The 60,948-nt window shown below is 41.5% G+C and overlaps 1 protein-coding gene and 2 pseudogenes across 1 annotated transcript; 2 read left to right on the top strand and 1 right to left on the bottom strand.

Moving 5' to 3' along the window:
* The first annotated feature begins 7,237 nt into the window (after nt 1–7,237).
* On the top strand, nt 7,238–7,719 carry LOC112809063 (ubiquitin-conjugating enzyme E2 L3 pseudogene; annotated as a pseudogene).
* A 5,079-nt stretch (nt 7,720–12,798) lies between these two features.
* Nucleotides 12,799–29,344, bottom strand: DNAJA2 (DnaJ heat shock protein family (Hsp40) member A2). The gene is made up of 9 exons (XM_025852390.2): nt 29,147–29,344; nt 27,632–27,691; nt 26,896–27,119; nt 24,277–24,357; nt 23,896–24,029; nt 21,438–21,634; nt 15,107–15,251; nt 14,808–14,935; nt 12,799–13,602 (listed from the first exon to the last, which is right to left on the bottom strand). Exons 1-9 carry the CDS (start codon nt 29,222–29,224, stop codon nt 13,411–13,413), a joined length of 1,239 nt encoding a protein of 412 aa, XP_025708175.1. The 5' UTR covers nt 29,225–29,344; the 3' UTR covers nt 12,799–13,410.
* Nucleotides 29,345–46,421: 17,077 nt separating this feature from the next.
* On the top strand, nt 46,422–46,751 carry LOC112809103 (NADH dehydrogenase [ubiquinone] 1 alpha subcomplex subunit 1 pseudogene; annotated as a pseudogene).
* The last annotated feature ends 14,197 nt before the right edge of the window (nt 46,752–60,948 follow it).

Genomic DNA, 60,948 nt, shown 5'->3' with positions numbered 1-60,948 from the left:
TTGTGGTTATTTTGACATTTTGACTGGCTTTGAGGACTCAATCAGACTCCATCAGAAGGAAACTGAGGGAGGCCTGGCTGGCGTAGCTGCTGGAGCGTGCGACTCTTGATCTTGGGTTTGCGGGTTTGAGCCCCACATGGGGTGTAGAGATTGCTTAAAAATAAAATCTAAAAAAGAAAAAGTTAAAAAGGGAACAGATGTTTAACAACTGACTTTGCTCAGAGATTGTTGAGATGCTAATTCAGAGTGCCTCAGGCCCAGGTGCTGCCTACAAGTCCCACCCCTGATAGACACACATTTCTCTGTCGGAAAAGGTGCTCTAGGGATGACCTCTCAACATCTCAGCTGGTCAGAGATGACACTGGAAAAGGACCAAAGCACCAAGACCAGGAGCAGAGGCAACGCCGACCCCCTACCCACCCCCTACAAATGTGGACAAGCGATGTTTCTCAAACCCATAAAATAAAATGCTATCACCTTCCATCCCTTTCTATAATGGAAATGCTGCACTGGCCTTGTGTGGGTCATGGAATTTAGGGGAGCATGGCCCCGTCTCAGGCTCACGGTTGGGCATGGGACCCAGGCCCAGCAACCCTGCTCCCAGGGATGGGTTTATGGATGACATGTGACCCAGACAAGACGACGAGAGCCCCACTAGGGACTTTTGCTGGTAGTGTGGAGAGAGAGTTGCTACTTCTATGGGGTTGCTGACTTGGTTGTGTAGCATCAGGTTGAAGAGCAAGTCCTTGGAGTTTGGACATGAATTAGAATCCTGTCTTCATTGTTTATTGTCTATGTAACCTTTGCGAAATTCCATAATATCTCTGAGATTTGGTTTCTTTATCTATCAACTGGGGCAATAATAATTTCTACCCTACAGGGTTGGTGTGGGTTTCATATGATGTAACACATGAAAACACTGGCACATACCAATCATTCCATGATGTTGGTTGGCTCTTGTGACACCATCCACACCCTGGGATGTGGAGGCAGCAAGCTTCCATCTTGTTAGACCTGTTAGTCCACAGCACTATTGCTTTCTCACCAAATATATATGTATATATGTGTATCCTTTTATACTGGCTATATATACACACATGGGTGTATATATATTTACAGATACACCCATATATACATAGACATACATTATATGTCAAGGAAGCATCACCAGATGGTGACCATACACCTGGGATTCGGGGGGAACCCCCAATTTCAAATATTTGATCCCGTTGCCGGAAAACAAGTGGCAGCTTCTGGTCAAAGGAACATAGTTCCCATCCATCTACGATACGAAAGGACCATTGCTGCTCTGGTCATGGGCCTGGTCTTAGGGGCCCTGCCAGGAGATAGATTTGTGCTGGGCCACCCTTATGTCAGGTAGGACTCAACTGGTTGCCAAGTGACACAAAACCCAACCCAAACTGGCTCTAATCACAAGAACTGAGACTGAGGAGACCACTCCAAGTGGTCTCTTGGAGTAGAAATAGGCTAACTTTTCCTGCATAGGGTCAGATAGTAAATATTTTAGGCTTTAGAGACTATATGGTCTCCGTTGTGACTGCTCAACCCTGTTATTGTAGCACAAAAGCACCATATAAAATATGTAAAAGAATGAGTATGGCTGCATTACAATAAAACTTTATTTATAAAACAAGTGGTAGGTTAGATATGACTCATGGGCTGTAGTTTGCTGACCACTGGTTTTAGGGGAAAACCAGAGTATAAGTACCCAGAGGAGATTGAAAGAAAGTAGCCAAACTATAGAAAATGCCCATTATAAGCCTTTAATGCTCCCAACATAGTCTGCCTTTTCTGTCCTCTTCACGCAAACACAGGAAAAGGATATTGATTAGCTGGGCTAGGGATTCAGTCTATGTGGATAGAACAAAGAGAGGTTCTTTCTCTCTGTGGGTCTACTATATCGGGAGTTCAAACTCAGGACCTTAAAAAAAGGTAGACTGCAAGCTGGGGAGCCTATGTGCTGAGGTTTTACTTCTTTATAAGTTGATTTCCTTTGTGCCAGCTCTAATTTCTTAGGCAGTCCTCTGGAACCATGATTGTTCATGGCTTAAAACTCTTGGACTTCCAATGATATAAGATTATTATGGGCTACTCCCCCCTCCAGAGGGGCCTCACTGTTTCTTATGACTGGTGTGTCTTTGTTAATTGCAATCACAAAATGTTTTAGATGTAAGTATGTACTGATCAGTGTTAGCAGAACATTAATCAACCATTATACACTCATGTTTTGGAATGTCTTGGTCAGACAAACATGTACACCATTGGCAAAGGCGTTCTAAGGATTTTATGTGGACCAAATATTAAATAGTTTGAGGAATCTTGTGTTGAACAAGTGTAGTCATTAGTCCATTGCGAGTAAATATGAGGAAGGACAAGGAAACTCTGTGGACAAACTCTTTGAGACCAAAGATATTCTAATAATAAGGAGTCAGAAGGTTTCTAAAGGAGACGGCAGAGCTGGCCAGTGGAGCACCGCTTCTCCATCCTTGAACTCTTGGAACTTTCTCATCTCTGAAACCTAAGTTGTGACAAGAGCCTAACCTATAGTTGAATCTCTTCTCTTTGATAGCAAGAAAGGAAGCATCCAAAGCATAAATTCCTGTAATGAGGCCACTACAGTGGACATCTCTAGATTGTTGGGATACTCAGGAAGATCCAACACTGTCTTTCTGGGTACCCAGCTATCAACTGTCTAGGATCAAGGAAGAGAGGATCTAGAATCTAAGGAGCTTTAGCTACAAGACATCCCTGGACCAGGACACCTGGGTGGCTCAGTCGGTTAATGGTCTGCCTTCGGCTCAGATCACAATCTCAGGGTCCTTGGATCAAGCCCCGCGTCAGACTCCCTGCTCAGTGGGGAGTCTGCTTCTTCATCTCCCTCTGTTGCTCCCCCTGCTTATGCTCTTTCGTGCTCTCTCTCAAATAAATACTTTTTAAAAAAGTTTATAAAAGAAAGACTTCCTGGGGCGCCTGAGTGGCTCAGTCGTTAAGCGTCTGCCTTCAGCTCAGGTCATGATCCTGGGGTCCTGGGATCAAGCCCTACATCGGGCTCCCTGCTCGGTGGGAGGCTGTTTCTCCCTCTCCCACTCTCCCTGCTTGTGTTCCCTCTCTCACTGTGTCTCTCTCTGTGAAATAAATAAATAAAATCTTAAAAAAAAAAAAAAAGAAAGAAAGACATCCCTGGACCAATGTGATGAGAAAGAGAATGGGATGAAGTGTCGCATGTCTGTCATGCCACTGATACCCATATTGACAGGCTTGTTTGAAGAGCTTGGTCATTGAGAGCACGGGGGGCAAGGTATCAACTATGCCTTCAAAGAAATAGCTCAACCCTCAATCCACCTTTAGATGCCTAAGCAAGGCCAAAACCTTGGAGACTTGAGTCTAGCTTAAATCAACTGTCCGTGAGGTAAACCCATTCCCATTGATACCAAAATTAGTACATAAGCCTTGGTGGTGGGGGGGGTTCACTGAAAGAGTACCTATGGTGTCTCAGGAAATGGCATTCCTAGGCATTCTCCTGACTGACTCTTGTGTCTTCTAAAGTTAAGTATAGGGGCTCCTGGGTGGCTCAGTCATTAAGCATCTGCCTTCGGCTCAGGTCGTGATCCCAGGATCCTGGGATCAAGCCCTGCATCAGGCTCCCTGCTCAGTGGGAAACCTGCTTCTCCCTCTCCCACTCCCCCTGCTTGTGTTCCCTCTCTCGCTGTCTCTCTCTGTCAAATAAATAAAGCTAAGTATACTTTAAATATAGATCCCCATTTTATGGATTTTGGTTCTACAGTGAGTTACAGCATAGCTTTCAGGACTGAAAATTGTGCCTTAATAAAGTAAAAAGTAAGTAATCATAACTTATTTGGCAAGTAAAATATTTCAGCATGAGATTTTTGGTACTGAAGGAGTTTGAGAAACTCATTTTGGCCCAACCTCCAATTCTAACAGGGATATATTATCTTCCTAGAGTCCTTTTTCAGAGATTTAGGTCATTATTTCATATCTTCCAGATTTTAGATTATGTTCAAAGATCAAGAGGCACTCCTTCCATTCAATAAATATTTATTTAGGTTCAACTATGTGCCAGTGTTCTATGCATTAGAAACTTTGTAATCTGTGCTTTGTGTACAAATGCACAAAGACATATTTATGAAGTTATTATCCATATGATTGTTTGTAATAAGAAATAATTGGAAGCAGGGCGCCTGGGTGGCTCAGTTGGTTAAGCGACTGCCTTCGGCTCAGGTCATGATCCTGGAGTCCCAGGATCGAGTCCCACATCGGGCTTCCTGCTCAGCAGGGAGTCTGCTTCTCCCTCTGACCCTCTTCCCTCTCGTGCTTTCTTTTTTTTAAAGATTTTATTTATTTATTCATGAGAGACAGAGGGAGAGAGAGGGAGAGAGAGAGAGAGAAGCAGAGGGAGAAGCAGGCTCCCAAGGAGCAGGGAGCCCGATGTGGGACTCAATTCCAGGACTCTGGGATCATGACCTGAGCCGAAGGCAGACGCTTAACCATCTGAGCCACCCAAGCACCCCGTCTCGTGCTTTCTCTCATTCTCTCTCTCTCTGAAATAAATGGATAAAATCTTTAAAAAAAAGATAACTGGAAGCAATCTAAGTATCTATTGTGAAAATTAATGACAGGAAACCTCATTTAGAATGGAGTCTGGGAAGGACGCCTAGCTTGCTCAGTCGAAAGAGTGAGCAACTCTTGATCTTGGGGTTGGGTATAGAGATTACTTAAAAATAAGAAAAAAAACTAAAAAAAAAAAAAAATGGAGTCAGGAAACCCTGAGGGGGGAGCTCTCACACACAAACTTCTGTCACAGCTTACTTCACATTCCTCAGCACGAAGTTTACTTTACTACCCCAGCAAGAGGGTGGAAGATTTTCTCATTGCCCAGCAACAGCCCAGCTAGTGAGAAACTGTCACAACTCAGCCAATGAGAAATTATCATCACCCAGAACTCTTACTTTCCTCCAATAAATTTTCTTTCAAAGCAACCCCTCTTAGCTTCCTCATTTTTCTCTATGAAGTCTTTATTCTCCAGACTTGCCTATGGTTTGCCATAGCTTGCATGTCCCGAATTGCAATTCTTCTGCTATTTCCCAAATAAACTTAATTTGTTGGTAAAATAACTGGCTATTTTAAAGGTCAACATTACTAGTAGAAGATTGGGTGATGGTTCATCCAAACATCTGAACTGTGAGGTCTTTGAAAAGAAGACTTAGATCATTATGTATCAGTATGCAAATATGGCAAAGGAATAAAAAGACCAAAGAAAAGTTAAATAAATTTTATCCCATTTTCACATACACACACGTGAGAAAATGGTAAAAATGCATCTGGGAAGGGGTGCCTGGGTGGCTCAGTTGTTACATGTCTGCCTTCAGCTCAGGTCATGATCCCTGGGTCCTGGGCTCGAGTACCGCATCGGGCTCCCTGTTGAGCGGGAAGCTTGCTTCTCCCTCTCCCACTCCCCCTGCTTGTGTTCCTTCTCTCGCTGTCTCTCTCTCTGTCACATAAATAAATAAAATCTTTTTAAAAAAAAAGTCCATCTGGGAAGAGGACTAAAGATGGGAAGTTTTGTTCTGTATGCATTAAAAAAAAATCTTAGGGCGCCTGGGTGGCTCAGTTGGTTAAGCGACTGCCTTTGGCTCAGGTCATGATCCTAGAGTCCCGGGATCGAGTCCCACATCGGGCTCCCTGCTCCGTGGGAAGTCTGCTTCTCCCTCTCCCACTCCCCCTGCTTGTGTGCTCTCTCTCTGTCAAATAAATAAGTAAATAAAATCTTAAAAAAAAAAACAAAGAAAGAAAAAGAACTCAAAAAAAAAGAAAGAAAAAGAACTCAGGGGCGCCTGGGTGGCTCGGTCGGTTAAGCGACTGCCTTCGGCTCAGGTCATGATCCTGGAGTCCTGGGATCGAGTCCCACATCGGGCTCCCTGATCAGCAGGGAGTCTGCTTCTCCCTCTGACCCTCTTCCCCCTTGTGCTCTCTATCTCTCATTCTCTCTCTCTCTCAAATAAATAAAATCTTTAAAAAAAATAAAAAAAATCTTAAAGAATAAAGACCAATCTATTTGTATTGATAGTCTCATTAGGGGATTTGAGAAGTGGATTATTCATTTTTTTCAAATCTCATTTTTTAATGATCATGTGCTGCCTTTCTAACAGAAAATGATTTGTAGATCACAAGAGGGGATTAACTGTTCACACACAGATGGGTAAAATACATCACTGGTGAAGGTCTTCAACCTACCACTGCTAAAGAGCTTCCTCAGGTTCTTTTCTTTTTAACTTTTTTTTTCTTTGTGATGAGAAGTCTTAGGATCTACTCTCTCTCTCTCTTTCTTTTTAGATTTTATCCATTTATTTGAGAGAGAGAGAGAATGAGAGAGAGCACATGAGAGGGGGGAGGGTCAGAGGGCCACCCAGGCACCCCTCAGGTCCTTTTCTTTAGCCTGACTTATGGTGGTCCTGGCAATTGGTTCACTTTGACCAGAGATTTAACTGAACTTTCAGAAATTAAAAACAAACGGGAATTATACTAACAACATTCTCTAGAAGTCTGCACCAGACTATGTGGGTTTCAGAATTTTATCAAATCCCTTGCAACAGGGAATGAATTAATCACAAGACTTTTGGAGTAATTATTAGATCACATGCATCTCTTTATAATCAAACTCCAGCTATTTATATTAATATAAAGTGTGTTTACTTGAAACTGAAAGAACATAAGACTTGCAAAGTAGCAAGCCAAAAAAGGAAGTCTAGGTTTCTGGATCTAACTGACTCTGTGTGGCATAAGTAAATGGGTTGTCAAAGAGAGGCAAGAAAATGGGTCAGTATAATTAGTGCTTCCAGCAAAATACTTAAGACCTAATTGAAACAACTGTTAACAGTAACTTTGTGTGGGCTTCCTATCAGGTAGGATCTACAATGTCCTTCTTACTCCCCAGAACCAGATGATTATTATATGCAAAAAAAGCAGCTACTGTACCAAAATAAACACTGAAGGTTCCATCCCCAGTATTACACATTTTAGTTAAAATTCTTTATATGACACCAAAAGCACAAGTAACAAAAGAAAAAAAATAGATAAATTGGACTTGAAAATTAAGAATCTTTGTGCTTCAAAGATTCTATCAAGGAAGGGAAGACAACCCATGAAATGGCAAAAAAAAAAAAATCTTGCTAATCAAAGATCTTGATAGAAACCCAAGATGGCGGCCAGCAGGAGGCTGATGAAGGAGCTTGAAGAAATCCGCAAATGTGAATGAAAAACTTCCATAACATCCGGGTTGATGAAGCTAATTTATTGACTTGGCAAGGGCTTATTGTTCCTGACAACCCTCCATATGATAAGGGGGCCTTCAGAATCGAAATCAACTTCCCAGCAGAGTACCCATTCAAACCACCGAAGATCACATTTAAAACAAAGATCTATCACCCGAACATCGATGAAAAGCGTCAGGTCTGTCTGCCAGTAATTAGTGCTGAAAACTGGAAGCCAGCAACCAAAACTGACCAAGTAATCCAGTCCCTCATAGCACTGGTGAATGACCCCCAGCCCGAGCACCCACATTGGGCTGACCTAGCTGAAGAATACTCTAAGGACCGTAAAAAATTCTGTAAGAATGCTGAAGAGTTTACAAAGAAATACAGGGAGAAGCGACCTGTGGACTAAACTCTGCCGTGACCGATTCCAGCGAGTATGAGCAGAGACCCTGCAAAGCAGGACTCTGGAAAATTGACACGTGCAGCTGCCTGGCATTTGCTTGTGGCAGTTACTAACTTTCTACAGTTTTCTTAATCAAAAGCGGTCTAGGTAACCTGTAAAGAAAGGATTAAAAATTTAAGATGTTAAAAAAAAAAAAAGATCTTGATAAAAGATAAACTGGGGGGGCACCTGGGTGGCTCAGTCAGTTAAGCGCCTGCCTTCAGCTTGGGTCATGATTTCAGGGTCCTGGGATTGCGCCCCATGTTTTTTTTTGTGCCCCATGTTGTTCTTCACCCTCTGCCTCTCCCCTCCACTTGTTCTCTCTCTCAAATAAATAAAATCTTAAAAAAAAAAAGATAAACTGTGGTACATCCATACAATAGAATCTTACTCAGTGACGACAAGAAATGAGTTATCAAAGGGCACCTGAGTGACTCAGTTGGTTAAGCAACTGCCTTCGGCTCAGGTCATGATCTCAGGGTCCTGGGATGGAGCCCCACATCGGGCTCCCTGCTTGGCAGGAAGCCTGCTTCTCCCCTTCCCACTCCCCCTGCTCGTGTTCCCTCTCTCGCTGTGTCTCTCTCCATCAAATAAATAAATAAAATCTAAAAAAAAAAAAAAAGAAATGAGTTATCAAGCCACAAAAAGATATAGATGAATCTTAAATGCATATTGCTAAGTGAAAACCAGTCTGAAAAGGCTATATACTAACTATACCACTCTAATTATATGAAATTCTGGGAAAGTGGGAAACAGTGAGAAGAGGTTGCCATGGGTTCAGGAGGGGGAGAGGGAGGTTGAATAGGACTTTTTTAGCGTGGTGAAACTGTTCCATATGACACTGTAATAGTAGATACATGACAATGCATTTGTCAAAACACAGTGAACTTCACAGCACAGTGACCTTCAATGTATGCAGATTTAAAAACATTATTTAGAAGTGGTGGGGGTGGTTCCTAGGATGAAATGCAGAACAAACAACACAATCTAACATTATAATATTACAACATATTAATAATCTCCCTAAAGGGGATGAGGTTACTAACCTGTCACTTTGGAAATGAAATCTGCATTATTTTTTAATGAAAATTAAAAGAAACTATTCTTGGGCGCCTGGGTGGCTCAGTTGGTTAAGCAATTGCCTTCGGCTGAAGTCATGATCCTGGAGTCCCGGGATCGAGTTCCACATCGGGCTCCCTGCTCAGCAGGGAGTCTGCTTCTCCCTCTGACCCTCTCCCCTCTCATGTGCTTTCTCTCTCATTCTCTCTCTCAAATAAATGAAATCTTTAAAAAAAATTAAAAACAATAAACTATTCTTAGCACTGTACACTAGTTGATAAACTTGTTTCCCATGTCAGCATGGGTTTACAATTTTACTATCACCATACATGTATCATCGTGGAATTCAACAACTAAGCAAATGGTAGGCAGATGGTGGGAGCAAGCTTTCTCAGTGTTTCACTGAAATAACACTAGACTGACTCGTGCAAGTAGGCCTGTTAGAAACAAGTTTTATATCTGTGCCTTGACAGAGTTTTGACATGCAGCAGTGTGTTGCGCTGTTTCAGGAGATGACACTGTGATATTGTGATAGAATAAGAAATATACATTTGGTTTTTTTCCTGGTTCCCAGCACAGAGCTCTTAAAACCCTTGGAATTTCTTGGGCGCCTGGGTGGCTCAGTCATTAAGCGTCTGCCTCCGGCTCAGGTCATGATCCCAGAGTCCTGGCATCGAGTCCCACATTGGGCTCCATGCTCGGCAGGAAGTCTGCTTCTCCCTCTCCCACTCCCCCTGCTTGTGTTCCCTCTCTCACTTTCTGTCAAATAAATAAATAAAATCTTAAAAAAAAAAAACCTTGGAATTTCCTGGTAGGGGTGGGAGGAGTGTCTTTTTTATTCATAACAAGACCCTTTCAACCATACCTGATTTTATGCTAATGAGATGAGTCTCGAAGGATGGAAGCTGGTTACCAGAGGAACCAACTGTATGATTAGAGGCTGGAACTTTCAGCCTCACGGTCCTGACCTCTGGGAGGTAAGAGAGGCTGAGATGAAGTTCAATCACAAACGGTCAAGGACACAAACAGTTCTAAAACCATCTGTCCACCGCTGATTAAGACTGGGGTGGCAGGTATGGGGGATAATACTCATTTAGCCTTCTGAGCTTTCTGGGCATAGTTGACGACCTTGTCAGCTCCAGCTACCTTCTTGTCCGCTGCTTTGATGACACCATTTAAATTTAACAGTAAAAGACAGGTTAATGCCAATAATGCATTGTAGAACCAGGACAATGTTTTGTGAACCATTTGTTTTGCGTGCGTGTGTGTGTGTGTGTGTGTGTGTGTGTCAGTTTTAGGTTATGTTTTTAAAATCAGTACTTTTTAATGGAAGCAACTTGACCAAAATCTGTCACTGAATTTTGAGACCCATTAAAATGAAAGTTTAATGAAACAAAACCAAAAACCCACAAATGGCTGATGAATTTAATCAGTTGTGCCTATGTAATGATGGAACCTCCCTAGAAACCCTAAAGGACAGGGTCCAGAAGAGCTTCAGATTGGTGAACACATCAAGGTGCTGGGAGAGGGATGTGCTCAGAGGGATGGAAACTCCGCATCCCTTGCTCTATGCATCGCCTCCCTTTGGGTGTTCCTGAGTTGCATCCTTTATGATAAACTGGCAATCTAGTAAGTAGTGTTTTCCTGAGTTCTGTGAGCCATTCTTGCAAGTTATCGAACCTGAGGAGGGGGTTGTGGGTACCACTGATGAGCAGTTGGTTAGAAGCGTAGGTGACAACCTGGGACTTGTGATCGACACCTGAAGTCAGGGCAGTCTTGTGGGACTGAGCCCTTAACCTGTGGGGTCTGCACTAACTCCAGGTAGTGTCAGAAGTGTTATGATCAGAGGAGACACGTTTTTCAACATTATGCTGATTCATTTCTGTAACTAGTACTGTGGGAAACTTTATACATAAAACCAAGGGACATTCTGCAAAATAGCTGACCAGTATTCCTCAAAATTGTGTAGGTCATCAAAACCAAACAAGTCTGAGGACTGTCACAGCAAAGAGGAGCCTTTGCAGGTATGACTAAGTATAATAGGATATCCTGGAACAGAAAAAGATAAAAAATAAGAAAATCTGAATAAAGTATGGGGTGGCAAAGGATTTGAATACATTTCTCCAAAGATATACAAATAGCCAGTAAGCACATGAAAAGGTGGCTATCATGAGACATTGGGGAAATGCAAATAAAAACCACTTCATTACCCACTAGGATGACAGGTACTAACAAACGTTGGCAGTTAAAGTGGAAATATTGAAATCTCATACACTGCTGGAAGGACTGTAAAATGGTGCAGTCTTTTTGGAAAAGTTTGGCAGTTTTTCAAAAGATTAAACACCATGTGACCCACTCCTGGTATAGATCTAAAAAAATTGTAAATATGTCCATACAAAAATTTATACATGAATGTTCATAGCAGCATTATTCAAATGGAAAAACCCCCAAATGACCATCAACTGATGGATGGGTAAACAAACACAGGGTATTGCTAGCTACACAACAGATTACTTGACAATAAAAATGAAGTACTGATCCATACTATGACAGGGATAAACCTTGAAAACATATTAAATGAACAGCTTACTAAAGGCCACATGATGTTATGACTCCATTTTATACAAAATGAAACTAGTCACTGTACTAGGGGCTAGGGAGTGAATGCTAATGGATTTGGGTTTTTTTTCCCTGGGGTGATGAAAATGTTCTGGAATTAGTGGTGATGGTTACAAAACTCTGTAAATACACTGGAAATGACTGAGTTGTACACCTTTTTTTAAAAGGCAGATTTAATGACATAGGAGTTACTTCAATAGTTGGTAAAAAGATCCTTTGTGCTGCTGATACTATACAAGCTTATTCTGTATACAGGTAGCTCTACGAAGCAGAGCACAACCGAGGGCAGTAACAGATCTTAACAAGGTTGGATTCTCCTTCCATATGGTTTTCGCTATGGCCAAAAAACCTGGGTAGAATTAAGACAAAGACTACACTGAACAACTCTAATGTTTTATAAACCTTTATTGGAAAGGCTACAAACTTTATATTGCCACTGCATTTCTTACCCTTAAAGTGGTTATGGGGACGTAACCTTGGATACAAAACTACTATGCTGTTGAATCTTGCCCAGGCTGGTTGTAAAATATTTTTTGTACAATGGAGGTAGAGAGGACAGGGCAGTAATTTAAACCTCACAGGCCTTGATTAATGCCAGGACACGTCCCACTCCCCCCTCCCACCCCCCACTCAGGTTCTGGTAGACCTAGAAATAAACTACAAGTACTGTGTTTAGGCTCAGGGATGGCATAATACATTTTTAAATTTTAGCTTTCCGTTTTCCGTTTGTTCTTTTACAGATGTAAAATGTACAACTAATGTCTCTTTTCCCTAAAATTAAAGTGTGTTCTAAAAATATCTACTCTGGGAATGAAAAGAAGGTACTAGAAGATGGAAAGAACGACACAACATCCTCTTCACAGTTTTACCTGATTTTCTCATACCAGCCTGAGTCTTACTTTTCTATAAAACATTGTCATCACTGCTTCCCCCAATCTCAAATATTCAACTTAATGGAGACAGAGAATCTTTAACTTAACATTTAATGAAAACAGAGCATTTTAACAGGTTCTATGCAGACATGGTTCTAATATTGATTTGCTGTTACCTTATTTTTTAAAAGGGGGTGGTTGGTGGGGAGATACAGAGGCTAGATTAACCTGGCCCCAACGCTCAGGATCATTAACTTATGAGTTACATAACTCTGATGTCCTTGACTGTACAAAGCATCAATTGAAGCCAATAAAGCCTGTTTCTACCAACATATCAAACTTTCTTTTTGCCTTTTAAAACTATAAAATGGGCACGTACCTGAGGCATAGGCTTCAGGCCAATGGGTTTTTTAAGGGCTGCTTAAGAACCAGAATGAAGGATACATTCTCCAGTTTAAGGATACATTTTACAGTTCAAAGTATGTTCTTCCTTCTAAAAATGTGACACAAAGAATAATTTATACCAACTGCTTTTTATTATCGAGTTTCAGAAACCTTTCACAAGATGGTAAAAAAAAAGGGGGGGAGGACTTTACAACCACAGCTAATGTTTTTTTTTTTCCATTGTTCCCAGTCAGCTCCAAACCCATTGTGTGCAAAGCCCATTTTTCCATGCATCTAAATGATAGATACAGGCTATGAAATTCTTTATTCTATTTGTAGCAGCTTACGCAGGTGCAGCCAAACACAAAGCTTCAGGACAAATTGTACACAAACTTTACAATGTGGGATTTGGATTTAAAATATGAAACATAAAATCTACACAAAACTGATAAAAATCAAGCACAGATACCAGGACTGAAACTTATAACCCATGTGTGAAAGGGAGTCTTGTTTCCTTTCAAGTGCTTTATTCTGCTACAGAACAGTCAAAATGAAGATGTAAAGCTTTGTGGTTAGTTTAAATTATACACTCTGTAGATACTATACCAATTTTAAAAGTTACACATAGACCAACAGATGTCCATCAGTTCATCTGGACTGACCAGACACTCCAGCTGGATCGCTGAAAGCAAACCGGGCAAACGTGGAAAGAAAATCCACCTGTGCAATCTGTCTGCAGAGTTTACTGATGGGCACATTGAACTCCTGGCCCATGATGGCTGCTGCTTTCTTCATCAGAGCTATCGTTATAGGCTTCACGCCTCTGACCACCTCCCGAGCCCCGAGTGCTATCAAATTCTTGAAGCTCTACCTCCTCTGTGTCTCCAATTATGTTTGGAACTTCTGGTCTAGATGGCAGAAGATCTTCTAGCTCCTTCATGAAAATCAAAACAAAACAAAAAAGGTTAGTTTGTGAGCTATCTTCAACTTCCCTTTGGATACAATCCAAGGTATATGCTTCTTTGAGAGTTAAAATAGATAAATCTAGTGCACTTTAAGCCAGAGATCACAAACTAATGACCCACAGATCAAATATGCAGACATCTTTTGTACAACCCAACTGCTGCTTAGAAAACAAAAAACCAGAAGTAGCTGCCAACATTTAAACGCTGGAAAATTTTACAGAAGATATGCCTTCCTGCATGGAAGGACTAATGCTAAGCTGAGAGGCTGCCTCTTCAGGTGAGGGATCTGGTGTCCAGGGAGTCCCAATCCTCCCACCACCAACTTACATCCAGTCTGCTTTAATTCTTTACTATTGCCTGCTTGGCACCATCAACATTTACACTAGCAAGATTTGTTTTTGTTGTTGTTGTTTTGTTTTTTTCTCTTTAAATTTTTTGTTATGTTAATCACCATACATTAGTTTTTTTGTTGTTGACTATTAACTTGTTTTATTTCACACTTACAGAAAATTTGCAAAAATAGTACAAGAATTACCATACACCTATCATATCTCCATGTTAATATTTTAGTCACATGTACATGGAATTTTTTTTCTTTTTCTGAACTGTTTGAGAAATAAACTGCCTATACAGTTCCCCTTCACTTGGTGTTTCTTTTTTTTTTTAATTTTTATTGTTATGTTAATCACCATACATTACATCATTAGTTCTTGATGTAGTGTTCCATGATTCATTGTTTGTTCATAACACCCAGTGCTCCATGCAGAATGTGCCCTCTTTAATACCCATCACCAGGCTAACCCATCCCCCCACCCCCTTCCCCTCTAGAACCCTCAGTTTGTTTTTCAGAGTCCATCATCACCCATGGTTTGTCTCCAGTTGTTTTGTTTTTTAAGAGAGAGAGAAAGAGTGTGGGTGGGGGGAAAGGGAGAGAGAGAACCTGAAGCAGGTTCCACATCCAGCGAGAAGCCTGACATGGGGCTTGAAATACAGTTGGATGCTTAAGCAACTGAGCCACACAAGCACACCAAGCTTTTCTTTTAATAATCACTAGGACGGCCCAACAATCACTCAAATGTTAAAAAATCTTAGCACCAAAAACAAATCAAAGGTGACAAACACCTCATTGTTAAACTTTAAGTAATTTGTTGCTTATATTTGAGAGAACACTTACAGAAAGCTTGTCTGGGTTGATCCAGTTGTTTTCAGGAAACTGCACATCAAACTTTATGTAGAGATCACCTTTTTCAAAGGGATTACGATACTGTGGCATTCCTTCCCCTCGAACTACACGGACACATCCTATTATTTGAGTAAGTAAAAAGGAAACTATCAGAATTTTACCCAAGAAGAAAGGTGCTCAGTAATTCTTTTGAGAGGTCACCTACTATAAAAAAATTATAAACTGAAAAACATAACAAAACAAAAACAAAACCACATGGAATCCTGGATTAGACAAAAATCAAGATTTACCTGGTTCAATTACTTTTCCGGGGGGGTATTTCACCACAATCTGACGTCCATCAAGGTGCTTAAATGTGAACTGAAATCCACATAGAGCTTCAACAAGTCCTATCTTATATGTCATGTGCAAGTCATTCCCATCTCTCTGGAACACCTACAAATAAAGCACACAAAACACATTAAAAAAAAAAAAAAAGAAGCCATACCCTGTTGTGCTGTGTTCCTTGAAATGATTTCAAAACCTTAATTCTACCATTCATTGTAAAAGTCAAACTGTCATCATCCCTAATTCCCTAAATTTATATAAAGAAACCTAGCTATTCTCATGTAATATGCTAGAAACATCTATCAGAAAAGCATTGGAGGGGCACCTGGGTGGCTCAGCTGGTTAAGCATCTGCCTTCGGCTCAGGTCCTGATCCCAGAGTCCTGGGATCAAGCCCTGAATTGGGCTCCCTGCTCAGTGGGGAGTCTGCTTCTCCCTCTCCTTCTGCCCTTCCCCCTGCTGGTGCGTGCTCTCTCTCTGTCAAATAATTAAATAAAATCTTAAAAAAAAAAGAAAGAAAGAAAGAAAAGGAAAGCACTGGAATTGAGAAAACTGGCTCTAATGAAGCATAGCTGAGGCTCCAAAAAAAAAGAACCAGGGATATTCTGCAATTGTGGCTCATTTCCTGACCCTGCCTCTGTGCAAAAAAAGGTGGACAGTCCAGCAGGATTCTGTAGAAGAGGTTCATCTTGGAAGTGCTCCCCAGACATGACTGTAACAGGGGAAGGGGAGAGCCCAAGTTCAACATAAATGGGCTCAATATCATGCTTTACACATGTACAAGTATTACCTCACCTAAAATTCAAAATTTGCTTAGATGAATATAAATCAAACAGCAGTGCCAACAGTGACTAATTACAGTATTAGTCTATGGCTTAGGTAATGCAAAGATTATTCAATAAACATCAAGTATATTTCTGAGCTTTCAACGTGTAGGAAAAATACAACCAATTTCACACATACCTGACTTATAACTTTTGCTTATTAGAATTTACAAATATCTATACTTAGCTTTTGAAATTTAAGATGAAACAAAATTCCAATGAAAGGTCACCTAGATTTTTTTCAATACAAAATAGTCTCTCCTCCAAAGAACAAAACAGATGAACATAGGGGAAGGGAAGGAAATATAAGACAAAAACAGAGAGGGAGGCAAACCGTAAGAGACTCAACAAAAGGGAAGAAGACTGCTGGAGGGGAGATGGGATAATTGGGTGATGGGCATTAAGGAGAGCAGTTGATGTAATGAGCAGCGGGTGCTATATGCAACTGATGAGGGGCGCATGGGTGGCTCAGTCGTTAAGTGTCTGCCTTCGGCTGAGGTCATGGTCCCAGAGTCCTGGGATCGAGCCCCGCATTGGGCTCCCTGCTCCGCAGGAAGCCTGCTTCTCCCTCTCCCATTCCCCCTGCTTGTGTTCCCTCTCATGCTGTGTCTGTCTAAATAAAATCTTAAAAAAAAAAAGCAACTGATGAATCACTGATTTCTACCCCTGAAACTAATAATACAGTGTAAGTTAACTAAATTGAATTTAAATAAAAAAGAATAAAAAAAGACGGGGTGCCTGAGTGGCTCAGTCTGTTAAGCGTCTGCCTTCGGCTCAGGTCATGATCCCAGGGTCCTGGGATCGAGCCCCGCATCGGGCTCCCTGCTCAGCAGGAAGCCTGTTTCTCCCTCTCCCACTCCCCCTGCTTGTGTTCCCTCTCTCGCTGTCTCTCTCTCTATTAAATAAATAAAATCTTAAAAAAAAAAAAAAGAATAAAAAAAGAGGAAAGAATAATCCTGGCCAGTTAGGGAAAAGTGAAAATCTGAAAGATACCCTCTTTTCCCAAATTATCCTCCTAAATTTACCCATGAAGGAAAGTTAATCTCAAACCATTATCTTGATATGGTCCTGGACCAGCAGCCTCAGCAGCACCAGGAAACTTGTTAGGAATGCACGTTCTTGGGCCACAGCCCATACCTACTCATAAGAAACCATGGAGGTGGGGCCCGGCAATCTGTAGTTTTCATACCAGGTGATTCTAATGTATGCTGAAGTTGGGAACCACAGAATATATATTACCTATGTGCATTTACTCAAGTGTTTCTCACAGTGGGTGGAAAAATTAAATTCAATAAGGATTCTTTAACACAGGATGTTTAAATGTTTTTTTTTTTAATGTTTCTCTAATTATTTTTTTTTTTTAAGATTTTATTTATTTTTTCATGAGAGACAGAGAGAGAGAGAGAAAGGCAGATGGAGAAGCAGGCTCCCGAGGAGCAGGGAACCCGATGCGGGACTCGATCCCAGGACCCTGGGATCATGACCTGAGCTGAAGGCAGACGCTTAACCATCTGAGCCACCCAGGCGCCCTAAATGTTTTTGTAACTCTAAAATGCTAGTGTTTGTGAACATCTTATAACATTATTGTTCCAAGAACCATGTATAACCAGATATCCTTTGGTTAAAGCTACATCAGGGGCGCCTGGGTGGCTCAGATGGTTGGGCGTCTGCCTTCGGCTCAGGTCATGATCCCAGGGTCCTGGGATCAAGTCCCGCATCGGGCTCCCTGCTCCTTGGGAGCCTGCTTCTCCCTCTGCCTCTCTCTCTCTCTCTCTCTCTGTCTTTCATGAATAAATAAATAAAATCTTTAAAAAAAAAAAAAAGCTACATCAGAAGTAGGGAACAAGAGGCATCATGTTCTTGGAAGGAAGCTCAACTTAAAGTGATTCCAACTGAAGATATCAGGGTTGTTTTGGGGGGCAGGGAACTGGTGGAGGGGTGAGTAGGCTAGAAAATTTGATGCTAAAGTTTGAACAGAGAATAAACAAGGACATTCAGGGAATTTTTGAAAAAACAGGTTAATGAGGAGGGACTACCAAGACCAGACAGTAAAAGATTTAAAGTGGCAATAATTTCTGGAAAACAAAGTACAGAACACAGAGAAGTGACTAACATCCCCAGATACTGTGGTTCTTTGCTGTGCAAATGCACAATTGTAGCCATTATCACCAAAACAGACATACACCTGTACTGAAAAATGAATACACATGATATAAAGCACTCTCAAAATCAAAATGTTTTTTTATCAGAAGATTTATATGTGGGGAGCCTGGGTGGCTCAGTCGATAAATGCCTGCCTTCAGCTCAGGTCATGATCCCAGGGTCTTGGGATCAAGTCCCGTATCAGGCTCCCTGCTCGGCGGGGAGCCTATTTCTCTCTCCCACTCCCCCTGCTTGTGTTCCCTCTCTCGCTGTCTCTCTCTGTCAAATAAATAAATATTTAAAAAAAGAGAGAGAGATTTATATGTTTCAGCTATAGCACCCACCCTAATCTCATGGCCTGACAATTCCTTCAGCACAAATGTTGGGAGTAAAAAAAAAAGCCCCAAACAAAATAACTACAAGTTTTTTCATGAACTAGTTGAGACTAGCCAAATTTTCTTAGAAGGTTAACATTTTCAGGGTGCCTGGGTGGCTCAGTCGGTGGAGTGTCCAACTCTTGGTTTCGATTTTGGCTAAGGTCAGGTCATGATCCCAGAGTCATGGCATTGGCCCGCATCCTGGCTCTGCGCTCACCAAGGAATTTGCTTGCAGAGATTCTCTCGCCCTCCCTCCCCACTCTGAAATAAATAAATCCTTAAAAAAAAAAAGGTTAATATTTTCAGTGGTATTAATTAAACAAACGCCTAAATCTCAGGCTCCAATTTACTTTACTGGTCATATAGTAAAACCATGAAGTAACATCCTTTGACCTCTCACCAGCTGAACTTCCACTCTAACCTCTAACATCTCAATTTTCTACTTTAGACAGTTACATCTGCTGTCTGTTGGAAATTCCATGCAATTCCACCACCTCCAACAATTTTAAGAGGTGACCTTCTTCCAAATGCCTCCCCACAGCCCCAAGAAAGAAAAGCAGTTTATTCATGATCTCATCTGATTCTACAATATCCTTGAGGGAGGACTACCTTTGTATTTAGAAAACCAAGCCAAGCCCATGGAGCCCAAAGCTAGTAGTAAATGGGGAGTCAGAACTTAAATCCTTGTCTCCAAATCCAGTAATCTGTGTTTTAAAAATCCTAACTTAATTATGTAGCAACACTAAAGACTGAATGTAGGATAAAAAAAGGTTTCACCACCAGTCTGACATACCAAAAACTCTCCTCCAAATAAACATTACTTAACTTCTCCATTACCCTCCTGCTGCTGCATGCTACACATGATTTGGTAACTGTCCTCAAACTATTCCAATGATAGATCAATGAAAATATCCACATGTTGTCTGTACCATCTTACAATACAGTTTATACCCAAGCATATTATAAACATCTCAATTACCTGGCTATCTTTCTGCCTTTCTGCCTTGTTACATGGTGTTGTGCATGAAAGGCATGATTGAACAAATGAAGAAATGGCTACAATGCCAGTTAACAGAGACTCTTTTAAAAGAGTTACAGCTCTTTTCCGGGCTCCTGGACGGCTCAGTCAGTTGAGTGTCCAGACTCTTGCTTTCGGCTCAGGTCCTGATTGTGAGATCAAGCTCCATGTTGGGCTCTGCACTGAGTGTGGAGTCCGCTTCAGATTCTCTCTCCCTCTGCCCCTCCCCCACCTCTCTTTCTCAAATAAATAAATTAATCTTTGGGGGAAAACAAAAGAGTTACAAATATTTCAACCTATAAGACCCTAAGGCAGAATTCTAGGAATTACTATTTTTTAGCAAGCCAAGAAGCCCTTGCTCTTTGTAGGTTTGGCAATATCCACAAAGAGCCTAGATATGTTATATAGTAATTTATAGCTTTGCTAAGGTAAGAAATTTATCCTGAGAAAGGTTAGTATAGGAGAGCAAGCCACAATCTAGTTAGAGAATTAATCTAACCAATCTAATTCCCAGAATCTACATCTCAATATGGCTTTACTCTATCAGATTCTTTAAGTGATTTTCAAAATTTACTTCATTTGTAGAAATCACCATCAAAAGAGAAAATTTTAGTAGAAACTAAAAAGGTGGTTGACTTGTGATATAAGGATCTTCAGAGAAACTCAAGTCAATGTGGTCAAGTACAATGCCAGAACCCTGTCAAAAGTCAGAATCTGGGTGATTACTAAAGAGGTTTCCTGAATAGCTCCAGTCTTCAAGAATAAAGGCCCACAGTATACTCTATAGCACATTAAAAAATACATGTGTGGGGGCACCTGAGTGGCTCATTCGGTAAACTGTCTGCCTCCGGCTCAGGTCACGATCCCAGGATCCTGAGATCGAGTCCCGCATCAGGCTCCCTACTCAGCAGGGAACCTGCTTCTCCCTCTCCCTTTGCTGCTCCCCCTGCTTGTGCTCTCTTGCTCGGTCAAATAAGTAAAATCTTAAAAAAACACGTGCAATGGTATAATCAAAATAACATACACTAGATCAGATCGTTGGACCAGTTAATTATGCCTTGTACACATACAATATATACCCAGATTATTTTTTTTAAGATTTTATTTATTTGAGAGAGAGAACATGCCCGTTCGAGCACAAGCAGGGGCAGAGGGAGAGGGAGAAGCAGACTCTCAACTGAGCAGGAAGGCTGATTCGGGCTCGATCCCAGGACCCCAAGATCATGACCTGAGTGCAAGGCAGATGCTTAACCAACTGAGTCACCCAGGTGCCCCCAAAATAATTTTTCTTAAACTGCAGAACCTTTTAAGAAAAGCTCACATGGTTAACACAATATGTAAAAACTAATCAAGAGAGCAGCACTGAAGACTGAAGCCCTATCTCATCCTCTATCAAAGGAGTTTCACAATGAAAAATAAGCTGCCTTAGATAATCTGGTCCAATGCCCCCCCCCTTTTTTTTTTTTTAAGATTTATTAGAGAGAGAGAGAGAGAGTGAGAGAGGGAACACAAGCACGGGGAATGGGAGAGGGAGAAGCAGACTTCCCGCTGAGCAGGGAGCCCGATGTGGGGCTCGATCCCAGGACCCTGGGATCATGACCTGAGCTGAAGGCAGATGCTTAATGTCACCCAAGCGCCCCAATGCCCTTATTTTCATACAAGGAAACTGGGGTACAACCACAACAGGATTACTTAAGATTATAGTGCTAATCAATGGCTGAGCTGGAACCAAAACTGACTCCTTTTCAGTGCTTCTGAAAGCACCTGCCTTGTTGGTCTACTAAGCAAGTCAGTTCTTATAAACTCAGCCCAACCACTTAACTTTATTTATGTTCAATGTTGTTCCAGAGAACCCAAAAAGATCTAACCTGTATCTTGACCATAAGACCCATTTCTGAATAAAACAAAAATCAAACAAACAAAAAGGAAATTACCTCATGTTCCTTCTCTTGTAGCAAAAGAACAATGTCTCCTGGTTCCACTCCTGGGGCCTGATCTGCTTCCCCAGTGAATGTAATTCTCTGTCCATGTTTCATGCCTTTGTCTACGTGGACTTCAAGAATCTTGACTTCTTTAATCACCTTCTTCCCCTCACATTTTTTACAGCGGTCCTTTTCATTAATTACCTCTCCTAGAAAGAGAGAACATTAAAACTTCCAGCAAGAGTACTACATTGCACTCTCAAGATACGTCTTAATAATGTTTTTATTCAAGGGGAGTAAGTCGGACGGGGAGACGAACCATGAAAGACGATAGACTCTGAAAAACAAACTGAGGGTTCTAGAGGGGAGAAATGTAGGGGGATGGGTTAGCCTGGTGATGGGTATTAAAGAGGGCACATTCTGCATGGAGCACTGGGTGTTATGCACAAACAATGAATCATGGAACACTACATCAAAAACTAATGATGTAAAAAAAAAAACTAATGATGTAATATATGGTGATTAACATAACAATAAAAATTAAAAATGTTTTTATTCATTAAATGTTCTGCATTTAATTGCTAAAGTTTTATTTATTTTTATTTTATATATTTTTTTAAAGATTTTATTTATTCATTTGAGACACAGGGAGAGAGAGAGCACGAGCAGGGGGAGAGGCAGAGGGAAAAGCAGGCTCCCCACTGAGCCAGGAGCCCGACGTGGGGCTCAATCCCAGGACCCTGGGATCATGACCTGAGCTGAAGGCAGACACTTAACAATCTGAGCCACCCAGGTGCCCCTAAAGTTTTGTTTAAATTATCATTCTTAATAACAGAAACTCACATCTTACTACAGGTTACCTGAAGGACCCAGCTACCTGGTTCCCTCTATTTCAGAGAAGAAATGTATGAGAAATGTAATGTATCTTAAACAATACTCTCTTGGCTCCTGACTCTATTTCCTAAAGTTAAAACAAAGCCTAAGGTTCAAGGAAAAAAAATGGGTGGGCAAATGCTGAAGCTTCTACAAATGCTACCTCCTTTTTGTTTTCAGGCTTAGTTTCACGTAAGTTTAACTCTGCTGACAGAGACAACCCAAATAAAAACTTAAATATCTTTTATGGCTCATTATTACATTGTATAGTTGGTAGGAGATTTTATTTATTTCCTAGACTAACCCCTGCTCAGATGTCCTATTACGGATCTTCCTTTTATTTAGGTACGCTATCACTGAGAAGTTTCCAAAACCAATTAAGAAATGGCTAAATTTTAGCTGACACTGAGTACCCCCATACCACGTTTAGGACAACACAACTTCTTTTCTATGTGTTCTTCTGAAACATTTAATTAGTGTTATAATAAAGTAAAACTGAAGCTCTACATGTGAAAAAATAGCATTGATTTCTACTGGCTGATTATTGGCACACTTTAATGCTTAGGTAACATGTATTATTAATGACTTCAGGGACTATTTCTAGAACACTTCTTTCAAAAAGTATGTTCTGCATAACACCAGTTCCTCATCATGGAATGGCACATGGGTAAAGATTTCAGTAATCTTTGGTTTCTTGATAGCAGGAACTGTTAAGAGGCTTTAATAAGGTAAAGTGCACTGAGACCTTCCAGGAGGGGAATATAATACGCAGTTTCTCCATTATTTCACCACTTCCTGGAGTAATTTGGAAAAAGATGCTCTAGAACTGTGCTGTCCAATATGGTAGCCACCAGCCATCTGTGACTATTTAAAGTTTAAATTAATTAAAATTAAAAATTCAGTTCCTCAGTCACCCTAGCTACATTTCATGTACTGAATAGTCACAGGTGGCCAGTGGTGACCGTACTTGACATTGCATATATAGAACATTTCCATCATTGTAGAAAAATTTTACTAGATGGCACTGCTCTAGAACAGGGTCTGGTAAACTAAAACCCACAGGCCAAATTGGGTATGCCGCCCTTGTTTTTCTAAGAAATGTTTAACTGGAAGTCACTCATGCCCATTTGGTTATATACTGTCTATGGCTAAAAAGCACTACAAAGACAGAGGTAGTAGTTTCAGAAATCACTCTGAGCCTAAGTATTTCAATTCAAAACCTAAAGTATTTACTTCTGTGAGAAGAGCTTCAATTCCCCTTATCTATCCTTAAAAGCTAGCTAAAGCTTACAGTAAAATCCTCCACTTATCAGAATGATAACTAAACAATTTGCTGTCTCCCTCTTTATCAAATATAACCTTTAAAAATATAAAGGGACAACGACTTTGCCCATCCTTTCAGAACTAAAGACTAACATTTCACTGAACATAATACAAATTTACTGTGTTCACTGGGCCTATGCATAATAGAGTAACTATTTTCACATTCTTCTTTTAGAACCCTGTATTTTTTCTTTAATAAGATGAATACGCCTCTCCAATTCTTGCATTTCCAATCCATTTCAACATAAAAGCAGAGAAGTACTGGCATGCATACCTTCTCCATTACAGTCAGAACACACAGACTGCATCTGTTGTACCATTCCTGGAGCCAGCTGTCTGATCATGATGCGTACACCTCGACCCCGACAAGCACTACACTTCTGAACAGCTCCAGACTTTCCACCTTGGCTAAAGCAAGCAAATATATAAATTAGATTTTTGCCCAAGGACCATTCCATTGGCCATGACAAACAGGAAATGTGCTTTTCACCTTCATCTTCAACCCCCAATGACTAGTATTTAAACTTTCAAATGTATCAGAAAATGTTCTGTGTTGGGTAGTTTAAATCATGAACAATTTTTACCTGGTATAGACTAAATGTGCCACTGAAAGAACAGATGGAAATTTATTTCATAAACCTGAACACACACTTACCCACTGCATGCACTACAGAGTACATTCTTGCTAAGTTGTAGTTTGGTTGTCTTGCCATTATACAGATCTTCTAAAGACACTCTGGGGAGAAAAGAATTAGGTCCAATCAAATTTTGCCAAGTTCTCCTAAATACAAAATATAAATGACCGCTGATACAGCAAATTCCACTATAACCTTTTAAAGAATTCAAAATCATCTTACATTAAGTCAACTGATTGAAGTTTTATTTTGTGGCTCAAATTAGCAGAAGACTTTTATGATTATGGACAGTATCTATGGTGCTCAAAGCCACAACCTATAAGATCAGGCTAACAATTTGTTATGCTACATATTCTGACAGAGCTGATAACTGAACAAACTCAAGCACCACAACCTTCTTCTGGCCTCAGGCAGGAGGGCCCTCCATCTAATCCAATCCTCTGAATGAGGTACAATTATTATCCTCATTTTACAAGACAAAACTCAACAGAGAGGTTAACTTGCCTTACTTGATCACATAGGCAGCTTGGTTCCAGAGTCCATGCTCTTCTAAAGGCTTTGCTCCCCCCAAGGACAATTTTTAGAAAGGTGACAAAGTTATATTACAACTTATGGGAGTTCTATGCAACTTAGATAGCGTATGTCTCAAAAACAAAACAAAAGTAACCTTATCAGCAGTGTGACAGAGAGGAGGGAAAGGTTTTCAACAGGGAGCCTAGAAGTTTAATAGGTCTTAAGGACCCACTGACTTATAATCAAAACTATATATTTGAACTTTTCCCAAATTTCCAAAGGGGTCTATGATCAAAAAAAAAAAAAGACAGTTTAAAAGCCTATTAAAAATGCCTGATAAAACCCAATTCGCTTTTATATAGCATATTTGAATTACAGGACCATTCATTTCCAAACTAACCTCAAAAAAATCTATGTATATCAAGTCTCAAAAATACTATTCATTTAGGATCTGAAAGCAATGCTTTTAATGCGGTTTTACCCTTCTCACTGTGTTTTTAAAACTCCTTTAGCAGTGAAGATTTACTTTAAAATAGAGGAACAATTGTTAAAAGTATTTTGCAAAACACCTATACTATTTATTTTGTGGTATTCAAACTTTCCCCAAATCATTATTTCAAACTTAAATTTATACGTTCCAGGCAGTATAAGAATAAAACACTGATGGACAAAACTTTAGCAACACTTTCAAATAATAACATAGCTACAGCTTAATCAGACAAAAGCAACTGGCTGCATCTGTCTTTTATACTCATAACAATCTTTAACCAAATCATATACAGAAAACAAAGAGGTAGATCTTTTCCTCCTTACATATTAAATTACACTTAGTATGCAAAACCACTACCTAAGAAGCCAGAAAAACACACACTTCAACAAACATGGCCAATGTGGGTAATGGTCTGGCCAAGCTGGCACTCTCCACCAATGATGCTAAACTGGCACAATCCTTTACAAGGCAATTTAGTTGTACTTATCAGCCTCAAAACACTGATGCCTGCCTGGGAATCTCTGCCAAGAAAAGACAAAGCTGTATATAAAGATACTCAAAGCAGCTACTTATTACAGAAAAAAATTGGCAACATCCTCTAGAAAAGGTGAATGCTTGAATAAATCATGGAATTGAATATTATAAAGACACCCAAAATGCAATTTTATAATAGGTAAATTTTAAATAATGTTAAAAGAAAACAGCATTTACCGTATACAATGAAAAAAATTTTAAAGTATTAAGAATTTATTAAAATACAGCAAGTACTTTCTTGATCTTATTTACTTCTTTTTTTTTTTGATCTTATTTACTTCTTAAGTCACTTTTGTATCAAAGAAAAAAGAACTAATCACACTGTACAACTATTACACTTGGAATAACATCCAAATGATAATTTGAGGATAAATTCTTTTAAAATACAAATTTAAGAATGAGATCCAAACAATGCAGAAGTTTACACTTCCTCTAATCTACTCAAACATATAAACTAGGTAATATGAAATATTTTAAATAAACACTTGAAAGTCCATGGCGTTTGCTAGTAAAACCATTATTGGTTCATGAAAAGAGGATAAAAGACCTCACAAACCTTGCAAAATAAAATAGCAATTTTCATATTGTAGAGGGCTCATGGGCTCACAGTCTAAGACCAAGGTCAGACACCATTCATATGTTGGCAGTTTAATGTTAGGCTAGAAGCCAGCAAGCTCCATGGAAACCAATTTAGGAGAGTTCACATGGAGGATCAAGTAATGAGTGACTGTAACATGTAAACAAACTAGTCAGAGTCACTCACTGTGTTAAGTTTTTAAATAAAAAGTAACTTGGAAAATTTAAATACTTAAAAAGAAAATAATCTTCATAATTGTAGTTTTAAATCACATAGTAACAAGTGGCTTCAGACCAATATAACAAAACCATCTGCCTCCTCTGTAGAAATATCAAACATCCTTTAAGATCTATAGCAAAATACAAACACCCAGGTTATCAAATTTAATTTAGTCACCCAATGAGGACAGTAAGGAAATGGAAGATTTTTTTTCTGACAACAGGATTTTTTGGTATCTTTATTAAGCATTATTACTTGAAAAAATAGTACTTAATATTTTTTTAAAAAAGAAAAAAAGATATTCACTTAAGTGGATGCATCATGTCTTCTCCTCTTCTTCTGCCATTTCGACTTCTACTCTGATTGCCCATGAAGCCGAACAATCCCCCACCAAAAATGTGAGAGAAAATATCATCCATGCCACCACCTCCACCGCTACCTTCCCGAAGACCTTGTTCTCCATATCTGTCATATAATTCACGCTTCTCAGGATTTGACAGTACTTCATATGCAAAACTGATTTCTTTGAACTATAAAAGAAAAAAAAGTAACAAGGAAAACAACTGGATTTTTTTTTTTTAAATCTCAATCACTTATTTTTTTAGAATGAAAGAGAGAGAGAGCACATGAGAGGGGGGAGGGTCAGAGGGAGAAGCAGACTCCAGCCCAGCAGGGAGCCCGATGCGGGACTCGATCCAGGGACTCCAGGATCATGACCTGAGCTGAAGACACTCGCTTAACCAACAGAGCCACCCAGGCGCCCACAACTGGATTTTCAAGTAGAGGAGTGGGGCAAAGGCCACAGGAATCTGGAATCCAATTATTCTAACAAAAGCTATAAATTACCTTTGGTTTGATTCTGGTCCTATCTCCCACCTACCACTGCCAGGAATGTTAGCATTCCCATTAGAAAACCAAAACACTCTTCATGTAAAAATTTGGCTCTATGGTAAGAGATGGGACTTTTCTTGACAACATTCCTTTTTTCAAGCAGGGCAATTTAAAACTGAAACCTCATGGGGAAAAGTCTCAAATAACTTACTTTGTCACCAGCATTTGGATTCTTATCAGGATGGTATTCCTTGGCTAACTTTCTGTATGCCTTCAATAAAAAAGAAAATTAAAATAAAAAAAAGGTTACATACAAAATCTGATTTAAAGATTTATGAGTACTAAATATCCATTTTTCTGAGAAGCAATGTTTTAAAATCACAACCTTCCAAAAACATCTTTTATTCACTGAGACTGACAAACTGGATTCGTTAGGCTGAGAAAATATCTCAATATTGTTTACTAATTTATCCACCTCAATACTGTTTACTCACTAACGAAAAACAAAATATTGAAATTTCATATTTTCACTATTGTCAAATGTCTTTGATGGCCAGTAACCAGACCAAGAAGACTCTAATGAACGCTAAAGAAATGATCGTTAAGTTTGTTAAAACTGCGAAACATTTTAACTAAAAATTAAGCTAAGGTAAGAACCTCTGCTCAGGGAGGATGGCTCCTGCCTTCCCTCTAATTGAAACATCAAGAGAAGCTCCTTTTATTTTTTCATATGGCGGATTAATTAGGGTATTAATTAACTGGAGTAACTTCAGTCTTCCTGAAGTTGCATACATTTAGGTGGCTAGAATATACAACACTTAAGTCTTTATTCACAGACACATGAATTATATAATACAGACTAGCATTTCCGGTAAGGTAACAGGAAGTCCATTTTACTCTCAACTCTACCCGTCCCGATGCCTAAGGAGCAGTCTCATTTTTTCTCAGCTTACAAATTTGGATACTCTAAGCTCGGTGAAGACCGAGTAGGGCTCAAATGCCGCAAGTGCTCTGAAATCCTGAGATCAAAGATTCGCAGCATTGCAGACAGCAATAAGACCTTATATTTATTTTTAGTGTACACTCAGGTGTTTGGCTGGTAACCACCGCTTATTCCTGAACCGAGTACAGAAACATCTAGGTTACCTGCCCACAGAACAATACACCCAAACAGAGACCCACGGGGCGGCGGGCGAAGGAGGAAGAGTGGGAGGTGCTCCTGCGGCTGCGGCACCCAGGAAACATCCCCAACTGCCCGGAGACGCCGGCGGGGGCGGCCTCAACCCTCCCACCAGGCCCCAGACCCAGCCCGGACTCGGCTCCGAAACCGACGACCGCGGCGTGGACAACTTCTCCCCCGAAGCCGGGATGCGCTGCGCGCCTCTGTCCAACCTGTTTTTCCAGGGTGATGACCTCCGCGCGGGGAGGGCCGCGCAGGCTGCAGCCTCGCGGGAGCGCCCGGCCTCCGGCGCCCGCCGGGGGAGGGAGGAAGGAAGCGTTCTCGTCGTGTTTGCGCAGGGGTGGGTTTTATTTGCTGCATTTGCGGGCAGGCGGGGCCGACGGCCCAAGGTCAGCCGAGGCCGGTCTCGCTGACGCCGCCGCCCCCCAGCCTGAACCCGCCACGTCCGGCTCCGGCTCGTGGGCAGCCCCGTAGCGCGGCCTGGCCGCTTCAGCCGAGCAGGCCCGCGCCCCTCACACCCTGCCCGGCCATCCCGCTCCCCACTACCTTCTTCAGCTCGTTCTCGCTGGCGCCGGGCGGGACGCCCAGGATGTCGTATAGCTTGGTGTCGGCCACGTTTGCCATGGCGGCCGGCCTGGCAGCGCTTAGGGAAGAAGGCGACGGAGCGGACGGAGCGCAGCCAGGCCCACAGCGGCGTCGGCGGCAGCGCAGGCCGAGGAAGACAGCGAGGGGGAAGAGGGGCGGGGCTGAACTTTGACCCGGCGCACGGCGCGCCGTGACGTCGCTGCGCGGAGTCCGCCCCTGAGCCCTCGGCCCCGGCCATTGGGGGTCGTGGTGGTGAAGGACCCGGCGGAAGGTTCGCTTCTCCTCAGGGTCCAGTCACCGGGGCGGGGTCCAGCATAGAAACTGAGAGAACTGTAACCCGCGCTTTCCAAGAATTCGGCTCTCTGCGAAAGGCGTTTTTGGAGGGTGCTGAGGGGATGAAGAGGCCACCCGCTAGGTCAGCTTCGAGTCCGGCGGGCGAGAAAACCAGGCCCCGCAGAGGTCGTCTTCCGAATCCGAGATGCCGCAGGTGGACCCTCTGCGTCTGGTTCCCTCGGGGTTTAAGATGAAAAACAGCACCTGGGTGTGTGTCTGTCTTTGTGTCTCTGTCTTGTGTGTTTTGTATTAAGAAATTTTTTAAACATTCACCAAAAGTAGTATGTTGCACCGAAGAGTACAACAGTTAGCTACATCTTACCGATTTTGTTTCATTTATCTCCTCCCGCCCATACTCCCTAATCTCCATTGTTCTAAGGGAAACCATTTTATTCATAAACGTATATACCTAACATGCCTTTTTAAGGCATAATCACATTTAATGAAATTGAGTCCATCTAATTCATTGTCCATGTTCGGATTATCACTATTGCCTTAATGACCTTTCACAATTGGTTTGTGGCATCCGGGTCCAAATTAAGGCCGACCCGTTGTGTCTGGATCACGTGTTTAAGTCTCTAACTTGATAGCTTTAAAATTAGCCAACACTATAACTCTAGAGGGTATAAGGTAGCCTGGCCGGACCAGAGTTACCTGGTGATTGATGCCCATTGATTGACATTCGTTTCAGAATATGTTTGCAGTGCACCCACCACGTGCTGTGACTACCTGGACTGGGGGAGGGGAGGGTTACAAGAGAATAAGCCGTTGTGCCTGCCTTCAACTCACTAACGGTTTATGGAGACAGAAAAGTAAGATATTCTGATCCTTTGGAACCCGAACTAGTAGTAAAGACTCCAGCATAATCATCGCAAAATAATCTGTCTTCCTTGGCATTCCTCCAGCCGTAGTTGTGGAGGGCCTTGAGTACCATGCCAAGGAGTTTGAAATTTATCCTGAAAACCCTGGGGAGTAACTGATGGGAAGTCATGGTACTCCTTGCACCTAACTCTTCCCTTTTCTTCAAATCCTATTAAAAATGCTGTTCTTTCCGTGAAGTCTTACTTGATTCCACAACCTGGTGAACACCACTTTCTCATTTGAATTTCCACTACCCTTGTGCCTCTCCTAGTCGTGTCTGATGTGCATTTTGAATAGTATTTCGGTGTGAGTCTGAACTCCGTTAATAGGCTGTAGATTACTTAGGGGAAATTCATTCTTCTGTACCCCTCAAGGTCTGGTTTTGAATGCAGTAAAGTCCTCAGTGATTTAAATTTCCCCACTTCCTTTTCACATTTTGAGACATTCATAAAAAGCGGTATAAAGTTGTAGAGTTAGATCATGTGGGTTGGTAGCCTGGATCTGCCATTTATTAACAATGTGACCTTGAGCAAGTTACTTAATTTTTCGGAGGCTGTTTTCTCACATGTAAAGTTAGGTTTAATAGTATTTATGTCATTCGCTTGTTTTGAGAATTAAAAGAGTCAATAACATACTTAGAACAGGAGCTAAAGCCAAGAATTAGCAATTGGTTTTTGTCCATTTGCCTATAGGCTGTTGCCATATGTTTATTCATTGTTTTTATTCCTTAAAATACCTGGTTTCCTGAGCAGGATTCCCCAGCTTCCTCCATTGCCTATGTGGAATGCCCCTCAGTCCTTTTTCATGATCTCACCTCTCCAGATCTCCCTGCTTGCCAGTTACCATGCTTTATTCTTCATTCATCAGTTCCTGCTCCACATGAGAATATGAACTGAAAACTGTCTTTATTGCAACCTTTATGTAGTTTATCTTATTTTATCTTTCTGCTTATAGAGTCAAAAAGAGCTGGACTTTTCTGTTTATTTCAGTTTTACTCAACTTTTTTTCTTTTTTTTTTTACAAGAGGAAAAAAGCCCTCACTTGGTTCACTTTTATTTTTTTTTATTTTTTTTATTTTATTTTATTTTTTTTTTAAAGATTATTTATTTATTTATTTGAGAGAGAGAGAATGAGAGATAGAGAGCACGAGAGGGAAGAGGGTCAGAGGGAGAAGCAGACTCCCCGCCAAGCAGGGAGCCCGATGTGGGACTCGATCCCGGGACTCCGGGATCATGACCTGAGCCGAAGGCAGTCGCTTAACCAACTGAGCCACCCAGGCGCCCTCACTTTTAGATATTTAGATATTTTAGTGAAGAATAACTTAGCTCTAAGTTATTTTTTACCAGTCTCTAAACCAGCACCATAGTTCATATTTTAATTTTGTTTTCATTTATTTATATTTTCTCCATTTCTGAGTTAATTGTGATCAGTATTGTTATTTGCTAATTTTATAGGTCAACAAGTTATTTCAGAACAGTTCTGTGTGTTTCAACTGGCACATACTCTCCTCCCTGTCATTACATATTGAGTCAAATCTGTGTCAGTGTGAGCACTGTAACATTTCAGCCAGACTTTGTGTTTTTTAGGTAGCTCTTTCATTTTAGCTCCATATTTAGCTAATGCCATGAAGGGAACAAGACCTTTATCTCATTTCATGTCTCAAGCACCATAAAATGCTGAGTCACAGTCATCTGAGGGCTGTTCTCTCTAGGCAAATGATTTAAAGTTTGAGGCTGGAGTGATTTCAGATTTCTGCCAGGCTTATATTGTTACTCATTTCCTTTTTAAAAATTTTTAAAATTTTGTGTACTTATGTAATTGTGGGGGGATGAGGTGGGGAGGAGATGGATAAGGACTAGGAAGTATATGAACTCTAATAGTTTTAAGGCCCTGTATACTGTTCACAGCTAACACAATACAAACCATGTAATCAAGCCATTACTTTATAGACAGCCCTGTATGTACAATTTAGTCAGTTCAGACAGTTTTGTTTTTAGCCTTCTTTTTAAAGAAAATTTTATTTATTTGGGGGGGGGAGCCTGAGCATGTGCATGCACGCATGCATAAACGGGGGTGGGGCAGGGAGCAGAAGGGGAGGGAGAGTGAAAGAATTTCAAGCATGATCCGGAAGCCTGTAGGAGGGCTACATCTCAGGACTCTGAGATCATGACCTGAGCTGAAACCAAGAGTTGGATGCTTAACTGACTGAGCCACCCAGGTGCCCCTTTCAGCCTTTTATCTAATTAGTTTTGAATGTATAGGGCAGGTGATGCCAGTTTAAATATTTTTCAGGGGATACAAAAAAAGGTGCTAATGGCTGTTGTTATGAAGATATTAGGACTACAGAATTGATGATGGTACTCTGGGAAGAAAAAATTGTGAAGTTTGGATCACTAAATTCCTTGTAGTTCCTAAACTAGATTGTTAAGTGATGGAGCAACTGGTTGTATATGGTGTATACACATATACATACATATATTCATATACATATACACATATACAAACATATATATATACATATATGTGTCTATGATTGTATATGGTGTATAGCCCCCACTGCTAACCTGTCAAACCCTGTCATGTCAGACCTTTCCATGTCAATTAGCACATTGTAAAGGTCCAATTTGCTTGTAAATTAAAAATGGATGTTTAGGGGCACCTGGGTCGCTCAGTCAGTTAAGTGCCTGACTTGATTTTGGCTCAGGTCATGATCTCAGGGTTGGGAGATTGAGCCCCACATCGGGCTCCACTCTGGGTGCGGTGCCTGCTTAAGATTCCTTTCTCCCTCTCTCTGCTCCTCCCCACCATTCACCATCAAGTATGTATTAATGGACCCATTATGTATCAGACCCTATTCAGGGTTAGGGATACAGTCCTAAAACAAAATCCCTGCTCTCACAGAACTTATATCTAGTGGGGAAAATAGACAATAAACAAGTATATAGTATATCAGATAGTAATATATACTCTAGAGAAAAGGAAAAGGGATAAAGAGTATAAAAAGTATTGGGTTGGATACTATTTTTATTTAGGGTATTTGGGGAAGACTTAATTGATAAGATGACATTTGAATTTCAATCCAAAGGAAGTGAGGATATTTGAGAAAACTTTCCAGGCAGTGAGCCCGCAAAGGCCCTAAGGCAGAACATGCCTGGTTTATTAGAGGAGGGATACCAATATGGCTGGGTACAGCAAGTTACAGAGATAGTGGAAGGAGAAATAGTGAAATCACAGAAGTTGTGGGAGACACAATCAGGTCCATTATAAAGACTTCGGCTTTTATTATGTAATGAGGAGCCATTAAAAGATTGTGAGCTGGGCGCCTGGGTGGCTCAGTCGTTAAGCGTCTGCCTTCGGCTCAGGTCATGACCGAGCCCCGCATCGGGCTCCCTGCTCAGCGGGAAGCCTGCATCTCCCTCTCCCACTCCCCCTGCTTGTGTTCCCTCTCTTGCTGTGTCTCACTTTGTCAAATAAATAAAAATCTTAAAAAAAAAAAAAAAGATTGTGAGCTGAGGAAAGACTTAAACTAAGTTGCATTTTAAATGTATCACTCTGATAGCTGTGTTGAAAAGCTATTGCAGTAAAACCCAGGCTGAGAGATGGCTTGGGAGAAGAGGTGGGGTTGGTGAGGACGTTGGATTCTGGATATATTTTGAACTTGGAGCTGATAGAATTAAATGTTGGATGGAATGGGGGGTGCCTGGGTGGCTCAGTTGTTAAGCGTCTGTTTTCGGCTCAGGTCATGATTCCAGGGTCCTGGGATCGAGTCCCGCATCGGGCTCCCTGCTCTGTGGGAAGCCTGCTTCTCCCTTTCCCACTCCCCCTGCCTGTGTTCCCTCTTTCGCTGTCTCTCTCTCTGTCAAATAGATAAAATCTTTAAAAAAAAAATGTTGGATGGAATGGAAGTGCGATAAAAAGAAAAGTTCACGTTAAATTAGAGATGCTTATTAGACATTCAGGGAGCAATGTTAAACAAGCAGTTGGGTTTATAAGAATGGAGTTAGAATGGGCGGTGATCCAGGCTAAAGATGTAAATTTGGAACCCTTTAAAAAAAAAAAAAAGAAACCTTTTGATATATTGATGGTGTATAGAGAGAAAAGACTGGGTAAATTCACCTTGGATAGTTCACTTGATAATTGCTTGTTAGAACCCCTGGAGGAGCTTTGTAAAAATGGCAGTGCCTAAGTCTCTCCTCCCAAAAGTCCTGACTGAATTGAGAAGTAGGGCAGGGTGTTGTACTTTTTTTTTTTTTGAGAGAGTGGAGGACGTAGAGGTAGGAAGAGAGAATCTTAAGTAGGCTCCATGTCCAGTGCGAGCCCAAGGCAGGGCTTGATCCCACGACCCTGAGATCATGACCTGAGCTAAAATCAAGAGTCGGAATCTTGAGCCAAAATCAAGAGTCAGAAGCTTGAGTCAAAATTAAGAATCGAAAGCTTAACCGACTGAGCCACCCATCTGCCCCAAAAGCACTGTATTTTTTAAACCAGTCTAAAGTGACTCTATTTTTGAACACTTAGATTGTTGACATTTTTTTTTAAAGATTTTATTTATTTTGACAGACAGCGAGAAGCAAGAAAGGGAGAGAGGGAACACAGCAGGAGGAGTGGGAGAGGGAGAAGCAGACTTCCCGCTGAGCAGAGAGCCAGATGCAGGGCTCAATCCTAGGACCCTGGGATCACGACCTGAGCCGAAGGCAGACACTCAATGACTGAGCTCCCCAGGCGCCCCTGTTTACACTTTTTTAAACATTGTAACCCGTGCTTCTATGAACAGCCTTATAGTCTAATTTTTGTGTATACTTTTAGTTGCTCCAGTAGGATACATTTCTAGAATATTAATATTTTGTCAGTTTCACACATGAAGAACATAAAATTTTGTTCTGGAGAACAGTTCATAAAATATTCTGAAGTTACGAATTTGCTTAATAAAATTTCCATGCCTTAAGCATTAGAACAATTATTAAATTAGGAAAAATATCCAGAATCTGTAGTGGCATTTAAGTGTCAAATCTTTCTCTTAGATGTAGTGCTAAGAGATCTCAACATTGCTTAATCAGAAAAAACAAAAATCATAGTTTAAAAAAAAGCAAAAAATGAATAGAATACAGAAAACTCATTCAATTCTGATTTAGTCACCAAGGGAGTCACAATCTTGGATTCAGTTTTCCTTATCAGGCATCTTCTTTCTTAGTGAGTTTCATCAAGGTAAAAAAAAAATCACAATATCAAAGATACACAAAAATAAAATGTTGGTAAATAAGGATTAAGGAAACAAATTAGGAAGCTTAATTGCAGGGACCCAGGAGAGTGAAAGAGAAAGGTAGGATGGTAACAGTAAAAATGAAGAGGAATGAATGGATTTATATATTTATCAGTAAATCCTGGAGGTAAGATGGATGATCCTCATAGCTGTTTCCAGATATTTCTCCTGAATTCTTAAAAACATAAAGCTTTTACTATCTAGTCATTAGACCATATTACCTACTACTCCATATTGCATTGTCAGTTTATTGACCCCTAGAGTCACTCTCCCTTATTTCTCAAAAATTTTAGCTCTTGGCTCACTCTCTCCAACTCCACTACTGTCTTAATGTTTGGTTTGAGATATACCTGTAAACGATCCTTCCAACACCTTGGCCTCTCAGTTTCTTGAACTCACATCCGATGATCTTGTCCTCCACTCCCTTGGAACTACTCACTCCCATAGTTTTATAAATTTGTCATTGCCAAACTGTCCTTAATCCCATTCACTGACTATCTTTCCATTCCTTCTAATACTCTGACTCCAACAATCTTGCAACCACACCAGGATTGGATTTAGCAAAGTGGAGACCATTAGTGAGAATGGAACAAGGACTTTGAGAGTATGCAGGGGAGAGATGATAAATTTTGATAGTGAGATTTTGGCGTGAATGTGGCACTATCAGTGGATTATGGAGCCTGGCCCTATAGGACTTGCTGATGGTTTTGGTGTGGATATCGAAAAGAAGAGAAACAAGATGACTTCTAGATTTTTGACTTGAGGCTAAGCTGGTGATAGAGTCATTTACAGAGATGAAAAAGACAAGGGGAGAAGCAGATTTGGTGGTTATATAAGTCAAGTATTCTATTTTGGCAGAGTTAAATTTGAAATTCTAATATTTAACTAGAGATGTAGGCTAAGGAATCAGACTGAATCACTTGGAACTCAAGGGAGGAGGTCAGAACTGGAATACTTTTGCGGCAGTTATCCTCTGGTGGCATTCAAAGTCTAGGGTAAGGAGGCCCTGGAGTAGGGAGGAAAAATAGCCACAGTAGGTTTTTATTTGAACAGGAAGGCAAAAGTAAGTTCAGAGAAGGCGATGAACTTACAGGAATTTTGATGGACAGTGAATTCCAGAGGAAGAATTTCAACCTTATGATAATTTTGGAACCAATCCACAGGAGTTTAAACTTATAGTACCAGCCAATATTGCTTTGAAACCACTTCAGATCTGCTATGATATGCTTCATAAACCCTAGGATGATTTATTACAGAACTTTAATTATATTAAAAGATACCAGATATTTTTCCAATTCTAACCTAATCAAGAGTCCTAATACTTTCCTTCTAAATTTCTGCATCTGAGGGATTAACCAGTTTCTCAAATGAAAAAGGAAAAAAAGAATTTGATTTAATCTACCATAGAAAAATTTCATTACATGACTTTCAGAATCAACTATTTTTCAGTTTTTATCTATCTCAATTTGAATGTTTCTTAGACATATGAGTCCATGAATGTAGATGTCTTGCTGACAAGGAAATTAAAATTTTCGTATTAAGACATTTATGTAATTCCAAAGTCTAAACTATATGAAAATTAAACAAAGAGAAATCTTGCTTCCACTCTTGTCCTTTCGATCCCGTTTCCCTCACCCCGCATTGCCTGGAATTCTTAACTTACCCTTCCACTGTGTCTTGACACAAGTCAAACAAATGCAAACTTATATTATTTTTTTAAATATTTATTTATTTGACAGCACAAGCAGGGAGAGCAGCAGGCAGAGGGAGAGGGAGAAGCAGGCCCCCTGCAGAGCAGGGAGACTGATGCTGTTTGGATCCCGGGATCCTGGGATCATGACCTGAGTCAAAGGCAGCCGCTTAACCGCCTGAGCCACCCAGGCGCCCCCCAAATTTATATTCTACCTTTACTTTTTGTTAATATGAAAAGTAGAATACTATATGCACCGCTCTGCGTTGGCTTTGATCACCTAATGAATCCTGAAAATTCTTCTGTATCAGTACATAGAGATTTATTTCATTTTTTTCTCATTTTTTATAGGAACATACATTGTGAAGGCTGTACCATGATTCATTTAATTCTTTACTAATAGACACTTGACTTGTTATCTGGTAATTAAGATATGTATATGTGCCAGAGATGAAAGTGCCTTAGAAGTTATTTATTTCCCGTCTTTTAGAAAATAAGATCCAATTCTTCCGGGGCATTCTATAAGGCTGAATCAAGTTTTGAATTTATTTTTGGCAGTTTAATTTTTAAAGGAAGTTGCTTTAATCGAAAGAAATTTTCAGATTTTCTTTAGGACAGAAGGCATTAATTTCAAATATGGAATTAAAGAGCTCCCAGGGGACTATATAAAGCCATCAGCATCAGCATTTGCCATTTGAGCTTGAAGTTATTAGCTTTCTCCTATGATTCAGGGAACGATACCTTGAAATTGAAAGAACACTAGCTTTGAATTACAGTTTCTAGGTCAACGGTAATGGAGACTACTTGAGCTGTGGTTTAGCCGTGGACTTGGCTAGTGGGTTTTCCCTACTAAAGAAACAAGCTACTCAGGTCAAACTGGCAAAATACACAGAAGAAATCCAGAGAAATTTTGTTCTCGGCAATGGAAGCCCTCTTTTCCTCTGAAAGAAACCATGCTAAAATACTGTGTCTCCTTAGAAAGAAGAACACATTCTGCAATTTTATTTTAGCAAACCAAAGATAAGCCATTTAAATGCTTCTTACCTGCCAGATTAATGGACTAGCAGACTAAGAAGGGCCATGAATGAATAGCCCGCCTTATCTAGAAAGCTATCATTTCGATGGTGGCCTGGAGTGAAGTGCCACACCCTAGCTCCGGCAAGAAATTTGAGTTCTTTTTTCTCTTCTCTTAGCAGGATTAGTGAAGTTCTAAATGTTAGTTGTGACAACTCCCCTAGAAGTTGCTCTGGGAATCCCTACAAGTTGTGGCTGCTCTCCTTTGCTGAGGTGGTCATCAGTAACAACAACTATCCTTTATTGGATACTCCCTCTTGCTAGGTACTATCAAATGGACATGGCCTCTTTTCTCAAATGCCATGTCCCGTGAAGCTTCAACACTGCCTGTTTTCCAGCAATTGGATTCCTAAGTTAGAGGGACATTGACAAGTGAATTTGGTTTACCATTGATATAAAGGATTCCATTGCTCTTTGGAGATGGGAGATAAGGAATAATTGTTAGGTTCCAGAATGCTCTATAACGATAAGGGAAATGCTATCTGTAGCTAGTGCAGACCAAAGACCATGGTTCTTACGTTGTGCTATAAGTGTTCTTGTTAAGAGATTTCTTTTCCTTCAGTGCCTGTGGTTCTTGGTCACGCCACTTCGCAGAATGAAGAGGTAGACCAGACAAAGAGTGGTGGGCAGCAAAGCAAAGTTTATTGAGTGATAGTACAAAACTCCCAAAGAGGGAGGAAACCTGAGAGGGTTACCACCAGTTTCTAAGTCTAGGGGTTTTTATGGGCTTGTTGGTGGCTGTTTTAAGCCACCAACAAGGGTTAACCCTTGTTAAACCCTCTGATTAACCCACCATGATCCTGTCATCCAATCAGATTTTTGTCATCTACCTATTGGGTGGGAAAAGGTAGAGGGCTCCTTCCAGGGCATGTAGAAACTTTTTAAGGGTGGTTTCCTCTTAGGGGCAGGGCCTCTTGTCCCTGCCTGCCTTTCTTCCAACTATCCTTCATTATTCCGAGTGTGAAAGTAATTTAAAGCTTCCTTCCCATTTTTCTGTAAGTTTCATGGAAGCAAGAACTGTATCTCTCTTGCTTGCCAAAGCATGGAAAGGAAGACTTTAATCAAGGTGGGAGTGGGGGACTATCATGTGTGATAGGTATCGGGACCACTGGGGTTGAATTTTGCAGTGTGAGAGATTGGGCTCAACTCTAAATAGAGCATGGACAAGTGGGAATTTATAGCCAAGGAGCAGGGTGGGGGTCAGTGGAATGAAAATTACTAAGAGGTGAGGGAAGATTCTGGCTGAACTGACCTAACAGGATTCTTGCTGAAGGCAGGCCAGAATGATTAGACATCATCTGGGGGATAGTGGAGGATGAGGAACCTGATTACATATTAAGGGTGATCAGATATGGAGGTTGGGGGATTCTGGTTAACTGATTTATCAAGATTCTTGTTTAAATTGGACAAAGCAGAGATGGTACAGAGGTCAAAATTCAGGCCTCTCTTAACTTTAGAGTATGTGCATGCTAGCATTTACCACACTGGATTATCTGCAACTTGAATGTCTAACCAGTAGGCTTTAAGCTCTTAATGAGTAGAGTTTGTGGCTTTTGTCTTTGTTTCCTAACAAAATACCTGGCCTAGACACTGAATACATGTTTACAGAGTGAATGTATTTTTCCCAATGTATTATGTTCCCAAGCATCTTCCATAAGAGCTTTTGTTTTGTTTTGCTTTGTTTTGAGAGAGAGAGCGCAAGCACACACACAGGACGGGGAGGAAGGGGGTGGTCTTGTGACCCTGACATCATGACCTGAGCTGAAATCAAGAGTTGGACGTTTAACCAACTAAGCCACCCAGGTGCCCCCATAAGAGTTTATTTTTAAATCTTTTTGTTTATAATCACAAAGGTTTTTTTGTTAAATATACACATTACAAATGAGACTGGGGTTCTGCTCAGGAGCATCTACTCTTGTACTTTTTCTGTGTATGTTATGATTCAATAAAAATTTCTTTAGATTCCTATTGACCTTTTGTTATTAATACGTTCCCTATCAGTTATAAGTTGTGCATTTGAGGATTTACTTTGTAGTAAGTTTGATTTCTCTTGACTAAGAGCTTTCATGTTCTAGCTGTTTTAAGAAGTTTATAAAGCAAAAAAAAAAAAAAAGAAGTTTATAAAGCACAAAAATGGCCCTGAACACACTCAGACCTCTACCTCCCCATTGCCCCAGCACTTCCACCTTTATACCTATAGTGCCCTCATTCTTCCAGTTGCTGCCATCACAAACAACCTCTTGTTTATTTCACCCTGAACTCCAGTTTTCCATTTCCATCCACTCATGTTATTTAATGCCTCTCCAACTCTTTTTTTTTTTTAAAGATTTTATTTATTTGAGAGAGAGAGAGAATGAGAGATAGAGAGCACAAGAGGGAAGAGGGTCAGAGGGAGAAGCAGACTCCCTGCTGAGCAGGGAGCCCAATGCGGGACTCGATTCCGGGACTCCAGGATCATGACCTGAGCCGAAGGTCACCAACTGAGCCACCCAGGCACCCCGCCTCTCCAACTCTTAAAACCAGCCAATGAAATGGCTTCTAACCTACTTGTCAAATCCAACTTGGTGACTGGTTATCAGAGATAACAATTTTGAAGGAAAATAAGATTAAATCTTTCTGGACCTCTTTCATTTCCCACCTCCCCTACAATAGCTGATAATGGAAAGACAATGGAAACCTTTTCCTCACTGTCCATTCCCAGCAATTATTATTCAGATTCTTCTACAGAAAGTCCTGAACTCTGCCTAGCAGACATTTTTCTTCCTAATTATTCCTAAATCTTTTGAACTATTTGTCACCTCAGAAAATATGTGGGAGTATTTTTTTTAATAAAGATTTTATTTATTTGTCAGAGAGAGAGCACAAGCAGGCGGGGAGAGGCAGAGGGAGAAGCAGGCTTTCTGCGGAGCAGGGAGCCTGATGTGGGACTTGATCCCAGGACCCTGGGATCATGACCTGAGCCAAAGGCAGATGCTTAACCGACTGAGCCACCCAGACATCCCATATGTGGAGTATTTTAAACAGGTCACTCTGAGAAGACAAAATTTTACATATATTAATCTTTACAGCATCATCCATGCTATAAAGAATAATAGCCACCTTTATTTCAAAATCTCAGTGAGACCTGTAGATATGGTGTATATGAAGGTAAAATCTATGCCTGCCAAGCATAGGATCTCTCCTAATGTACAGTCACTTGATTTGCCTTTGTATCATCTATATAGCATAAGGATTTATCTCAGATGCATAGCAGGGAGCATATATGGAGATTTTCTAGCAATTTTGTACAACCCATCTGTGTGTCCTTTCAACATCCAGTCATTGTGATTTCATTCTGTCTTTCCACAAATTTTTGTTGAGCACTTAGTCTGTGTTAGACACTACTGGAGACTAGAGATACATTTTGTGCTTTCATGAATAAAATGGCAAATTCCTTGCTCTCAGAGCTTGTGTTTCAGTTAGGACTTGGGGAAAAATACAAAAAACAAAGAATATTTAATAGTGTCAAAAGGAAAAGAGGTGCCTGGGTGGCTCAGTTGTTAGGCGTCTGCCTTTGGCTCAGGTCATGATCCCAAGGTCCTGGGACCGAGCCCTGCAACAGGCTCCCTGTTCAGCAGGGAGTCTGCTTCTCCCTCTCCCTCTGCCCCTCCACCATGCTCGTGCTCTCTCTCTCAAATAAATAAAATAAATAAAAAGCTAAGGAAAAAATAGGAAATGGGGCTAAACAGGGCTGGGAAGGCATGGGACTGGGAGTGGGAGAACTATCTTAAATAGGGTAACTGGGGAAGACCTCACTATAAGGAAGACAATTGAGCAGAGACCAGAAGGAAGGTGAGGGAACTCGCCATGCTGCTGTTTGAGGGAAAAATCTTCAAGGCAAAGGGAACAGCAGGTGCAAAGGCCCTGAAGTTGGAATGTATTGGTTGATTGTTTTTTTTTTTTTTCTTCAAGAAAGCAGCTTCTGACAGTCTCACTGAAAGAAAATATTTGCTATTTCAGCAGGTCATTCCCATTCAGTTACCATATACATTCTACTTTCTTTTAACTTTAGAAAGGTTTAAATGGATCACCAAGATCACAAAGTCCATTTTCAATGGAAAGACATTAGTAAATAAAACACATCATCATATTAATAAGTATAAAGACAAAATAGAGCCAATTAGTCTGATACAGAAGTCAGTCCGTCTGCTAGAACTATGACCAAGATACGGCAGACAAGAGGCAACTCTGTTTTGTAGCCATAAAGGGTGAAAAACAGAGGGTAAAAAATGTGAGTTAGACTCCTTCCCATTGCTAACAGGGAAAGTAGATGAGCTGGGAGTATGTGATCTAGACATTTTGTTTTCAAATCAGCCTTTCTTCCCAAGGGATTGGTGATTTCAGTTAGGGCTCTTTGGGTGGTAAGGAACTCTTTGGGTGACAAAGATCCCCTTGAACTTTCTCAAATAAAGAAAGTTTTATTATAAGGATTTATAAGGTTTGACCCCTGGGATCCCAGACCAGGAACCACCACCAGAAACCTGGGACCAGGAATTGTGCAGCTATATGGGAGCCACATGCTCCCAGTTCCAGTGTCTTGCTCTGTCCTGCTCTCCTTGTTCACTAGCTTCCTTTACCTATTCTCTAATAAATAGCTGTGACTTACCAATGGCTTTGGCTTTTTGTTTTGGCTAATTGTTGATATTGCTTTTAAAATTAAAATAATATATTTGGGGCACCTGGGTGGCTCAGTTGGTTGAGCATCTGACTCTTGATTTCGGCTCAGGTCACCATCTCAGGGTCATGAGGATCAAGTCCCGCATCAGGCTCCATGCTCAATGTGGAGTCTGCTTGAGATTCCCTCTCTCCCTTTCCCTCTGCCCCTCCCCCCACTCATGCACGCTCTCACTCTCTCTAAAATAAACACAATCTTTAAAAAAAACTAAAGTAGGGGTGCCTGGGTGGCTCAGTCGTTAAGCATCTGCCTTCAGTTCAGGTCATGATCCCGGGGTCCTGGGATCAAGCCCCACGTCGGGCTCCCTGCTCAGCAGTTAGCCTGCTTCTCCCTCTCCCACTCCCCCTGCTCTGTTCCCTCTCTCGCTGTCTCTTTCTCTCTCTCTCTGTCAAATAAATAAATAAAATCTTTAAAAAAATAATAAAAAAATAAAAGTAATACATTCATGAGTAAAGAATTATTTCTCTCACTCCAGACCCTTAGCCTTCTCACCCAGGGGGCAATTTATGTTAATAACAGTCTCTTATGCATCATCCCAGATATTTCCTATGCAGAGATAAGCATATATGTCCCCATTTTATATACAAATAAGGGCATAGAATACAGTTTCCCATTTTCACCAAATTTTAATAAAAATTTTACCCAGAAACAGATTGGTTCACTAATTTACCTTGCTTGGCTTAAGCAAAGTTCATGTTAGAAAAAATTCAGTGAAACAGTTTCTGCTTTTTCTGTATTCTTACCCATTCTTCACTTTTGCTTCTTACATTGCCAAATCAAGTGATTCGCCTCCTCCAGGATCACATATTAAAGGGTTTAAATTTTAGATCATAAAATAAACCACTCCTTCCCAATAAGCAATACAACACCATGCATTATTCATTTCAGACACTTCAACCACAGCTCTGTGTGGCCAGGAATGTTTTATGATTTCAGCTTCACAGTGCTATAGGCTTTGGCAAAAAACAGATCAATTTACATTTTGTACTGGGCATACAACTGAGGTGTGCAAGAAAAAGAACTTTTTCAGGGGGCATGTGTAGCTCAGTCGGTTAAGCATCCTACTCTTGGTTTCAGCTCAGGTCATGATCTCAGGGTTGTGAGATTGAGCCCGGAGTCTGGCTCCATGCTCAGTGGGGAGTCTTCTTGAGATTCTTTCCCTCTGTCCCTCCTACTGCTTGCGTGCTCTCTCTCTCTCTAATAAATAAATGAATCTTAAAAACAAAACAAAACAAAAAAACAAAACCAAACAAAAAAAACCCAGGCTTTTCTGTTATTCTACAACTCAATTTCTACCAAGACCCCTATTTGACTGAGGTTATAGTAATGTGCAGTTCTTCCCTTTCCTGTGGTTGTGTCTAGGCTCTTAGGGGCTTTTGTCATACCAGGAATTGAAGTGTGTTGCTCACCAGGTGTCCATGAGCCATCCATCCCCCGCTCCATTTGCCTGGTCCTGTTGGTGGCATAGTGCAGTCCACACTATTAGTGAATGTTGTCAGGGCCATTCTGCCTCTGTTTCCATTGCTGTGCCTGGGTTTGGGAAGTAACTCTCCACAGCCACATCCTACCAGACTCCTATGTGGCCATTTCCTCTCTGTGGTTTTGCAACTTTCCCACAAAGTAGGTCACAAGCCTATCTGCTCTTAGACTTTTGGGATTTAGTGTGTTTCTTTTTGCAATTTCTGCTGGACAGCATCGGGCCCCCTTTATCTAGATACCACTCGTGTCGGGCGCCTGGGTGGCTCAGATGGTTGGGCGTCTGCCTTTGGCTCAGGTCATGATCCCAGAGTCCTGGGATCGAGTCCTGCATCGGGCTCCCTGCTCCTTGGGAGCCTGCTTCTCCCTCTGCCTCTCTCTCTCTCTCTCATGAATAAATAAATAAAAATCTTAAAAAAAATAGATTCCACTCGTGTCTAAACCTTCATCACCTTCCCTATACCTCTCTTCCCCCATCCCCCACCCAGTCTATCAGCTCTCAGTCTTTTGTTTTAGTCTGAGATCGATGGAGATAGGAAGGGGGTGAAGAGCAAAGAGGTAGAAGAAGTCATTAGTCTGCTGCAGTGTTATTGCTCTGTTAGCATTGCTTTTAGCTTTCTGTCACTGCCCAGCTGGCCTTCCTTTCCACCTACATCTGACCTGAGCTGGCCACAGCACACCAGCCCCCTCCTGTTACAGCATGTAAAGAAAAATCCATTAGAAATGCTCCACTTGGGGGTGCCTGGGTGGCTCAGTTGGTAAGCGACTGCCTTCGGCTTAGGTCATGATCCTGGAGTCCCAGGATCGAGTCCCGGGCTCCCTGCTCAGCAGGGAGTCTGCTTCTCCCTTGGACCCTCTTCCCTCTCCTGCTCTCTATCTCTCATTCTCTCTTTCTCAAATAAATAAATAAAATCTTTAAAAAAAAAAAAAGAAAAGAAATGCTCCACTTGGTCTGCATTATTCTCCAGAGGGCTTGGTTTACTAAAGTTTGGCATTCTTTTTTCTGTATCACTTCAGAGGGTTAAAGGGGCAGTGTGCAGTATAAGCCTGAACCAGAGGGTGGGAGAATCTGTTTGTCTGCTCCTGAGGACAGAAACCCTAAGGAGAACAGTTGAGAAGACCCAGGAAGGAGACTGAGCTGCCAGGCCCAGAAAGTGTCCTGGATCAAGTTTTTGATATCAGGAAATGAACAATTTGCGGCTGGGGTTGGGGGTGGGTGGGTATGGGTGGTATCCACCTATGTCTCCCCAGGTCATACTGGTCCTCTTTACTCTCCGGACAATTGGCCTTTGTGATTTCCTGCCTTCAAACCCACTTTCCAGATACATCTCCACAAACTCCTGCTGACTTAGAGGGATATAAAAAATCATGGGTCTGATACATAGTATATATGACTCTTGATTCAGGGCTCTAAGATGTGGCAGATAATTTTAGAAATACTTAAGACAAAATGAATTTTATTATAATAAATAAAGAAAAAGCAGGATATACATCCTATTAGGCCAAAAACAATCAGTTCCTTTTTGTTGTTGTATAGTATTACCATAGATTAAGCTTTCAGGAAAATGTGAAAATATGTACAGTTTTGTTCATCATGGCATAGACATTAAAAAGTCAATGTCCAGGGGCACCCAGGTGTCTCAGTTGGTTAAGTGTCCAACTCTTGATTTCGGCTCAGGTTATGATCTCAGGGTTGTGAGATCTCTCTCCCTCTGCTCCCACCCCCCTCCCTCCCTCCCCCTCTGAAAAAGGAAAAAAGTCAATGTCCAACATGGTCTAAGAAGTTGGGATGAGAAGGCAGGGGCTTGGCTCTGGCAACCGCGCTGCGATGTGGTTCGAGATCCTGCCCGGGATCAGCGTCATGGCCGTGTGCTTGGTCATCCCCGGCATAGCCATGGGTACACCCACAGGTTCAGTAATGGGGGCAAGGAAAAAAGGGTTGCCTATTATCCATATCAATGGAGTCTGATGCAAAGAGATAGGCGAGTCTCTGGAGTTAATTGTTACTATGTGTCAAAGGGTTTGGAGAATATCGATTAAGGAAGCATTTTCCTGATTGATGAAAAATAACTCAGTCATACTCATCTACCCCTTCTAGAAGGTTATGCAGTGTATTAATGTAGTGCATAATAAAAACAACCAAAAAGTAAAAAAAAAAAAAAAAAAGTTGGGATGAGAACATGCATCTCTCTTGTTTTGGTGCTGCGCTGCTCCGGGTTGGCTCTGTCTTCTTAGCAGCAAAGTCTCACATCTTTCTAAGTGTGCTATCACTGCGGTGAAGGATGCAGGAAAGGTACTCTTCTCTTTTTCTCCTTCAATACCATTGATCATACTACATCATCTGAGAACTGATGTTTTCCATTCACAATTACCCTTCAAATTTAGGAAGTTTAAGCAGGTAATCTGAAGTCACTAGGACTGCACAGCATCCCATGTGAACTGCAAAGATGGGTGCTGGTTAGGAAGTGGCTTTACTTTTTGCCATGAGTACCAAGAACCCCAGATTTTGGCTGGCAGCTTCAAGAGTATTATTCCAGGGGCGCCTGGGTGGCTCAGTCGTTAAACCTCTGCCTTCAGCTCAGGTCATGGTCCCAGGGTCCTGGGATCGAGCCCCACATTGGGCTCCCTGCTCCCCGGGAAGCCTGCTTCTCCCTCTCCCACTCGCCCTGCTTGTGTTCCCTCTCTTGCTGTGTATCTCTCTGTCAAATAAATAAATAAAATCTTTAAAAAAAAAGTATTATTCCAAAGGTAGCACACTTATAACAAAATGGTGTTCATTTCTTTATTACTTATCTTAAACATGTGTAGAGTGATGACTTTAAGCTGGTTTTACAGAAGGTTTGCACAAGGTCCATTTTGCTTCATAGCTTAGTTATTTTATGTTCTCTTTCTCTTTATGACACTTCAAAGAAAATCATTTAGACCAAGAGAATACTTGATATTATAAATCAGGACTTGGAAATTCAATTAGCAGCAGAGAGACTTGAATGGGGTAAACTCAGTGTCTTACCATTTGGGCTGTGGCATTTTGGAGGACCTGCATGTCAACTAGATGAGGAAGCCCCTTTTCAGGTCCAGCTAATTGTAGCCAGATGGAACTGTGAGTCCTGTGTTGCCAGAACTGCTGTTTTAAAAGAATATGGAAGTCTAGATTTTTATGTGGAAAAAAAAATTTAAATTATATGGGACTTACCAAAACAAATCTGTGTGGATATTTGGCCTATGGGTCACCAGGTTGCAACTTCTATTTTAGACTTTCTGGTTAACACTCCTTTTGTTATAAAAACAAAACCATGAGACTCTATAGGCAAGTTTCAGTAGCATATATCAAATCAATACAGACAATAGAAGAATTATTTTTAATCCAGGAAAGAGAGTAAGAAATTAAAACTTCTTCCAGGGGCGCCTGGATGGCCAAGTCAGTTAAGCGTCTGCCTTGGGTTCAGGTCCTGATCTCAGGGTCCTGGGAGTGAGCCCCTGGCTCCCTGCTCAGCTCAGCAGGGAGTCTGCTTCTCCCTCTGCCCCTCCCTCCCCCATTTGTGCTCTCTCTTGCTCAAATAAATAAATAAATAAATAATTTTTAAAAACTTCCAAATGGTGGCAATATCGACACCTTTCTTCAGAGAATAAGAATAGAGGGAAAATTTTATGTGCACATAAAAAAATGTGCACATCTTTTAGAAAAGGACATGACAAAAGCTACTTAAGATACCCTTGGAAAACCTGAATGCATTCTAGCCACTAAGTACAGAGGAAATGCATTTGAGGATATTAATGGGATTTAAAAATTGTTTTTATAGTTTCCATTTAAATAAAAAATCCACTCCAAATCTTGGCAAATTAGCAAATGTAGTATTGATTTATTATTAGTCTTTCCATCAGACCTCAGACTTACTGTTGCTTTGCATTTCTATTGTTCTTCAAGAACTGATAAATGAGGGATTACGGATTCCACTTTCTACTTTTTTCAAATTAAATAATAAATCAAGTGCCAAAGTCTAGAAGACAATGGGATCATGCATAACAAATATTAGGATTATATGGCTTCAAACCACTTGAGAACAATGATACAGTTCTTTCCATCAGAATTATAAAATATATTATGAAGGAAAAAAGTATTTGTACCTAAGCACATGATAGATGTTTCAAAGTTATTTTATGAATTATTTTAATATAACTTGGTTAAAAACGCTCACAGGAATTGAAAAATGGCTCAAAGGGCATAAATGGAAGGATCCTGATAAATGGCAAGTAATGGGAGCACCCAGTACTCATCAACACTACCATAGTGTTTGTTAAAGACCCAAATGCTGGGCACCTGGGTGGCTCAGTTGGTTAAGCAGCTGCTTTTGGCTCAGGTCATGATCCTTGGAGTCCCGGGGTCGAGTCCCGCATCGGGCTCCCTGCTCAGCAGGGAGTCTGCTTCTCCCTCTGACCCTCCCCCCTCTCATGTGCTCTCTCTCCATTCTCGCTCTCTCAAATAAATAAATAAAATTTAAAAAAAAAGAAAAAAAGACCCAAATGCTCAAGTAAGGAACAGACCATGCTGAATCTCTAATTGAGCAGAGACCCAGAAGGAAACAAATATTTGGCCACATATTTTTTCAGAGGGAGGGCGGGGTTAATAAACTGTTTGTTCTATGGGGTGCCTGGGTGGCTCAGTCATTAAGCGTCTGCCTTCGGCTCAGGTCGTGATCCCGGGGTCCTGGGATCGAGCCTCACATCGGGCTCCCCGCTCCGCAGGGAAGCCTGCTTCTCCCTCTCCAACTCTCCCTGCTTGTGTTCCCTCTCGCTATGTCTCTCTCTGTCAAATAAATAAATAAAATCTTAAAAAATAAATAAATAAATAAGCTGTTCTAGAATAGTTTTAGATTTAGAGAAAAGTTGCAAAGATAGCCCAGAGAGTTCCCATAAACCCTCCCCCAGTTTCCCTAAGATCTTACGTTGCCATGGTACATCTGTCACAGTTAAGAAACCAACTTGGTACATTACTATTAACTTAACTCCAGAATTCTGATTTCACTTATTTTTCTACTAATGTCCTTTTTCTGTTCCAAAGTAACACCCAGAATATCACATTACATTTAGTTGTCCTGTTTCCTTACTCTCTTCTGGTCTGACAGTTTCTCGATTTTTCTTGTTTTTTCCTGACTGTGACAGTTTTGAGAATTACTGACTCTGTGTTTTATAGATTGTCCCTCAATTTGGATTTGTCTAATGTTTTTCTCAGATATAGAATTATGTGTTTTTAGGAAGAACATCACAGAGGTGAAGTACCCTTTTCATCATATTCTATCAGGGTACATGCTACCAACATCACTTATCATCGGTGATGTTAAACTTGATTACCTGGTTCAGGTAGTGTTTGTCAGGTTTCTTCATTGGAAGATTACTCTCTTGTGCCCCCATGTTCTCTTCTTTGGAAGAACATCATTAAAATGCAGCCCATGGGCGCCTGGGTGGCTCAGTTGGTTAAGCGACTGCCTTCGGCTCAGGTCATGATCCTGGAGTCCTGGGATCGAGTCCCACATCGGGCTCCCTGCTCAGCGGGGAGCCTGCTTCTCCCTCTGACCCTCCCCTCCCCCCTCTCATGTACTCTCTCTCTCTCTCATTCTCGCTCTCTCAAATAAATAAATAAATCTTTAAAAAAAAAATAAAATAAAATGCAGCCCATTCTGGTGGTGGGGTGGATTTTATCCTCTACTTCCTAAGAGCGATGGTTATCAATATAAATTCTGCAGGGAAAATTTGTCTCTTCTCCTCTACTTATTTATTTTTTCAGTTGTTTATATCACTATGGACTCATATTTATTGTATATTTTGGGTTATAATTCAATATTATTCTTTTTTGTTGTTCAAATTGTTCTAGCATTGGCCATTGGGAGCTCTTCTGGGGTTGGCTTCTGTGTCACTTTGAGAAGTTCCCACTCTGTTTTTTTGAATATGTTCTGATATTACAAGATGCTCCAGACTTATCTTGTATTTTCCCTGTTCCAGACCTAGAATCAGCCAGTTCTCCTAAGAGCCCCGGTTTCTTTTATTGGAGAATGGTGTTTAGAAAACAAGATCTCAACATAGGATGTGCTCATTGCTACCGAGGCTCTTTGAGTGGGCAGAGCTAGGAAAAACATAGATGTGTACCAACCCAGGCATGTACACAAATCTGTAATTACATCTCTGTCTATCCATCTGTGAATATATTAAGCTACCCATGAGTTCATACTGGTGCTAACTGTCCTTTCTAATGTATGCCTCTATAATACCAAGTACAATAAATTTCCTGTTATCTGACATGGTCAAGGAAGGCCGTGCCCTGGTTAATCAACTCTCCTAGATAAGTGAGAGTTACCAAATGAGACTTATGTGTATTTTTGATCTTTCAAGAATTGGGCTAAAACATTAAAATGATTTCTAAGGTAATAACAAATTTTCATATTGCACTTACTGTGTGCTTGGCACTTTACATAACTCATTTTGTCTTCACAACTCTTCAAGTAGATACTGTTACTATCCCAATTCTACAGATGAAGAAACTGAAGTGCAAAGTGGTGAATTTGCCACTGGCTACACGGTAAGTGGCTGAGCAGCCATCAGAGTCCACCAAGCTATACCTCCTTAGCAAGCTTTAGTCTTTTCTTTTCTTTTCTTTTCTTTTTTTTTTAAGATTTTATTTATTTAATTGACAGAGAGAGAGGGAACACAAGCAGGGGGAGTGGGAGAGGGAGAAGCAGGCTTCCCGCCGAGCAGGGAGCCCGATGCGGGGCTTGATCCCAGGACCCTGGGATCATGACCTGAGCCGAAGGCAGTCGCTTAACCAACTGAGCCACCCAGGTGCCCCAGCTTTAGTCTTTTCTTGAGGGTTCAAGAGACAATGTAGAGTCATGATTCTGTTCATCGGTCCCAAGTGTTCTGCAGATGCATGGATATGCCACAAAACAAGGTTACGATTTACTGAAAACCAAGTAACCAAGAGTTTTGTTTCTTTGTGGTTATCTTGAGTTGCCACATTTTCTACAGTGAATATTAATTTTATATTAAGTAAAAGCTGTAAGTATCATACACATATGTAGAGTAACAGTAGCTGGCTATACCTCCTCACCAGAGATTCTCCTTTTATGTCTAATATTGGAAGGTCAGGTTTTAATTTTAATAAGGTAAGTTTTTCTTACACTTGATATATTTCCTTATTTTTTTTTTAATGAAAGAACCTTATATATCTCCCATTTCCCTTTGCCTGTTAGGAAGCTCAACGTAACAATTGCACAGGTCCATTTGGCTGACTCAAACATTTTCTTGGTCATAATTTAACTCACTTCTAAAAATATTAACTCTAATTTGGGTCTCAGAATATGAATTAATGAATGAATGTGGACTTCCCTTTTGCTGTAAACAGTAGATTAAAATATATTTTTTTTAAAGTTCAAATCCAAGGCCAAGCTCAAAATAATATCCCCAAGTGCCAACAATGAAGGAAAACTCATATCAGAGTGATGCTCATGCAAGTCAGTGCCACAATGGCCCAGGAGACAGTGGATCTGGATATGAGGCCAAACATTTTATTGCCACAGTGGGATGGGAGACAAGGCCTCCAGTCACAAGTGGTAGGGGGTTGAACCTGACCCCTGGATAAACCTGGGGTCTGGAATGGCTACACCTCTGTGATTAGGGGACCAAAAACATTGGCCACCTACCCAGGCATGGGAGTTTATCTTGTCAGGGCTCTGGGTGAAAGAAAAAAGACCAACTTGAGAAGTTCAACCCCAAATTTCAACATGTGGAACCCAAATTTACTCCTCCTCTTTGTTGTAATACAGAGTGATACATTAACATAAAAACTAATCAGAGACAGTTGAAAATTTGGGTATTACACAGAAGCAAACTCAGACCTGCTCTGGGGGGGGGGGTCATTTTCACATGTCAGAGCTCACAAGACATATGCCTGTTTGCACACACGCATGCACACACACACACACACACACCTGGAAAAGATGAGCTCACATGGGGAATTGATACACTGTTAAAGAATATCAGCAGACACAGCATCAAAAGAATGAGTGCCCCTGAGAATTTGAGATTAACTAAGCAATGTGAGAAATGACCCTGAGGAAAAATAATAGACTTGATGAAATACATAAATCTTCAGGTTGAAGAAGGACCCCGGATACTGAGCAGGATGAACAAACCTGATGTACCCTTGAGGTGTTTTTCTTTGTCAGCTCAAGTTTTCATAAATTGAGTGTTCTTAAAGTAAAAAGCCCACCATACACAGAGTGCCATCTGGAAAGATTTGGGAATGGCTTTGGGCAGCCCTGATAAAAGAAGCCACCCCTTTCTGGATGCCTGGACAAAGAAAGACTCAGACCACAGAAATCCCTATTACCTGAAAGAATCCTCCATAGAACTCTATCCCCCAGGGCTTGGCAGACCCCTGGATGTCTGCATAGGACACTGGATTAAGAGGTTGTGGATTGACATAGGAGGAAAGATGAGAACTAAAAATGAGTACTGGGCGCAGTGACATAGCTGAGCTGACCAGACAGCTGCCCACTTAGTCCTGTGCTATGTGGAGCAGTCCACTGGGTTAGCAAAGGCAGTCTCAGAAACTGAGGACAGGAAGTTGAGGATGTGTGCCTACAACACTTTCCTCAAGAGGAGAGGATTTTTGTAAGGAGAGAAGACTCAACACTACATGGGCTCTTTTGCATATAACGTGGCTGTGCCTCAGCTGGTTAATTTGGTCCCTGAGACAATATGATCTGCTACTTGTTTTCTTATTCATCCTTCAAGACATGGCTACAAAGTCTCCTCTTGGAGTAACCTCTCTGCCTGCCCCCAACCCAGGTTTGGTTGTGCCCCTTCCTCAATGTGCCTTTGGTTCATGTCCATAGAGTATCTGCCTAGTAACCCTAACAGAAAGGCGTAGTGACCTGCTGTAGGGACTTTGGCCCATGGGGCCAAATGATGGGATGTCCAGACAAACAAGTCTCCCACACTCTAGCCATTATTCACTTACTGCCATACAGGCAGGGGTTAAGTCACTTGCACTAATAGAAGTTGATACACATACAGTCGATGGCAATCAGGCAAATTGGATCAATTTATTAAGGAAAATAGCAACTCAGGGGCACCTGGGTGGCTCAGTCAGTTAAGCATCTGCCTTTGGCTCAGGTCATGATTCCAGGGGATCGAGCCCAACATCAGGCTCTCTGCTCAGCAGGAAGCCTACTTCTCTCTCTCCCTCTGTGTGCCCTCCCCCTGCTTGTGCTCTCTCTCTCTGTCAAAAATAAAAAAATAATAAAATCTTAAAAAAAAAAGAAAAGAAAAAAAATCACAATTCAGTGGGAAGAAATCAAACAGGTTTCTTAACATGGTATAGACAAGAGTTAATCGACTAAGTTCTGCTCTTCATTAACATGTTTGGCATCATTTACACTGCTGTAATCATTTTATCTGCCTTTCCCAGCAGTTTTTTAAAAAATTTGATTCTGTGGGACATTTTTTAATATCTCCTCTGGCCAACACTGAAAAAAAGAGACAAGGCAGGAGAGCCAGCAATCTATTTTTAATGTTTATGTACAGCTATATTATTATTATTTTTAACAGAAGATTTAAACATTTATTTTAGCTATTAAGTTAGTTATTGTTCCTAAAGGCTTTCTGTGGATGTTGGTGGAACACAAGAGGGTTATACTCTTTGAATAGAGATAAATACAGTCTGTATAAAATAAACCACTACTTAAACAGATTTCTTGACTTATTAAAAGAGGTTCTTATCATAAGCCCAAGTTTTGAACTGGGAAAGGCATTTGTTAGAAGCATAATCTGGCATGCTCCAGTGCTGAAATCAGAAACAGGGCAAGAAATTCATAAAAAATCCATTTATAAGCTCAGCAACTCTCCTTTTCATAAGCAGCAACTTCTCTCCTGAATTGGTTCAGACTCACAGCTCTTAGTGCAGAGATGGTTCTGCTCTAGAAAGTGCCAACACGATTCCAATCTATTAATGCCGTGGAGAGCACATAACTGTATCTTAAATGCAGCTCTTGGTCTAATCTTCCTGCCAGAAAGGAGCCTACAAATCTCCAGGAGCCAAAATTGTTGCTGTAAAATTGAAGGACAACAAGGCAGTCTTTTCCTCTCAAGCCACGTGTGCTGGGCTGAGGCGTGTGTTAAGTGTCTCTCTGCAGATGAGATGACAGATGCTCAATTTCTGCTTCTAGAAGGTTATGGTATGAGAGGGGGCACAGGGCTAAAGGGGTCTACAAGTGCATGTAGTCACAGAATAAATGCTCTCTTGGGGCAGAGATTTAGTCAATAAACAAAGGACTTTTTTATTGGGATGGTAAAAGGCTTGATTTGAAATAAGACTGGCATGATCTAAAATAAACTGGTTAACTCATGTATCTAAAAGCAAGTGGTGAAATTGGACCGAGGTCACAAACTGAGGCTTTGGGGCCATTTTGTTTGGATTTGGGGAATACAGTGGCTCTTTGTAAATGGTTCTCAAACCTAGCTGATCTTCAGTCACCCAGGAAACTTTTAAAATACAAATTCTTAGGACTGTCCCTAGATTTACTGAATTAAGGGTGGGAGGATGGGACCCAGGAATTTTGAGTTTGGGACACACTGGACCTTGGAGAAAGTGTTCAAGCTTAAGACTAGGTAGATCTGGTTTTGAATCTTGCCTGTGTGACCTTGGGCACATTTTGAGTCTTCTAAAGCATCAGAATCTCTAAGAAGAACAACTTTGGGGTGAATCAATGAAATGCCAAAGATCTCAGAGAGTTGGCACAGAGGCTAGACTTTATTAGGTATTTGGTAACCATCATAGTCCATTTGGGTTGCTGTAACAAAAATACCATAGACTTAAACAACAAACATTTACTTCTCACAGTTCCAGGGGCTGGGAAGTCCAAGGTCAAGGTGTCAGCAGATTGGGTTTCTGATGGCAGTCTTCTTCCTGGTTCATCTTGCTGCAACCTCCCATTGGCCAAAGGGGCAAGGAGCTCTCTGGAGCCTCTTTTACAAGGGCACTAACCCCATTATGAGGGCTCCACCCTCATGATCTAATCACCTCCCAAAGGCCCCATTTCCTACTACGATCACTTTGGGTCTTTTTTTTTTTCCTCTTCTTTAAATTTTTTTATTGTTATGTTAATCACCATACATCACATCATTAGTTGTTGATGTAGTGTTCCATGATTCATTGTTTGTGCATAACACCCAGTGCTTCCACTTTGGATCTTAGGATCTCAGCATATGAATTTTGTGGGGACACCAACATTTAGTCTATAGCAGTAACTGTGTGCTGCCCTCTCCTTCCTAACTTTAGCACATGACAGCTTTTGGGATTTCCATGGACATGATGATACTCAATTAAAGCATAATTAGATGACAATATAGCAGGTCAAGAAGCTGGCTGAATCACAGAGAAGTGTTTGACATCCTGGTGAGTTTGATAACCTCAGGGTAAACCTGCTTGAGTATGTGGCCACCCAACCAGCCGAGCAGGCTGACATAAGCCCTGAGGCTTCCGATTCACTGAGGGACAGCTGTTGTCTTGGGTCCCCCAAGCATTTGATAATCACACTTCATGCTTATAGGCCCTCAATATCTTCAATGTTCACTTGATTCTCACCATAATTGGGGAGGGTGGCCTGCAGCTACTAACCCCCTGACAGCACCTTGCTGACCTAAGATCTTCTTCAGAGTGCAGAAACTGAGGGAACTCAGGGGTGTCTGTAGCCATAGAATAAACATGGCTTCCTGGATCATCAATTTTATTCAAATCCTAGAGAAAGCAGCACTGTTTTTACACTAATAATAGCTGGTGTTTATTGAGTATTTGCTTTGTGCCAGGCACTTTTATCCTAATAATCTTAGGAGGAAACCCTGTGAGGTAGGTACTGTTAACCATTCTTATTTTAAAGATGAGGAAAAACTGAGAAACAGAGGTTAAATAACCAGACAAAGAAGTATTGAAGGGGAGTGAGGAATATGAAGAGAAAGGGCATTCCTAGCAAAGGGCAAAAGCCCTGGGGCAAAAAGAAACACAGTGCATCTGAGGAAAAGAAAGGCCAGAATAGCTGATATGCAGAGAACAGGCAAACAAGAGTCACCAGATTACGCAGGGCCTCACAGACCACAGTGATTTTGTCTGTTAAAATAACAGACCCTAGTGCATCACCCAGCTTCAACAATTAGCCATTTACATGTTTCAAGCAGAAAAGTGACATGATTAGCTAGCTTTATGTTCAAACCAACCAACCAACCAACCAATCAACCAACCTACCCACTCTGGCTACTGTGGAGAAGGAATTGGAGGGAGCAAAGTGTACATGGAGAGACTGGTTGGCAGGCCACTGCAGTGGTCCATGCAACAGGGAGTGTTGTGGCAAGGTGAGGGTAAACACAGGGTAGCAGACAGACTCTGGAGAAATGGGAATGAGGGGCTTATGTGTTGGCTTCCGCCAGAAGCAAACTCTGATACAGGAATTTGAGTTCAAGTAGAGTTTTTGGGGGTCAGGAAATACTGACAGAGAAGTGGGGAAGAGAGGTAGGAAGGAAGGAGGGCAACCAGCCGGTGCCCTCTCAACCCAGTGCAACATGAAAATGTGAGGCCTGTTGCTCATAAATTATTAAGAATTTTTAAAAAACAATGGCAGCAGAGTATTCAGCCAAGTACAGGTGCCCTAGGCAGCCGTACATGTTGCATGCCCATGAAACCCTTCCTGCCTCTGGGATTAATCCTGCAGGAAACTGGTGAAATGGTATAAAACATACACCTCTGAGAGATGAGAGAGCCATCGGTCATTGCTTGAAGGCTGTTCCTGTAGAGGTCTAACTTCCTGGCACTTGCACTTCCAGTCTGCCTTGCCTAGGAAAAATGGCTTTCCCTGGCTTCTTCATGTAGATCCTGGCGGGTGGAAGATGAGTGCCATTGCCACTGACCAGAGGTGGTCAGTCCAGAGGGACATGGGCTGGACACCAACAGCATCTGCTTGTGGGGGCCCAGGTTGAGGGGGTGTGTCTAAGGAGACATGAAATGACTTCTAGGTTTCCAGATTATGCACTGGAAGGTCTGAGAGTCCTTCACTGAGATAGGGAGCACCAGAAGGGGAGCAGATAGGGGCAGGTCAGGGAAGCAACTGAATTTGGTTTGAATGTGGTGAGCTTGACTCATTCCCATGGAGCTGTTAAGAAGGCAGTTGGAGTTTTGGCTGTTAGGCTCAGAAGCAATGTTGGCTATGGGTGTGGACAAAAGTGCCTGGGGAGGGTATGCAGGGAGCTGAGGAGATGCCTGGTATCTGCAGTCCACAGGCTGAGGTCAGGCCACAGGCCAGCACTGGGGGCACTTAACTAACTAAATCTGCTCCCTAGCCCCTGTTCCTCAGGCCCCAGCCTCCGGGCCAGGGCAGCCAGGTGAACACCTGCAGTGATGACTTTCCAGGTCTCTGCCCCCTTTCCAGGGGGCAGCTGGGGCCAACGCCCTCCCCAGGCTCCTGTAAGTGGCTTCTTGTCCCAGCCATGGTAGAAGCAGAGAGCAGATCCTCTAAAACCTTCAACGTCACTCCCCCGTGCACACTCCCCAAGCCAGGCCAGGGGTGGCCAGAGAGGGAGAAGGAAGTTCTAGAATCACCTGTACAAACACCGAAGTCGTTCTCCATCCTTATCTCCAGTTTCTGTTTCATAGGTTTTCTCTGTGCAGATTAAACCCTAAGTTTACCAGTGGATATTAAAACAATGAATTTTTCTCCCCAAATGGTGACATTGCAATGGTTGGAGTTTTACAGAATCTAATTACCAGGAGCAGTTATAACGATTCAAAACTTGGTGTGTGGGCGTCCCTATGACATAGGCATTCTTGCATATTTCAATGTCTATTTAAAGAAAGTGTGCCCAGGCTCCATTTGTGTCAAGAGAGGCTCCTGGAAGCCACTTTATTTCTCACCTTTAAAGTCAATCTGAGTTTCTAAATAAAGAGGAGGATAAATGAGTCGGACCTGCCAGGCCCAGGCAGCCCCTGGGCTCCTGGGCCCAGTAATTGCTTCCTTATTGTTCCTTCTCATTAAAACAAAGGTCAAATCACATGGCACCCAGTGTTCTCCCTTCTAGGGAGAGAAATCTCCCCAGGGGGCCAGGAGGTGATGAGGTACCCAGGAGCCCACGGGGAGGGGGGTGGGTGGTGAGTTTAGGAACAGGCTTGGGCCTCAATCTTGCATGCTTTTCTGGTCTTCCTGGTTTCAGAGTCTTTCTACTTTTCTTGTGCTTCAAAGACTGTACATACATGAAACCGCCTCCCACGGTTTAGTGTGGGCCAGTTGAAGTGATTCGAAACAGAGCCAGAGTGCGCATCTGTGTTAGAACATTTAGATGAAAAGTGGCAAAAATGCAGATGAATGTATTCTATTTGTTATTGTGGAAAATTAAAATCTAGCCTGTTCATTAATTTTTTACTTTTTAATCCAACTATTTAGGCATAAACACAGCCCAAGAGACTCTTATTTATTATCTTTTCATGCCTATTTTATTCAGGGGTGATATTCAAATCTTGAGCACCACGTCCGGCATGAACACCAGCCCCACATAGCTAGTATGTGGTATTGGTGTGCGCTGGCCCAATAGTAATCCCACTGTCCTGTTCACTCGGGAAGTGAAGGGAGGAAGAGGGGACATCGAGGCAGGACGTTAGGTGGCATTTCCATTTGTCCTGGTATCTTGCTGTAAACCACAGGTGACATGATGCTGGGGGAAAGCATTAGGTTCCCCTGGCATCCTCTGGGAACTCGATTCCTGGGGGCTGGTGTCTGCCTGGCTGCCTGTTCCCGGGGCAGACCTGCTGCCTCTCCCTGTACTCCTGATACCAGAGCAGGAGAACACAGATACCAAGGACTTGGAATCCGAAGATGGATAATCTGTGATATCAAAAATGACACTCTAAATTGGTTCCAAACACAAGGATGTTTCATAATGGTGCTGGCACTGATTGTCTCCTGCGGCTTCACACTTCAAATGCCTTTCAGCCAAATAGAGAGGCCTAATGGTCATCAAACTCTTGTCCAGTCTAATTACCATAAATCATTATAAGTGGGATCTAATATTGCTAGAAACATAGACACACGGCCATGGTCCTGGGGAAATGGGGCCAAGAGATTGTTTCGCTGAGGGAACGTGATATCACAACGTGTTCATGGGACCAGCCTGAGCCCTTGCTCAGGAAGTGAAGGAAATCTCCCTAAAATGTTTTGTGGTTGTTACAGGTGCCCTCGAATGTGGGAAAGAACTGGAATGCAGTACCATTCCAGGAGAAAAGTCAGTGGTGGTAAGCTCTCAGCAGGCAGTGTACCCACAGGAATCTTAAAGGTGAGAGCTACCATTTCTCCAGTGCAGGCTTTGTTGCCAGGCTTCATTCGAGGGACTTGACATCAATTCACTACCTTATAAGGTAGGCGTGTTAGTATTCCCTTTTTACTAGTGAGGAAATAGCAGGCAAGTGGCACAGGTGGGCACCACTGGGTCACGACTTTCTTTAATCAATCTCACACAGATATTGACGCTTTCTAAGTGCCTTTGGGGGTAACACAGAAGGAGACCTAGCTTCAGCCCTTAAGGGTCTGCTGCTATGTTCTGCAGACACAAATTTGAAGACAATGAAAGGGACGTCCCTTGCGGTTGGAGGGGCCCCAAGGAAGACTGGTGCTTGGGGATATTTGACCAGAGGCTTTTTTTTTTTTTTAAGATTTTTATCTATTTGAGAGAGAGTGAGTGAGCAGGAGGCAGAGGAAGAGAGAATCTGAAGCAGACTCCTCGCTGAGCATGGAGCCCACCTGGGGCTTGATCTCACAACCAGAAGATCATGACCTGAGCCAAAACCAAGAGTCCGACGCTTGACCGACTAAGCCACCCAGGCGCCCCTATTTGACCAGAGCCTTGAGAACAGGTAAGGTTCTCCTTGTGTTCAACCCCTCATATCCCCATGGTGAGAATGGAAACTCCAGGTAAAAATGTGAAGTTTGCATCACTATTCTCTGGCTGCAAAAGGATTTCGACCAGCCCCTCTGCCTGTCCCAGCTTCTCTGCCTTGCCCAGATGGGCTCCTTAGAGTCTTTGCTAGAGGGTCAGGAGGGCTACCAGACTTAGCAAATAAAAATATAGGGCATCAGTTACGTTCAAATTTCAGATAAACAGCAAACACTTTTCTAGTTTAATTAGGTCCCATGCAATATTTGGGACATACTTATACTGAAAGAATTTTTCATTTGTTGTTTATCTGACATTCAAATTGAACTAGGCTGTCCAGTGTTTTCATCTGGCAACCTAATATCCAGCCTCTGGGAGATCACCTTCAGCACCCC

This window comes from Callorhinus ursinus, unplaced genomic scaffold, assembly GCF_003265705.2.
Source record: "Callorhinus ursinus isolate GAN/ISIS: 27379988/994484 unplaced genomic scaffold, GSC_fseal_2.0 scaffold56, whole genome shotgun sequence".
NCBI lineage: Eukaryota > Metazoa > Chordata > Mammalia > Carnivora > Otariidae > Callorhinus > Callorhinus ursinus.
The sequence above is the reverse complement of the archived record's forward strand: the minus strand, read 5'-3'. Positions and strand labels throughout refer to the sequence as shown.

Bases quoted from the DNA above. Each gene is read 5' to 3' on its own strand.
- DNAJA2 (XM_025852390.2), bottom strand. From the start codon at position 29,224: ATGGCAAACGTGGCCGACACCAAGCTATACGACATCCTGGGCGTCCCG. The intron at 15,252-21,437 runs GTAATTTCCTTT...CTTTATTTGTAG, and splicing joins TACAAGAGAAGGAACATGAG to GTGTTCCAGAGAGATGGGAA. The intron at 14,936-15,106 runs GTAAATCTTGAT...CTCAAATAATAG, and splicing joins CGGAAAAGTAATTGAACCAG to GATGTGTCCGTGTAGTTCGA.